We start from the raw sequence: 71,697 nt of genomic DNA on the forward strand, positions 1-71,697 counted from the left end.
ATTAGCACACTGTCCCATGCATTCGCTCGTATCACGCAGTTGCTTACTGGGATATCATGAACGAGCGCATCAAGGTATAGTATCTGCACCAGAACCACCAAAGGAAACCCAAAGTTCGGTTATTATGAGGAGTATTTCAGAAACTATAACTGCACAAAGAAGAAAAACACATGGAATTGCTCGTCTTCACTAACCATCAAGTGATACAAGCAGCAGCAGACGGTTTGCTTCTCCTGGTCCATGTTCCGGAAAGCTTCATTTATGTGTTCTACTACAAAGAGGCAGATGTTTGTGTTCTTGAGCATTTCATGATCTAGCACATGTCCGTAGCACTTTGGGCTCAGCCTCAGGGCCGTGGTTGGTGCTAGGAAAGTGCTGAATGCAACCGCAAGCCAGGCCATAAAGAATGTGTCATCCATTCTTCCCGCCATATCCTTAATCATCTTGCGCCATGTAGTGATCTAGGGATGAGAATATCCAGTTATGTTGAAAGCCTCTCTGAATCTCCTAGTTGCATCCTTGTCAACTACATATCTGACTTTTTGACCCTTGTTTGGGAGATCAAATACCCTGTGGACACTGTCAGCATCGACACGGATCCTTCCCTTGCCTGGGAACACCATTTCGGAGCTGTCTGGCTGGTAGGACTGCACCAGGAATTTAGTGAGGTCTGCTGGAAGTGTGTCTGATAAGTTCAAGAGGCCCCCAAACAACCTTGAAACTAGCTCAGACTTCTGCGGTGGGGATAGAGAGTTGTTGAACTTTGCAAACCGCCCTGGTCATGCCCTTATCCTGCCCGCTTGTGATGGTCGCTCCACATCTTGCCCTATAGCCACCTCAACTCCTTCACCGCTGGCCTGTTGATGAGAAAATAAAACATTAAGGAAACATTAAACACAAGACAAAAAACCGGACTGAAAAAAAAACTAGCAATCATCATTTGGATCAGTATTGCAAAAACTATATAAACATAAAATGGATCATGCCAACTAATATGATGTTTTTGTGCAACTATGAAAGCTCATGATGACAAGTGAAGACTACCAGTGTGCAACCTGCAAAAAAACTAAGAAAATGTACTAGACCTGACAACTACAAAAAGTTTTAGGGGATGTGCAACGATAAGAATGATATTGCAACATGATAACAACAACTAAAAAAAGGTTTGCAAGGAACTGTTCGATAGCTCATAAACACACAAAAAACAGACACATACCTTAGCATCTACTGCGGAAGATGCGGCAGCTCCTCCAGCAACTGCTGCCTTCACAAATGGTGACCAGTGATGTCAACTACAAGATGCCAACTAATGTCAACTACAAGATGCCAATTAATGCCAACTAATGTCAACTATATTTAGATCAACATGACCAATGATGTCAACTACAAGATGGTTATTGACCAACTACAACAAAAATAGTGGTGCCAATGGCTGCATATTTCATCAGCGTCTAAAAAGAGAGAAACACTTATATTCAAGAATTTACTTACCCTAGTAGATGACTCAGCTCCCCTTCCAACTGTTGCACGTCTAGTACGCTTTACAACCCGAAACTAAACAACATCCTAAGAAAATAAAAAACATGGACATGGGAAAAAACAAAAAATTATTATATGACCAAACAAAACCAAAATAAGGTGCTTGTGTCATCAGCATGCCACTTACTTCAACTTCCTCTCCCTGCTGAACACTACCCGCACGTCGTGGCTAGCGATTAGCAGGACGCTTCGAGTTCCGGCGAAGGGACTGGCTTCCAGAATGCTGATTAAGGAACCAAAAAAACATGAAAAAAGGACATTAGCATACATGGATAAGTTGAAACAACTCAAAAACACAAAAAAGTGAAAAAATACATCTTCTTCATTGCCATCCGCATCTCCTCCTATTATAACCATTTTTGCCCTGTGGGGGGAAATACAACAAAAGAAAACATAGTTAGAAAATGCACAAATAAACTAGAGAAATCATAAAAGGTTGCTTTGATCTGCAGACCTCTACACATAAGCAGGACACCTAGTGCAAAAAACTGTAAAAATATGTGGACAACCAACTACTACAATGATGCAGCCAACTGGGCAGTCAAACTTGTGCAACTGGACATCATATAAGCCAACTAAGTTTAACTATGGCAAGTAATAACTAGGCAGAAAATTGTTAACTAAAGGCAACCAGCTGAGTATGATAACTTGTGCAACTGGGACAAACAAAAAATGCATAGCCAAATATCCAGCAAAACAATTGGGTATACTATATTGAAAAATTGGCAAGCATTAGTACTAATTTGCAAAAATAAGGGTCCCTAGTTGCACACATCAGGGGGAAACACGTGAACAACCACATCCACATTAAGACTGGCACATTGGGTAGACTATATTGGAAAATTGGCAAGCATTTGCACAATCAAGGGCCCTAGTTGCACACAGCAGGGGGGAAACACACGAACGACCAGATCCAGCACAAAGGCTGGCAGAAAAATCAGTAGACTATATTGGAAAATTGGCAACCATTGGTACTATTTTGCACAAGTGATGGTCCCTATTTGCACACAGCAGGAGAAAAACACATGAACCACCACATCCACCACAAAGGCTGGCAAATTGGGTAGACTATATTGGAAAACTGGCAAGCATTGGTGCTAAATTGCACAAACAAGAGTCCCTAGTTGCACACAGCAGGGGGAAACAGCAAGCCAACTAAGCAGGGCAACTAGCGCAAGTGTATAACAGATGAACAGCCAACTAGTAAAAGTGATGCAGCCAACTAAGCAGGCAACTTGTGCAACTGAACACCATGTAGACAACCAACTAGTACAAGCAGTAAGCCAACTAACCAAGACAACTGGTGCAACTACAGAGCATATGGACAGCCAACTACTATATGGATGCAGGCAACTGGGAAGAATTTTGTGCAACTAACCAAAAATATCTACCTAAATCTCTGTACAACAACTTCAAATCAGCCAATGCATTACAAACAATACAACTTGGAGAAGGGCTAGGAATCATGAACAGGTCTCAAACCCCTGCCAATTGAACAGGAACTAATCAGCACTACCAATCGCCCTAAAATCACGCAACGGGCGCCGTGGACGTGCATCCCCTGCTACCTATCGACTACCCCGTGCCCTGGCCAACTACACCTTGGCCCTGGCCAGCCACCCCGTGCCCTAAACAACCCCACTAGACGCGTCCTTGTAGATCCCGACCACCGTTGGGTGCGTGCTACCCGAGAGGAGAGAGGAACTCAACATGACCAAATTTGAGCATAAGCGGGGGTAGTTCGCGCCGTTTGTCGGATCACGGGTTCCGGCAAAACCCTTAAGGTTCGAACACTGGGGTGTGCACGAAGGTTTCCTCCCTACCGATCCACATCCTAACTAGCTAAGATCTCAAGAACGGACTCGACGAACTCACAACACGAGGGACACAAGATTTATACTGGTTCGGGCCACCGTTGTGGTGTAATACCCTACTCTAGTGTGGTGGTGGTGGATTGCCTCTTGGGCTGATGATGAACAGTACAAGGGGAATAACAGCCTCCTGAGGGTGAGGTGTTCTTGTGCTTGGTGTGTGGCTAAGGATCAGGTGAGATGCCTCTGAACCCGTCCTCCCTACGGGGTGGCTAGTCCTATTTATATAGGCCCTGGTCCTCTCCCCAAATATTGAGCGGGAAGGGATCCAACAATGGCCAATTTGAAAGGGGACAGCTAGTACGGCTCATCCTGACAAAAGCGGTCTTCGCCTGCAAAAGGCTCTGGTGGTGACGCCGTCTTGGGCTCCATGGTGACCTCCGTCTTGCCGTCCTGCTGGTCTTGGTCTCGTTGCACCGATATGGAAACCTTTGCTTGATGCCTCGGTACTCCGCGCCTGCGCTTGCCCCCTTTGCACCAAAGAGGAAACAAGGACGCTGCTCGCGCTGGCGCCTGCCTGGTCTCGATCGTCATGGCTCACGTCACGGGAACCTCGCGAGGTTTGCCTTGCCTTGATCTCTCCGTTCCTCGCGAGCCTGCCTGGCGAGGCCGCTCCTGAGGGGGTCTTGTGTCGTCCGCCTCGCGAGGCTTGGCCCCTCGCGAGGGTTTTGAATGCCTTGTTGATGAAGATGGGCAGTATAGGCCTGCTCGTGCAGCCACGCCATGGGCCGCAGGCAGGCAAGTCTGGGGACCCCCGTTCCCAGAACGCCGACAGTAGCCCCCGGGCCCAAGGCGCGCTCGGGCTTGGCTTTGAGGCGAAGCTAAAGGTCGAGCGCGGAGCACCGCGGGCCCCAAAAGCCTGCGGCCTCGGTCGACGCATGGCGGTTGATTGGACGTGGGCGTCTCCGCCTCCCCACGCTGCCTTGGAGTCCGCCTGGCTATGCGGCCCCCGCTACCTACACAGTTATTCTTCCATCGCCCAGGCCTTGCTTCCCCAATCCCTCTGCTTCCTTGAGACTCTGCTCCTCCTCTCCAATCTGACCTGCACTCTGCCCGCTTCATCGCCATGGCGCCGAAACAAGCAGACAAGGGGAAGAAGCCTCTGTCTTTGCCAAGCGCGCCTCCAGCTGTCGAGCCTGCAGTCGGCCGATCCCTGGTGCTCAACGATGAGGCCATGGGCAAGGTGCGTCCCATGCTCACCACCAACTTCAACGAGTGGGGGAAGATGGTGTCTTGGCCTGCGTCTCGCGCTCGCATTGCCCGGGCAGCCACCGGGGTCCCAATCTTCATCGATGCCCTTTGGGCCGGCCTGATTCCCCCTGACGTTGGCTCTCCAGGACCCCTTCCGTCAGGGCCGCTGTGTCCCCCGAGAAGCAACCTCCGCCTTCCTCGACTCCCCCGCTGGCCTTGACCGTCTCGAGCCTGCATGTCGCGCCTGGAGCAGGGCCGGCCGGGGAGGTGCGCTCGCCTTCATGGCGCTTCGAATCTGCGGCCCCGCCGTCCTTCCTCCACGACCTGGCTTGGAGCTTGGCGGGCATGCCCCGGACCCCTCCTCTGGTCATGGACAGTAGCTGGTTGGCTTCGGTCTTCGGTTCCCCTTCAAGAGCGGGCCCCGACTGGCCGGGGCCCCTCATGAGGCCGGGCTGGCGCCTGGGGCGGCACCAGCCCCCAGCCCCCTGCTGAGAGGGGGCGCGCCACTTCACGCCCGGCCTGCAGCCCCCGAGGCGGAGGATGAGGCGGGCCGCGTGCTTGAGCTCGAGCGCGAGCGAAGCATCGTTCGCCATGAGCTCTTTCAGGAGGCGATGAGCGCGATGAGCCGACTTGGCGATGAACTTACGGACGTCGACGCATGCCTCAAGGCTGAGGGTCTTCGGCTGGTGGAGGAACGGCGTAAGCTGAAGGTGGCCATCAACCTTGGACGCTACCAGCGTGATCTTGATAACGCGAAGGCCGAGGCGTCCCTCAAGGTTTCCCGTGAAGCTTGCTCCCGAGCTCTGGAGGAGGCTCGCGAGGCTGACCGCCGTCGCAAGGCTGTGGAGAAGCGCGCGTGGGAGCTCCAGGCCTGGAGTGCGTCCCTAGAGCAGCAGGTGGAGGCGCGCAAAGCCGCCCTTGCGTCGCTGAGGGGGCGCCCACCGAGGAAGAAGAGATCCGGAGGCGCTGGCTCTGGAGGCCGTGGAGCATAGCCTCGAGCTTGAGCAGCTGGAGACGAGGGAGCGTCAAGTTGCCCAAGCGGAAGATGTCGTTGGCGCACGCGAGGCCAAGGCTCAGGAGGAGGTTGATCGCCGGGTGGCCGAGGCTCGCGCGGATCTTGAGGGTAGGTATGACTTGAGGTTGAAGCTTGCGGGGACGGAGGATGCGGGTAGGGCCGCCGCCCTCAGGCCCAAGCTGGCTGAAGTGGAGAGGCGCGAGGAGGCTACGGTAGCCGCCCTGGTCACAGCGCAGGCGGAATTGGCCTCCGCCCGTGCCGAGCTGCTCTCTCTTCAGAAGCGGGTTGTTGACGCTGAGTCCGTTGCGCGGCAGAGTCGGGAGGAAGTGCTTCAGCGGCGAACGCTGGCGCGTGAGCACGCCCCATCCTCCAGGACCTCAGGGTCAGGGCCAACGCAGCGTTGGGCCATGTCTGCGACGAGAATGCTCCGCACCCACACTCGAATGACTACGCCAGTCATCTGCGCTTCTTTGCTGACGTGGTGACGCGCCTGGAAGCTCGGTCCAATAGAGCTCGCCAGCTTGTGGAAGAGAGAAGCCGGGGCCTGCTCGGGCGCGCGTTCTCCCGCCACCTTCGGAACACCTTCCCCGACTTCGACTTCGACGCCGCAATTGCCCCCGTACCGCAGGCTATTCGTGGCGACCTGGCGCGGTGGGTGGAGGACAACATGGACGCGCTGGTCAGAGCCTTCGCTTCTGAAGACGATGTGGTGGTGGTCGCTGCAGACGAAGGTGACGTGGTTGACGATGGTGATGCCGGCGTTGGTGAAGGTGGAGGCGACGCCAACGACGGTGACAGCGACGCCAGCGGTGCGTCTGAAGATGACGTGGAGGACGCGGCGAGCGACATATCTGGCTGATCCCTTGTTCCTTTATTGTTTTACCCTGTATGCAAAAACTTGGGCGTGGCCCCTAAAGATTGTGAGAGCATTTTGAGAGGGGGAGCCCCTCATGTAAACAAATCGCAATTTTTACTCTTCTTTGCCAAGCCGAGTGTGCGCCTTCGTGGGTCCATGAGTTTGGCGGCAAGTTTTGTTGCTGCGGCTTACCTTAGCTGGGGCGGGCCCCGAATCGGATTGTAAGTTCGAGAGTTGCCGCGGAGCTCCTAAAGGGTCTACTGATCCGCCCGAGCGGGCCTCGCGAGGATCTAGCGCCAACCGGCGCGCGCGGTGCGTGTGCCGCGCCCAGCCCCGCTCGCGAGGGGCCCGCGAGGGGGAGGCAGCGAGCGCAAGCTTCAGAACAAGGCAAGAACCAGATGGCAAGAAATCGCTTGAATGAGAAAAGCCCCCCCCCCTCCCCCGCGCGCATCGATAAAAACTCAACTTCAACTTAAATCCAAATCCAGAAGGCAAAGGTTACAGAAAAGAGATCCAAAGCAAATGGCCGCGTCCGGTGCCTAGTCTAGTCTTCTGGTCTTCTCACCGGCGCGGAGCTAAGTGCTGCCACTAGGCATGGGAGGGAGCCCCCGAGGACCGAGGGCGGCTCTCTGGAGACTTCGGGGCGTGTACAGCCCCACTCATTATTACGTGAGAGTGTCACGGGCGGCGATCTTCACAGACATGGGCCTTCTTCACAGGTACCGGCCTTGCTTCATATCGCCAGGCGAGGGCCCCGCCTTGCGCCACCCTCGACCACCTTTGAGCCGACCGGCAACCAGGACGACACAAAGGGGGGAAAGGGGACGCCAGCGGCGCCCTCGGCGACCACGGGTCCTCTGTCGGGGGAAGGCTCGCCGGCGCCTCCCCGGCAGAGGGCCTACCTCCAGGTGACTCCTGGCTTCGCGCGACGTGGGGAGGGGCCTTGCTCCTGGCTCCCTCCATGCAGCCCCCAGCGCGTTTCCCCTGACGGAAGGGGGGCTGCTGCGCCGGGGTCGTCGGCCGATGTCGTGACTTGATTCACTTGCAACCCATGGTTAGCGTAAGCCTGCTCCTAAGAGATTAACGGTACCCTGTAGTTGTTGTTGCAGGCGCGGTCGTTGTGGTTCCCCGTCGGCTCCTGGAAGGCCTCAACTTCTGGCGCCTCTTCTTCCCAACCTTCTCCGAGGAACGAGCCAGGGTCGTCTTCCGGCACGTACTCTTGGTCCATCATGCGGGGCACGTAGGCTTCCGAGGCTGTTACCCCAAACACCTCGCCGTAGTGCCCCACACTCCACGTTGCCCGGCCCAGCGCGGCGTCCTGAGGATGAATAGTGCGACGTCTCATTGGGACCATGGGAGGCAACGTTCGTGCCCATGCTCATCGGAGGCGACGTGGGGGCAACGGGGCCCCCGGCGCCGCCGGTCGTCCCGGTGTTGATGAAGCCCCCAGGCACACCCGAGGGCGCGTGGTTGCGGCGAGGCCCACCATGAGATCCAGTAGCGGCTCGAGAAGGAAGCAGATAGCAGAAGGGCGGCGCTCCCGATGCCACCGCATCCAGCAGCTCAGCGACATGTTCCAGCAGTGCATCACGGCCGCTCTCCATCAGTCGGCACCGCAGCAACTCTCGCGCCACTGTGAGTGCTGCCCGCATGTTCGCCTGCTCCCGCCGGGTGTGTGGCGTCGTTGCTGCGGCGTGGCTTGCAGCCCTTGCAGCGGCTCGCACTTGTCGTGGAGTGAGGGTGGACGGCGCCTGGCCGCGCCCCGCGGGGTTGAGGTCTTCATGGGCAGGTGGCGCCGCCCGGGCGGGCCAGGCTGCCCAGCGGTCGGAGTCGGCCCTCGGGTCGCCGGACATCAAGACCGCGGAGCATCGGCGGGTCGATTGGCGGGGAAGAGGCTCCGGCGCACCCCTACCTGGCGCGCCAAATGTCGGATCGCGGGTTCCGGCAAAACCCTTAAGGTTCGAACACTGGGGTGCGCACGAAGGTTTCCTCCCTACCGATCCACGTCCTAACTAGCTAAGATCTCAAGAACGGACTCGACGAACTCACAACACGAGGGACACAAGATTTATACTGGTTCGGGCCACCGTTGTGGTGTAATACCCTACTCCAGTGTGGTGGTGGTGGATTGCCTCTTGGGCTGATGATGAACAGTACAAGGGGAAGAACAGCCTCCTGAGGGTGAGGTGTTCTTGTGCTCGGTGTGTGGCTAAGGATCAGGTGAGATGCCTCTGAACCCGTCCTCCCTACGGGGTGGCTAGTCTTATTTATATAGGCTCCGGTCCTCTCCCCAAATATCGAGCGGGAAGGAAGCCAACAACGGCCGATTTGAAAGGGGACAGCTAGTACGGCTCATCCTGACAAAAGCGGTCTTCGCCTGCAAAAGGCTCTGGTGGTGATGCCGTCTTGGGCTCCATGGTGACCTCCGTCTTGCCGTCCTGCTGGTCTTGGTCTCGTTGCACCGATATGGAAACCTTTGCTTGATGCCTCGGTACTCCGCGCCTGCGCTTGCCCCCTTTGCACCAAAGAGGAAACAAGGACGTTGCGCGCGCTGGCGCCCGCCTGGTCTCGATCGTCATGGCTCACGTCACGGGAACCTCGCGAGGTTTGCCTTGCCTTGATCTCTCCGCCCCTCGCGAGCCTGCCTGGCGAGGCCGCTCCTGAGGGGGTCTTGTGTCGTCCGCCTCGCGAGGGTTTTGAATGCCTTGTTGATGAAGATGGGCCGTACAGGCCTGCTCGCATAGCCACGCCGTGGGCCGCAGGAAGGCAAGTCTGGGGACCCCTGTTCCCAGAACGCCGACACCATTCCCGAACCCTAGGAAGCATTCCCCTCACATATCGGTGCATCCGCGCCCCGCGAGACAGAGAGAGGGAGGAGAATCATGGAGAAGTCGCGGGCGAGCATACCTCCGACGCCGAGGAGCAGCAGCGATTCTCCCGCGCGGAGAACCACCCGCAAGCCGCCGCCGACCTGAGCACTCCGCCGCGACTCCCCCGTATCGCGCCCGTTCAGTGGAGAGGCTGGTGAGGACGAAGACGAAGATGGAATGGGGAGAGAGCACCGCTGTGGGCGAGGGATTTCAGGCACAGATTTCGAAACCGCCGACCCCCACTCCTCCCTCCTCTACGGCTTACATGTGGGCCTCCCCACGTTCGGATATGGACAAACCGCCCCCAACCGCGGCGCGGGGCCAATCCAGACCGGGTGGCACCTGGCGCACCCGGGCGCGATCGTGCGGCCAGGAAGCGGCCGCCCGGTTCGGTTAGATAGTGCGCGTGCACTTTGGATTTAGGAAAAATATACTACCAGTTATTTTGCTAAGGGTCACTGTCTGCATGGATGTTCATTTTTTTTCCCTTGGACCTTCGCATGTGCTTTTTTTTTTTGCATGAACCTTCGCATGTGCATTGGCGGGTATCCCCTCTATACTTATCCGTATTTTTTTTATATTGGTCTTTGTATATACATTTCTTGAAGTTTTAGAGAGAATAGGGCTCGGACACAGCAAAAATATCCAGTGCATATGCACGGCAAAGATCCCGTATATTTTGCCTTGAGCCACCTACGGTGCATAACGATCTCCAAGAGGGGCATCCTTCCGTCTTATCGACGCCGACGTGTTCGCGGACGCTTTCCATGCCATCCCGACGCCTCCACTCCACCCACGGCCAGCCTGGTCGGCGGCGGCGCACGGCACGCGTCGCCGCGCGGTTTGCCCGCGCTCCCACCTTCACCCCCTCGTGAAGGTATCCGCGCCGGCTGGAATCCCCTCGCGCCAAGTAAAGCAAAGCAAGGCTCAGTGCGCAAGCGTCCCTCTCCCAGTCTCCCTCCCTCTCCATTATTCCTTCGCCCCGTCTATATAATCCTCCGCTCCTCGCCCTCCCGTACGCCGTCAAACACAGACGTCGAGGAAACAGCCGCACGCGCGCGCGCCAAAGCCGCGGGTTTCTGTAGAGTTCATGTGACGCGACGCGCGCGATCGAGCATGGCGAGCGGCGGCGCGGGGGGATACTACCACGGCGACCGGTACGGCTACGGCTACTCGTACCCGCGGCAGCAGGCCGCGCCGTCGGCGACGTCGTTCCACATGTGCCTGTTCCTGGCCACGGCGTGCCTCCTCGGCGGCGTGTCGCTCTACTCGCACTGCGAGTCCGCGGTGGAGAGCCTCGTCGACCAGCTCCGGGTCGCCGTCGTCCTGTCCCCGTTCGTCCTCCTCCTCGCGGCGCAGTACTGGTCCGCGACCGGGCGGCGCTGGCGGTCGTCGTCGTACTCGTCGTCGTCGCTGGACGCGGCCCCGGCGCCGGTGGTGTCGTGGGAGCAGCAGCCGCCCTGGTACGACCAGCGGCAGCGGGACGGCGGCGCGTCGTCGCCGTGGGGCGTGGCGCTGGCGCTGGCGCTCGTCCTGCTGCTCATCTCCTACCAGTCCTGCTTCCAGTACTGGTGGTCCCCCGTCGTCCGCCGCCGGCGCTGAGCTCCGTCGATCGGATCATTCGCGCGCAGCTAGAAGCCTAGAACTAGTATAGCATTTGGTCACGTACGGGCAATGCTAGCTCTCTTATATTTCTTCACAGAGGGAGTACTACTGTACTAGGCAAGAAAATTATCGGCAATTGGCAGAGCAGGATTTTGCTGTCTAAACCATCAGAGATGTCTTAGCCGTCAGAAAACTATCACTAGGGTATTTGGAGGATGTAAACTGCAATAAACTGTTGTGATATACTTATAAATAATAAAGAGCAGTATTCTTGCATTTGGCAGTTATCAAATTATTTCGGTCTTTTAGCTGACAAATTGCTCTCCAACCGAAGAAACACTACTCGTACTGTACTGTATCATTTGTGCATATTAATTTGGTTCTCTATGAGGCATCCCTCCTTCTCTGAACATACACTTAGTCTTTTAAAACCACGAATCTTTGCAAAGAATATAAGAACCAAACCGCTTAACCAAAGTACTACTACTTTCATCAGTACTTTTATATTAAACGACGAATCTTTGAATGCATTTTCTCTCCCGAAAAGGAACCAAAGTACAATATGTTACTAGCAAACACCGATCACGCCTAGCTTTAGTTTTGATTTTGCTGCCAGTTAACTAATCGAAATTGTGCCGCAAAGAAAAAAAAAAGTTAACTAATCGAAATTGACCAGTGAAGAACGTGGAAACGCTGCAAGAAAGAAAGAAAGAAAGAAAGAACGAACGAACGAAAGAGAAATGCAATACAGGTATCTTTCTTCTCTTTCGGCCGGTGATGGACGAGTAAAAGCACCTTTCTGCGCTACTAGATGACCGTGTGGGGGCGAGTACCTAAAACTAAAAGCAACCGACCCCAAGTATTCCAGATTCTTGTCACCCTCTGTATGTGACATTTCTTGGCTTCCCTTCCTAGCGAGTAGCGACCGGAATCTCACGGAGGAGTTCCTGTTGGCGTCGCACGGGCTCGATTTCTCGGAGTTTCTTTTTCTTTCAGTCGCACCTACAGATTTTTTATTAAATGTGCTCCAGATTTTTCTGCATTCCATTAGGCACAAAGCACAAACAAGGGACAAATGAGTCTGGTTACAGAAGCAGCAGCCAAGATCACAAAGATGATTATGAATCTAAAAGAAGCAAGACCTGATGACCAGACAATATTACAGGAACACCTGCATTTTCAGGCAGCCAACAGAACCTGGTATTCTTTCAAAATCCGAACCCCATCACAGCTACTATAAAACAAAGGTGCCATGTTTTGAGATCTCGATGCAAGGAGGAGACCTTACAAACAGAAACAACGCAAAGGTGCAGATAGAAGCAGAAGCATGTTCGGACTCATCAGAAGAAGAAATCTCAGTGCTGGAACTCATCAGAAGAGAAAATGACAGATACAGCTTCAAAATCTCCAAAGTGAAGGCTAAAGGAAAACCAACAATGATTGGTGTGTGTGCTATCCTTTCCTTTTGGCGATCATTCCTTTTAGGCTGTCATGGCTTTCAGCCTCCCCGGAGTAGTGAACTGATTTGGCAGCTCTCTGCACGCCTTCCTGAGAGATCCGGCGGCAGCCTATAACGATCAGCAACTCCAGCTTTTGTGCACGTGCCAAGGCAGCCATTCCATCATCTGTCACTCTCTTACATTTGCGGAGCGTGAGACTACTCAAGCAAGGAGCCTGTATAATGAAATTCATACCAGCATCAGTTATAGACCTGCAATCCACGAGCTCGAGCTTCTCCAGAAACTGTGAGGATGAGAGGCCCTTCATCCCCTCGTCATAAAAAATGCTGGCACCATTTAGAACAAGAGCACGAATCGGACATGATTGGATGAGCGTTATAATACCCTCTTGTGTGAAGCCTATTTCAGTAGGATAAATGGGATCGCAAAATGTGAAGGTGAGCTCAACAACCTGAAGCATAGGGCAGCTAAGAGCTAGAGCCTTAAGGCTAGCATCAGTCAATGGCGTCCTAAACTCACCATCTTCACATCGCAGAGGCATGAGACGAAGTGAGATGGTTTTAAGGTTGCTGCACCTCTGGAATAGTGCAATCATCTCATTCTCATTTAGACCAATAACATACTCCAGGTAAAGTTTCTCCAATGCTTTGCACTTCCCCAAGAGAAAACGAAGTCCAATTTCTGGCTCAGTTATTATATGAGCCAACCTAAGATCCTTCAGATTATCACAGCAGATGTCATAGCTATATGGGTAGCCAGACACGTAGGAGGGATCACGGGCCCCTGGCATCCAGTAATTTCCATTAATCTCGAACTCAAACTTTTGGAGATTCGACCATCCTCGACCAAACTTTAAGAGGTCATACTGGCTGATACCATCGCAATCCTTTACAACAAGTTCCCCCAGTGATCCATACCTCCTAAGGTACTCCAACCACTCCCTGCTGTCTACTGCTGTACAGTCAACAAGGTGGAGAACCGAAAGATACCTGCAACCAACCGCCACCCGAAAAATCCCAGTAGAAGTGACTGCTGGTGCATGGTTCAGCCTGAGGGACCTCAATTTTTTGCACTCAGCTAGATAACCTAGACCAGTGTCATCGATGTATGAGCAGAAGCTTAAAGCAAGATCAGACAGCAAGGAGCAGTGAGATGATAAAACAAGTAGGCCTTGGTTGTTCAACTGGTCCCCGTTACTGGACTTCGACCCAGAGTAATTGATCTCTACTTTTACCAAATTGGGGAACCGGGAAAACAGCGATACCAAGGCTTCTGTTCAAGGGTCGAGTCCACGGCCAACACGGATAGCATCCCTGTGCTCCGCCTCGACAGTGCAGAGCTGCTTCGACACGAGGGAAAGAGAATTAAGATCACTTGTCTTGGTAATCCTCTTGACGATCTCTCCAAGCAGTGGCTCTGGGAGACCCTCCATCGAGTATCTCAGCTGCACAACTTGGGCAGTCTCAAGACCCGGCTTGGTGCTGAAGTAAAGATTCTATTATCAGAATGGAACATAACAAGATAACCAATTAACAGCTGTAAGAACAAATGTAAAAGGAAACATCAGTGAAATATTAAACTTTTCTTATACCAGTTTGAAAGATTCATGTGCTCATCTTCACAATGAACAGTAACCAACTGACTGCAGGCTAATATTTATATCATGGAACAGAAAAATGTTACAAGGGAAAATTAACCAAACGACCTAATCATATGAAATTGCTGCTCGGTGGGGGTAGGGGGAGGGGATTTCCTATAATAAGTACACCAATTAAAACAACACAAGTCCACGAGATGATCGAACATCCACCTCCTGAATTTAACACGCATATCTGGAAGGACCTAACCAACTCCAGAACAGGTTTTACCAAAATAAATAAACCAGGCTATTTCCTCTAGAATCTCACCGATATTCCAGACCCAAACGCGGTGGGCTAACTGCATCAGCAGAGCAATGTTGCTCGAGAAGGGTAGGGAATGGATCCAGGCGCGTACCTCGGAGGAGCCGACGAACCAGGAAGTGGGGCGCCGGCCGGGAGGGAAGTGCTGGGCGGAAACGGCCGCGAGCAGGGGTTGGAATGGGTGGGGAGACCTCCGCGGCGAGGGGGTCGACAGCAAAACCCTCGCCTTCCTCGTGGCGTGGGTCGGTTTTGAGCGTCGGCCTCGCAGCACCAACAAAGGTGACTTGGGCTTGGCCCGACTTGATGATAGGACCTCGCAGCAGCAAGAATTACCATCCCTCAAAAAGAAAAAGAAAAACTCCCCAAAAAAGTCAAAAAGAAAAAAACAGCAAGAATTACCGACTACTCCCTCCGTCCTTTAAAGAGTGTACTTCCAACATTATTGAAAGGTCAAACTATCTCAAAGTTTGACCGAGTTTGTGCAAAAAGATATCAATGTTTATGAAACCAAACAAGTATATGATAAAAATATATTTTATCATGAATCTAATGCTACTAATTTAATGGTATAAATGTTGATGTATTATTATATAAATACGGTCAAACATAAAAAAGTTTGACTTTCCAACAAAGTTGAAAGTACACTCTTTAAAGGACGGAGGGAGTACGCAAGAGAACATCTCCACTTAAAAAAAGGCGGCTGCTACAAATAAGCCGACTAATTTTTACATAAATCGTCGGCTTGCTAGCCGTCGGATCCTATCAACGCGACATCGAATCGTCGTCCTCTCGTCGGATCTCTCCCTTTCATTCTCCTCTGACTGCATCGGCATAACAGCGCGCCCCTCGCTCCTTGACTCTCAGACGCCACGAAGCAACCATCGGGAAGCCGTCGCAGCGCTGCCGAGCACCGATGCGCGAGCTGCGTTCACCTCCGACCTCACTTTCATCGGCGGCGAGCTGCGTTGCAGTACCGGCGCCTCCGACCTCCCTTGCGTGCTCCATTGCAGCCAACCACACAACATCACCGCCGGCCTCTGCAGCATCCCCACCGTCACGCAGCATCGTCGCAGTGTCGCCGACTTGCAGCCTCAGGAGTGCTGCCTCGCAGGCTCGCCGCGTCGACGAGCTACATTGCGGCACCGGTGCCTCTTGTTGCGTGCGTCGGGAGTGCTGCATAGCAGCGCCGGGGGGGATGCAATGCAGCTGCGGCACGAGCGCGCGGTGCTCCAACGCAGCACCGGCGGTCCGTCACAGCTCCGGCCATGCTTAAATGCAGCCGCGACACCGGCACGCGGTGCTCCAACCCAGAGCCGGCGGCCCCGTTGAAGCTCCGGCCATGCTTCAACGCAGCTGCGCCATCGGCACGCGGTGCTCCAACCCAGCGCCGGCGGCCCCGTCGAAGCTCCGGCCATGCTTCAACGCAGCCGCGACACCGGCACGCGGTGCTCCAACCCAGCGCCGGCGGCCCCGTCGAAGCTCCGGCCATGCTTCAATGCAGCCGAGACACCGGCACGCGGTGCTCCAACCCAGCATCGGCGACCCCGTCGCATCTCAGCCATGCTTCAATGCGGCCGAGACACCGGTGCCGGTAGCACCAAACAAGCGGCTAATGAATAAATAGGCAGTTTTTCGATTAAATTAATCCATGAATGAATCATGAGCATGACATGGACAGCATTGGTAACACACTGATTACGATCTAACAGAGCATGTACTACACACATAGTAGAAACATCTACGCATATTGCTAGTACTGCTACAACAGAAAGAAACACGAGAGGGATAAACGATGTATACCCTCCAATCGGCCACGCGGCGGCGGTGGCGGTGGCAGCAGCCGCGGCATCCTCAGCGGCCTTCTTGTCGGCCTCGGCCTTCTCAGCGGCGGCACGGTCGGCATCGGTTGACATGGTGATGACGAAGGTGATGCGGACGTAGATGAACAGAAGCGAGCAGTCGCGTAGTCGCTACCCAAAAACCTAATCGCCCCTCTCCCGTACAGGATCCGGAGAGGCGGGGTTTCGGAGGCCTGCTCTCCCGTCAACCGTGTACGCGGTGAATGGGACGGAGTCGCCGGCGGCAGCAGCAGCAGAGGAACAACATGGGCGTGGAGGCGGAGATGGAGATGTGTTCTGTTTTCGCGGCGGCTTGGGTTGGCAGCGCCCCACATATATATGTGCGGCCACGCGTGGAGAGACGTGGGCTGAACCCACGTCCAAGTCGATAGCCCATGATCCAACGTCTCAGATCGTGGTCCTACCTGTCAAAGACTCTCCGTTCCTGACCGGCAAAAAGAAGCGCATAGGAGTGAGCTCGGCTCGGCTCAATCCCGCAACCCGCGGCGTGGCGAGCCGAGCGGAGGAGGAGGAGTGCGCGAGGGCTTCTTTTCTTCTCAAGCTCCAATAGCATGAGGGAAAGAATCCCTTATAAACCACTCCAACTCTCCTTCCACTTCCGGGGTGGGACTAAACTTCCCACCACCTTGTCATGCCACCTACATGGGCCCTTAGAGATTAAATCTGAAATTGTCATATGGGCTCTAGGCCCATCTCATATTTCAACAATCCCCCACCAGATCTCAGGGGCCCACTTGTCCTTTGTTCCAAACGCTGTTTTGATATACCAGCATCTCAGTGGAGACCGATTAGGGTTGAGCTCCACCTAGACCAAGTAGTTACACTCCTTCACAACTGAACAATGGACTATGCCTTGAATTGTCAGTTTGGCGTCAAGAAGTTTCACCACAAGTCTCACTGATACGAGGCTGCCGAAGGCCGACCCCTCGGGTGGAGCATATTAGTCACACTCCTGGCCTGTTCATGAGCTTGCTAGAGATCACCCCAATCTCATAGACTGTGACCAGCAGTCGGGCTCATATAGGTGTGTTCCTCCAAAGATCGCTCTGTAGGATAGCATCTTGCTTATACATATAAGCCTTGGAACACATTAAGACAGTAGTCATCCTTCCATACAGTTTCCGAGAGTATTGCATCTCCAACAGAGTGGGTTAGTAAAGTTACTCTCCTCAGTTCACCGCTGGCTTGTTTTCCCAGGTCCTACTTCATGGGATCTCCGATCACATAGGTTGGGTTACTACCATGGCAACTCATGTGGGTCTCATACCCATCTCCCTTGATGCGCTATCTATCACAACACGTGATAGCCCTTTAGTGAAGGGATCTGCCAGATTCTTAGCTGTTTGAATATAATCCAACGCTACCACTCCGGAGTTTCTCAATTTTCTGACAGCTTTCAATCTCATTCTTATGTGTTTGTTGGACTTCATGTTGTCCTTTGAACTCTTCACTTTGACAATAATTGTTTGATTGTCGCACTTCATAAGGATGGCCGGAACCGGCTTCTCAACCACTGGCAAGTCCATCAACAGATCTCGAAGCCATTCTGCTTCGCCACCCGATGTGTCTAATGCTGTTAATTCTGCTTCCATTGTCGATCTTGTTAAGATTGTTTGCTTGCAAGACTTCCAGGAAACAACACCACCTCCAAGAGTAAACATATACCCAGTTGTGGCCTTCATCTCATCAGCATCAGAGATCCAATTCGCATCACTATACCCTTCAAGTACCGACGGGTATCCGGTATAGTGAAGTCCATAGTTCATAGTACCTTTCAGATAGCGCATAACTCTCTCAAGAGCACGCCAGGAAACAAATCGGCTCAGTTTGCTAATAGCAAATGCGATGTCAGGCCTCGTTGTGCTCGCTAGATACTGGAGTGAACCAACAATCTGAGAGTATCTCAATTGATCTATAGCTGTGCCTTTAGACTTTCGAATCAGCACACTAGAATCATATGGTGTTTGAGATGGTTTGCAGTCCGAATATCCAAAGCGACTCAACACCTTCTCGACATAATGGGATTGTTGGGGAACGTAGCAGAAATTCAAATTTTTCCTACGTGTCACCAAGATCAATCTAGGAGATGCTAGCAACGAGAAGGGAGGAGTGCATCTACATACCCTTGTAGATCGCGAGCGGAAGCGTTCAAGAGAACGGGGTTGATGGAGTCGTACTCGTCGTGATCCAAATCACCGATGATCCTAGCGTCGAACGGACGGCACCTCCGCGTTCAACACACGTACGGAGCGGGGACGTCTCCTCCTTCTTGATCCAGCAAGGGGGGAGGAGAAGTTGATGGAGATCTAACAGCACGACGACGTGGTGGTGGAAGTAGCGGGATCCCGGCAGGGCTTCGCCAAGCGCAAGCGGGGAGGAAGAGGTGTCACGGGAGGGAGGGAGGCGCCAGGGCTTGGGGTGCTGCTCCCATGCGCCTCCCCACTATATATAGGGGTGGAGGGGGCTGGTTTCTTGCCCTCCAAGTCCATTGGGGCGTTGGCAAAGGTGGGGGAAAGAAATCCCATCATTTCCCTTCCCCACCGATTGTTATCTCCCTTTTTTAGGGATCTTGATCTTATCCCTTCGGGATATGATCTTATTCCTTCTAAGGTGGGACCTTGGTGCGCCTTGACCAGGGGTGTGGGGCCTTGCCCCCACTACCCACGTTCATGTGGGTCCCCCCATGCAGGTGGGCCCCACTTCGGAACCTTCTAGAACCTTCCCGGTACAATACCGAAAAATCCCGAACATTTTCCGGTGGCCAAAATAGGACTTCCCATATATAAATCTTTACCTCCGGACCATTCCGGAACTCCTCGTGACGTCCGGGATCTCATCCGGGACTCCGAACAACTTTCGGTTAACCGCATACTAATATCTCTACAACTCTAGCGTCACCGAACCTTAAGTGTGTAGACCCTACGGGTTCGGGAGACATGCAGACATGACCGAGACGACTCTCCGGTCAATAACCAACAGCGGGATCTGGATACCCATGTTGGCTCCCACATGTTCCACGATGATCTCATCGGATGAACCACGATGTCGAGGATTCAATCAATCCCGTATACAATTCCCTTTGTCAATCGGTACGTTACTTGCCCGAGATTCGATCGTCGGTATCCCAATACCTTGTTCAATCTCGTTACCGGCAAGTCACTTTACTCGTACCGTAACGCATGATCCCGTGGCTAACTCCTTAGTCACATTGAGCTCATTATGATGATGCATTACCGAGTGGGCCCAGAGATACCTCTCCGTCATACGGAGTGACAAATCCCAGTCTCGATTCGTGCCAACCCAACAGACACTTTCGGAGATACCTGTAGTGCACCTTTATAGCCACCCAGTTACGTTGTGACGTTTGGTACACCCAAAGCATTCCTACGGTATCCGGGAGTTGCACAATCTCATGGTCTAAGGAAATGATACTTGACATTAGAAAAGCTCTAGCAAACGAACTACACGATCTTGTGCTATGCTTAGGATTGGGTCTTGTCCATCACATCATTCTCCTAATGATGTGATCCCGTTATCAATGACATCCAATGTCCATGGTCAGGAAACCATAACCATCTATTGATCAACGAGCTAGTCAACTAGAGGCTTACTAGGGACATGTTGTGGTCTATGTATTCACACATGTATTACGGTTTCCAGTTAATACAATTATAGCATGAACAACAGACAATTATCATGAACAAGGAAATACAATAATAACCATTTTATTATTGCCTCTAGGGCATATTTCCAACAGTCTCCCACTTGCACTAGAGTCAATAATCTAGTTCACATCACCATGTGATTAACACTCAAAGTTCACATCGCCATGTGACTAATACCCAAGAGTTTACTAGAGTCAATAATCTAGTTCACATCACCATGTGATTAACACTCAATGAGTTCTAGGGTTTGATCATGTTATGCTTACGAGAGAGGTTTTAGTCAACGGGTCTGCAACATTCAGATCCGTGTGTGCTTTACAAATCTCTATGTCATCTTGTAGATGCAGCTACCACGCGCTACTTGGAGCTATTCCAAATAACTGCTCTACTATACGAATCCGGTTCACTACTCAGAGTCATCCGGATTAGTGTCAAAGTTTGCATCGACGTAACCCTTTACGACGAACCCCCTTTCCACCTCCATAATCGAGAAAATTCCTTAGTCCACTAGATACTAAGGATAAGTTCGACCGCTGTCATGTGATCCCTTCCTGGATCACTATTGTACCCCTTGACTAACTCATGGCAAGGCACACTTCAGGTGCGGTACACAGCATAGCATATTGTAGAGCCTACGTCTAAAGCATAGGGGACGACCTTCGTCCTTTCTCTTTCTTCTGCCGTGGTCAGGTCTTGAGTCTTACTCAATACTCACACCTTGTAACACAGCCAAGAACTCCTTCTTTGCTGATCTATTTTGAACTCCTTCAAAATCTTGTCACGGTATGTATTCATTTGAAAGTACTATTAAGCGTTTTTGATCTATCCTTATAGATCTTGATGCTCAATGTTCAAGTAGCTTAATCCAGGTTTTCCATTAAAAACACTTTTCAAATAACCCTGGATGCTTTCCAGAAATTCTACATCATTTCTGATCAACAATATGTTAACAACATATACTCATCAAAAATTCTATAGTGCTCCCACTCACTTCTTTGGAAATACAAGTTTCTCATGAACTTTGTATAAACCCAAAATCTTTGATCATCTCATCAAAGCGTTCATTCCAACTCCGAGATGCTTACTCCAATCCTTAGAAGGATTGCTGGAGCTTTGCATACTTGTTAGCATCTTTCAGGATTGACAAAACCTTCTGGTTGTATCACATACAACCTTTCCTCAAGAAAATCGTCGAGGAAACAATGTTTTGACATCCTATCTGCAAGATTTCATAAATAATGCAGTAACTGCTAATATAATTCTAACAGACTCTTAGCATCGCTACGAGTGAGAAAGTCTCATCGCAGTCAACTCCTTGAACTTGCCGGAAAACATCTTAACGACAAGTCGAGCTTTCTTAATGGTGACACTTACCATCATTGTCTGTCTTCCCTTTAAAATCCATCTGTACCCAACAGCCTTACGACCATCAAGTAGTTCTTTCAAAGTCTATACTTTGTTTTCATACATGGATCCTCTCGGATTTTATGGCCTCGAGCCATTCGTCGGAATCCGGGCCCACCATCGCTTCTCCATAGCTCGTAGGTTCATTGTTGTCTAGCAACATGACTTCCAAGACAGGATTACGTACCACTCTGAAGTAGTACGCATCCTTGTCGTCCTATGAGGTTTGGTAGTGACTTGATCTGAAGTTTCATGATCACTATCATAAGCTTCCACTTCAATTGGTGTAGGTGCCACAGGAACAACTTCCTGTGCCCTGCTACACATTAGTTGAAGTGACGGTTCAATGACCTCATCAAGTCTCCACCATCCTCCCACTCAATTCTTTCGAGAGAAACTTTTCCTCGAGAAAGGACCCGTTTCTAGAAACAATCACTTTTGCTTCCAGATCTGAAATAGGAGGTATACCCAACTGTTTTGGGTATTCTATGAAGATGCATTTATCCGCTTTGGGTTCGAGCTTATCAGCCTGAAACTTTTTCACATAAGCGTCGCAGCCCCAAACTTTTAAGAAACGACAGCTTAGGTTTCTCTAAACCATAGTTCATACGGTGTCGTCTCAACGGAATTGCGTGGTGCCCTATTTAAAGTGAATGCGGTTGTCTCTAATGCCTAACCCATAAACGATAGTTGTAATTCGATAAGAGACATCATGGTATGCACCATATCCAATAGGGTGCAGTTATGATGTTCGGACACACCATCACAATATGGTGTTCCAGGCGGTATTAGTCGTGAAACAATTTCCACAATTTCTTAATTGTGTGCCAAACTCGTAACTCAGATATTCATCTCTATGATCATATCACAGACATTTTATCCTCTTGTCACGACGATCTTCAACTTCACTCTGAAATTACTTGAACCTTTCAATAATTCAGACTTGTGTTTCATCAAGTAAATATTCTCAGCATCTACTCAAATCATCTGTGAAGTAAGAACATAACGATATCCACTGCGTGCCTCAGCACTCATTGGACTGCACACATCAAATGTATTACTTCCAACAAGTTGCTCTCTTGTTCCATCTTACTGAAAACGAGGCCTTTCAGTCATCTTGCCCATGTGGTATGATTTGCATGTCTCAAGTGATTCAAAATCAAGTGAGTCCAAATGATCCATCTGTATGGACTTTCTTCATGCATATATACTAATAGACATGGTTCGCATGTCTCAATCTTTTCAAAAACGAGTGAGTCCAAAGATCCATCAACATGGAGCTTCTTCATGCGTTTTATACCAATATGACTCAAGTGGCAGTGCCACAAGTATGTGGTACTATCATTACTATCTTATATCTTTTGGCATGAACATGTGTATCACTACGATCGAGATTCAATAAACCATTCATTTTAGGTGCAAGACCATTGAAGGTATTATTCAAATAGACAGAGTAACCATTATTCTCCTTTAATGAATAACCGTATTGCGATAAACATAATCCAATCATGTCTATGCTCAACGCAAACACCAAATAATAATTATTCAGGTTTAACCCCAATCTCGATGGTAGAGGGAGCATGCGATGCTTGATCACATCAACCTTGGAAACACTTCCAACACATATCGTCATCTCACCTTTAGCTAGTCTCCGTTTATTCCGCAGCTTTTATTTCGAGTTACTAACACTTAGCAACCGAACCGGTATCTAATACCCTGGTGCTACTAGGAGTACTAGTAAAGTACACATTAATATAATGTATATCCAATATACTTCTGTCGACCTTGCCAGCCTTCTCATCTACGAAGTATCTAGGGTAGTTCTGCTTCAGTGACCGTTCCCCTCATTTCAGAAGCACTTAGTCTCGGGTTTGGGTTCAACCTTGGGTTTCTTCACTAGAGCAGCAACTGATTTGCCGTTTCATGAAGTATCCCTTCTTGCCCTTGCCCTTCTAGAAACTAGTGGTTTTACTAACCATCAACAATTGATGCTCCTTCTTGATTTCTACTTTCGCGGTGTCAAACATCGCGAGTTGCTCAAGGATCATCATGTCTATCCCTGATATGTTATAGTTCATCACGAAGCTCTAATAGCTTGGTGGCAGTGACTATGGAGAACCATCACTATCTCATCTGGAAGATTAACTCCCACTCGATTCAAGTGATTGTAGTACTCAGACAATCTGAGCACATGCTCAACGATTGAGCTTTTCTCCCTTAGTTTGCAGGCTTAAGAAACTTGTCAGAGGTCTCATACCTCTTGACGTGGGCATTAGTCTGAAATCCCAATTTCAGTCTTTGGAACATCTCATATGTTCTGCGACGTTTCAAAACCGTCTTTGGTGCCACAATTTTAAACCGTTAGCATCACACACTGAACTATCACGTAGTCATCAAAACGTGTATGTCAGATGTTTCGTAACATCTACAGACGACGCTCGAGGTTCAGCACACCGAGCGGTGCATTAAGGACATAAGCCTTCTGTGCAGCAATGAGGACAATCCTCAGTTTACGGACCCAGTCCGCATAATTGCTACTATCAACTTTCAACTAAATTTTCTCTAGGAACATATCTTAGTAGAACTAAAGCGTAAGCTACGACATTATTTGCAAAGACCTTTTGACTATGTTCATGATAATTAAGTTCATCTGATTATTTAATGAACTCCCACTTAGATAGACATCCCTCTAGTCATCTAAGTGATACATGATCCGAATCGACTAGGCCGTGTCCGATCATCACGTGAGACGGACTAGTCATCATCGGTGAACATCTCCATGTTGATCGTATCTACTATACGACTCATGTTCGACCTTTCGGTCTCTTGTGTTCCGAGGCCATGTCTGTACATGCTAGGCTCGTCAAGTCAACCTAAGTGTTTTGCTTGTGTTCCGAGGCCATGTCTGTACATGCTAGGCTCGTCAACACCCGTTGTATGCGAACGTTAGAATCTATCACACCCGATCATCACGTGGTGCTTCGAAACAACGAACCTTCGCAACGGTGCACAGTTAGGGGGAACACATCTCTTGAAATTTTAGTGAGGGATCATCTTATTTATGCTACCGTCGTTCTAAGCAAATAAGATGTAAACATGACAAACATCACATGCAAATCATAAAGTGACATGATATGGCCAATATCATCTTGCGCCTTTTGATCTCCATCTTCGAGGCGCGGCATGATCACCTTCGTCACCGGCATGACACCATGATCTCCATCATCATGATCTCCATCATCGTGTCTTCATGAAGTTGTCTCGCCAACTATTACTTCTACTACTATGGCTAACGGTTAGCAATAAAGTAAAGTAATTACATGGCGTTTTTCATTGACACGCAGGTCATACAATAAATTAAGACAACTCCTATGGCTCCTGCCGGTTGTCATACTCATCGACATGCAAGTCGTGATTCCTATTACAAGAACATGATCAATCTCATACATCACATATATCATTCATCACATCCTTTTGGCCATATCACATCACATAGCATACCCTGCAAAAACAAGTTAGACGTCCTCTAATTGTTGTTGCATGTTTTACGTGGCTGCTATGGGTTTCTAGCAAGAACGTTTCTTACCTACGCAAAAGCCACAACGGTGATATGCCAATTGCTATTTACCCTTCATAAGGACCCTTTTCATCGAATCCGATCCGACTAAAGTGGGAGAGACAGACACCCGCTAGCCACCTTATGCATCAAGTGCATGTCAGTCGGTGGAACCTGTCTCACGTAAGAGTACGTGTAAGGTCGGTCCGGGCCGCTTCATCCCACAATGCCGCCGAATCAAGATAAGACTAGTAACGGCAAGCAAATTGAACAAATCATCGCCCACAACTATTTTGTGTTCTACTCGTGCATAGAATCTACGCATAAACCTGGCTCATGATGCCACTGTTGGGGAACGTAGCAGAAATTCAAAATTTTCCTACGTGTCACCAAGATCAATCTAGGAGATGCTAGCAACGAGAGGGGAGGAGTGCATCTACATACCCTTGTAGATCGCGAGCGGAAGCGTTCAAGAGAACGGGGTTGATGGAGTCGTACTCGTCGTGATCCAAATCACTGATGATCCTAGCGCCGAACGGACGGCACCTCCGCGTTCAACACACGTACGGAGCGGGGACGTCTCCTCCTTCTTGATCCAGCAAGGGGGAGGAGAAGTTGATGGAGATCCAGCAGCACGACGGCGTGGTGGTGGAAGTAGCGGGATCCCGGCAGGGCTTCGCCAAGCGCAAGCGGGGAGGAAGAGGTGTCACGGGAGGGAGGGAGGCGCCAGGGCTTGGGGTGCTGCTCCCATGCGCCTCCCCACTATATATAGGGGTGGAGGGGGCTGGTTTCTTGCCCTCCAAGTCCATTGGGGCGTTGGCAAAGGTGGGGGAAAGAAATCCCATCATTTCCCTTCCCCACCGATTGTTATCCCCCTTTTTTAGGGATCTTGATCTTATCCCTTCGGGATATGATCTTATTCCTTCTAAGGTGGGATCTTGGTGCGCCTTGACCAGGGGTGTGGGGCCTTGCCCCCACTACCCACGTTCATGTGGGTCCCCCCATGCAGGTGGGCCCCACTTCGGAACCTTCTAGAACCTTCCCGGTACAATACCGAAAAATCCCGAACATTTTCCGGTGGCCAAAATAGGACTTCCCATATATAAATCTTTACCTCCGGACCATTCCGGAACTCCTCGTGACGTCCGGGATCTCATCCGGGACTCCGAACAACTTTCGGTTAACCGCATACTAATATCTCTACAACTCTAGCGTCACCGAACCTTAAGTGTGTAGACCCTACGGGTTCGGGAGACATGCAGACATGACCGAGACGACTCTCCGGTCAATAACCAACAGCGGGATCTGGATACCCATGTTGGCTCCCACATGTTCCACGATGATCTCATCGGATGAACCACGATGTCGAGGATTCAATCAATCCCGTATACAATTCCCTTTGTCAATCGGTACGTTACTTGCCCGAGATTCGATCGTCGGTATCCCAATACCTTGTTCAATCTCGTTACCGGCAAGTCACTTTACTCGTACCGTAACGCATGATCCCGTGGCTAACTCCTTAGTCACATTGAGCTCATTATGATGATGCATTACCGAGTGGGCCCAGAGATACCTCTCCGTCATACGGAGTGACAAATCCCAGTCTCGATTCGTGCCAACCCAACAGACACTTTCGGAGATACCTGTAGTGCACCTTTATAGCCACCCAGTTACGTTGTGACGTTTGGTACACCCAAAGCATTCCTACGGTATCCGGGAGTTGCACAATCTCATGGTCTAAGGAAATGATACTTGACATTAGAAAAGCTCTAGCAAACGAACTACACGATCTTGTGCTATGCTTAGGATTGGGTCTTGTCCATCACATCATTCTCCTAATGATGTGATCCCGTTATCAATGACATCCAATGTCCATGGTCAGGAAACCATAACCATCTATTGATCAACGAGCTAGTCAACTAGAGGCTTACTAGGGACATGTTGTGGTCTATGTATTCACACATGTATTACGGTTTCCAGTTAATACAATTATAGCATGAACAACAGACAATTATCATGAACAAGGAAATACAATAATAACCATTTTATTATTGCCTCTAGGGCATATTTCCAACAGGGATTGCAGAAGTGTATCCCCACCCTCGTCATCTCTCAATAGCTTGATGTTCAAGATAACATCAGCCACTCCAAGGTCCTTCATCTCAAAGTTCTGAGATAGGAAAGTCTTAACCTCCTTGATCAACTTGAGATTAGTCCCAAATATCAGTATGTCATCAACATACAAACACAGTATAACTCCTTCGCCCCCACCATAGCGATAGTATACACATTTGTCGGCCTCGTTAACAACAAAGCCAACAGATGTCAACGTTTCATTAAACTTGTCATGCCATTGCTTAGGCGCTTGTCTCGGGCCGTACAAAGATTTCACCAACTTACACACCTTTCCTTCCTGACCATCTATCACAAAGCCATCGGGCTGTTGCATATAGATTTCCTCCTTTAGCTCTCCGTTCAGGAAAGCCGTCTTAACATCCATGTGATGAATGAGAAGACCATGTGAGGCCGCCAACGAGAGTAATACTCGAATGGTGGTCAGTCTGGCCACAGGTGAATAAATGTCGAAGAAATCTTCTTCTTCTTTCTAGGCGTAGCCCTTGGCCACAAGCCTAGCCTTGTACTTTTCTATCGTACCATCGGGCCTAAGCTTCTTCTTGAACACCCACTTGCATCCCAATGGTTTGCAACCATAAGGACGTTCAGTAAGCTCCCAAGTCCCGTTAGCCATGATGGAATCCATCTCGCTACGGACCGCATCCTTCCAGTAGTCAGCTTCTGGAGATGCATACGCTTCTGAAATAGAAGTGGGATTATCCTCCACGAGGTATATGAAGAAATAATCACCAAAGGTCTTTACAGTCCTTTGTCTCTTGCCCCTACCAAGGGTTTCCTCATTATCCTCCTCAGGATTTTCATCATGTGTTTGTTTATAATATTCCATCGGAATGGCAGGTTCAGGAGTCTCCTCAGATTCCTGTCTAGAAGTGATTTGTACATCTCTCATGGGGAAAATGTCCTCAAAGAATGTAGCATCCTTAGACTCCATAATTGTACCGACCTTCATGTCATGTACCTCAGATTTCACTACTAGAAATCCAACACTATTCATAGCGTAGCCCAAATTAACACAGTCCACGGTCTTTGGTCCAAGCTTACGCTTTTTGGGGATCGACACATTAACTTTCGCCAAGCAGCCCCAAGTACGTAAGTACGAGAGTGTTGTCCTTCTCTTGGTCCACTTCTCATAAGGAGTGATCTCGTTATCCTTTGTCGGAACTTTATTCAGGACATGACATGATGTCATTATAGCCTCCCCCCACCACGCCTTGGATAAATCTGATGTATCTAACATGGCGTTAACCAAATCAGTTAGAGTACGGTTTTTTCCGCTCGGCAACCCCGTTTGACTGGGTGAGTAGGGAGGCGTCCTCTCGTGAATAATGCCGTGTTTCGCACAAAAGGCATCAAACTCTTTCGAGAAGTACTCTCCACCACGATCTGACCGGACTCGTTTAATTTTATTTTCAAGTTGATTCTCAACTTCTGCCTTATAGATTTTGAAGTAGTGTAGAGCCTCATCTTTAGTATTTAACAGATACACATAGCAATATCTAGTGAAATCATCTATCAAAGTCATGAAATATTTCTTTCCACCTTTAGTCAACACACCATTCATCTCACAAAGATCAGAATGTATGAGTTCCAGTGGCGCCAAGTGTCTCTCCTCTGTTGCCTTGTGAGGCTTGCGAGGTTGCTTAGATTGCACACACGAATGGCACTTAGAACCTTTGGCTAAAGTGAAACTCGGGATTAAATTCGATTTTGCTAGCCGCGTCATAACGCCGAAACTAATGTGACAAAGACGTGAATGCCAGACTTCAGATTCATTAACACTCAAATGAATATTGTTCACGACTTTATTACATAGATCTGCAAGAGAAAGGCGGAACATGCCTCCGCATTCATAACCCTTTCCAACAAATAGTCCATATTTCGTAACAACTAATTTATTAGACTCGAATACCAACTTAAACCCTTCTCTACATAGAAGGGAGCCACTAACGAGGTTCTTCTTGATGGCGGGGACATGCTGCACGTTCTTCAGCTGCACGATCCTTCCCGAAGTAAACTTCAAATCGACCGTGCCAACACCAAGAACAGAAGCACTCGCGCCATTCCCCATCAGTACGGACCCGTGACCTGTGGCCTGGTAAGAAGAAAACAATGAAATGTCAGCACACACATGAACACCTGCACCTGTGTCGACCCACCAATCGGTGGAAGGCCAAACTAAAAATACAGCAAATAAATTACCGTACCCAGATGCACCACTCTCATTGTTGCTCACAATCATATTGACAGACTTGGAGTCCTACCCTGGCTTCTTGTACTTGTTTGGGCACTTGTTGGCCCAATGTTCAACCGAACCACAAGTAAAGCAGCCCTCATCCTTCTTGTTCTTCTTGAAGGTCTTCTTACCCTTCTTCTTAAAGTCGGCACTCCGTTGGACACCGTTCTTTCCCTTGGGCTTGTGGGAATTGGAGTTCTTTTGATGCACCATATTGGCCACAGAAGTTCCTTCGACCCCTTTTCCGTGCGAGTCCTTTGCCCTTGAATTCTGCTCAACACTCAGATGGCCAATGACATCCTCCACAGAGAATTCACACCTCTGATGTTTCAGAGTGGTGGCAAAGTTCCTCCAGGAATTGGGGAGCTTGGCGATCATGCAGCCCGCGACAAACTTGCCCGGTAACTCGCACTTAAGAAGCTCAAGCTCCTTAACAATGCATATTATCTCATGAGCCTGCTCCAACACAGGACGGTTTTCAACCATCTTGTAATCGTGGAACTGCTCTATAATATACATCTCGCTCCCTGCATCGGCCGCCCCGAACTTAGATTCGAGCGCCTCCCACAAGTCTTTGGCAGACCGCACATGCAAATATGCGTCAACCAGCTTATCTCCAATCACACTCAGAACTGCCCCGAGGAACACGACAGTGGCCTCCTTGAACGCCTTCTCCTGTTCAGGAGCGATCGTTCCTGTGAGAGTCACACCGGCGACCCAGAACACGTTCATGGCCGTGAGCCATAAGGTGGTTTTAGTCTGCCAACACTTAAAGTACGTCCCCGTAAATGGGGACGGTTTCAGTGCAGCAGCAAAACCAGAATTTGAAAAACTCCTACACAGATTAGGTTTTTGGATTGATGAATAAATAGGCAGCTGGTGGAGGAGGAGGAGTGCGCGAGGGCTTCTTTTCTTCTCAAGCTCCAATAGCATGAGGGAGAGAATCCCTTATAAACCACTCCAACTCTCCTTCCATTTCCGGGGTGGGACTAAACTTCCCACCACCTTGTCATGCCACCTACTGGACCCTTAGAAATTAAATCTGAAATTGCCATATGGGCTCTAGGCCCATCTCATATTTCAACAGCGGCCGCCCTCCCGCCTGCGTCGCAGCAGTGCATCGAGCGTCGCCACCGAGGGGTTGCAGTGCAGCACTATGGCGGTTATGTGCGGGGCTTCATCCGCCTTCGATTGTAGTGGCGATGCAGCTGGTGGCGCACGCTGTCGCTCCGCAGCAGCGTCACGGAGGTGGCGGCGTTGCCATGGGAAATCCTCTCTCGCGCAGGAACGAACAGAGGTGGAAGGAGACGCACGTGAATAGATAAGGTCGCTGGAAGGGGAAAGCAGTGGATGGCCCCAGGGGCACGTGTCGAGCGCACAACGCGGTTTACGCTCGTGATAAATCAGTCGGTTGATTTTAATATTTTTCCTTAAAATATTTGATGCCAGACAAACAGCGCTTTAGGTTCGATTTTGCTGCCAGTTAACTAATCGAAATTGACCTCACAAAAAAAAACTAATCGAAATTGGCTAGTGAAGAACGTGGAAAAGCTGTAGGAGAGAAAGAAAGAAAGAAATCTCGCACCGCTCAAAAAAAAATCTCGCAAAAAAAAGTGAAATGCAGTACATGACAGGGTGGGAATCGCATTCCCGACTTTTCCCACCCTGTCCTGTACTTTACTCGTCAGCACTGGCCGAGACATCTCTGACATGAACGCAACCAACCAAGAAGGGTTCCATGTCAACTCAAGCTTAAGCTTCTGGCCTGGGTGAAGCAGTGTTTAGTTTTCAGTTCACTCTTAGAAACTCGGTAGAAGCTTTTACGAGTTGCAACCATAAGCAGAAGACGGAGTGGAAGAAGTGGTACAGAGCTGCGAGTCTCTGTATGCTGCAACTCACTGCCCTCCAAGTCCAAGAAGCAGCATCAGCAGACAGGGTGAACCCTGGATTCAACCAACCAACTGCAGTCAGTCCTTGCTCTCCGGGGGGAAGTCCCATCCAGCCCTTGTCTGCAACCGTTTTGGTAGTGCAGATTCAGACAGTTAGCTTTACACATTATTCAGGTTGTGCAGCGATGGATGGAACTCTGAGATCTGAAAGTAGTTGCCTCGGCCGGGGTCTTGTGCGGGCTGCAGTATCACAGACCTCGGGCTCGGGGTGTTGCCTCGGGGATTCAGGTAGTTGCTCTCAGCCAGACCGGTTGACAAGAGTCTCAGCGCAGCAGCACATGGGCGGACGTGCGAGAGCAGAGAGGCCGCCGTACGTCCCCGACCCAGACGCCGCCGTATGCCCCACGGAGCACTGCGCGCGCGCGCGCTGCGCTTGTCGCGGCAGCAGCATTGGGGCTACTTGGTAAGGTCGACAGTCGCTCGTTGAGCTCTCCGCACACCTTTGACCTTGATTTTCCTGGCGTCGAATCGGATGATCGGACCGGAACGTCGGGCGTGGGCAAGGCCTTCTTCCTCCTCTTGGGCTCACCAAACCTTAAACCGGGATCTTCAGCTTGCTTTCAAGTGCTTCGCCATCCTCCTCGACAGCGCCTCAGGTGAGGTTCCGACTTGGTTAAGAAAATACTACTCCCAACCATTGTTTTTTCTTTTCCCTTAACTTGCTCAACAGCTTAAAGTGATCACAACACCTTGTCAGTGCCATCTGAACCTGTGAGAGCCCAGAAGCAGATGCAACATATAGCCGCAGATGTCCTTCAGGTTCAAGAGCAAATCTATCGGATTCAGGAAAAAGAACATGAACAAAAGCTGGCACCAGGGATCAGGCTGATACATTAACCACCACCTATATAAACCTTCATTGAACACTAGTTTCCACAACACTACCTTTTTACATGCACGGCACAGGAGCTCCTAGCTAGAATATGCTCTCTCTTTTCTTTCCCTTTCTTTTTTGATTGGCATAATTACTCTTCCGGCAGAGAGAGAATAACAAGATACTGGCTCTATGACATTAAAGTGAGGTGACTCAACGCTCTTGCGGCGACCGCTACCAACACACAGCCAACAAAATACAGCCAATACGAGTGCCCCGACCGGCGACCCAGAACCTGTGCCTGCTTCTCCCCGCGAGTCTCTACAGAGTCATCCGAGTCGGGTCCTACTTGCTGCCATTCATCAGATTCATCCTCCGAGTCGGATGACCCTTGCTGCCATTCATCCGATTCGTCCCCCGAGTCTGATCCCCATTGCTGCCATTCGTCAGATTCATCCTCTGTATGGCCTGGCTTCTCCAAGTGTTCACATACTAGTGTTTTTTCTTTTTCTTCCAGGCAAACATCTACAAGCGCCTTTTGTATGCTCCTGGGCATACGGTTTAGTGGTACAAATTCCAAGATGCTGAAAAGATGGAAAAAGTGCGAAAAAGAAAAAGGTCAGTACATGGTTCTTCTGATTTTGAAGTAGACGGATTTATTTATTTATTTTCTGTTTCGAGTGCTAGTACCTGTCTAGAGCTCCAAGGGCAACCCTGATTTGACGCTTCATGGCTTCAGTTGTTGATGGATCACTCAGAGGTGACTCCTTCAGTAGTTTATAGAAATCGTCCAAAGCTCTAGGGAAGCAAGAGGCGTTAAATAGTCCCACAAACAAAGTGCAGTTCATAAAGTTTCCTCGTATATATACACACATACATACATACCGTAAGCAGGAATCTACAGCCATGGAAGCACCTTCTCCTTCACCATTATAGGAAGCATAGTTTACCACCTGGACCAAGTTTTTTTAAAGGATTTAGGTAACTACACAGTTCATAATCTGGAATACAAATACACTAGCGACGGCTGTGTCATAGTTTCAAGAGACTTCGAAAAAGAATTTGAAGCTCTGGAAGAAAATATGTGTGCACAGTTTGAACTCAGAACATGAAAACCTGGACTAATTAAGCCTGCAAGTCACCAAAACAGAACTTACTGCCTTAATATCGAAACACAGAGCTGATGCTGGACACCAGTAAGGTAGTGATTTGCAGCATGCATCACAAGCTGACCCCTGAGAATCCAACCATTCATCTGCAAAGGACCAAACACCAAATACATGTGAATATTCTGGTCATCACAGTCAATTCACAATATACGCAGAAGCAAACAATTGTTCTGTAACAATTTAGCAGATATGCTTGCTTAACAAAATTCCAACAATAGTATTATTGACTTGAACAAGAATTTACAGTAATGCTGCAGATTAAACTGAGAAGACATTTGCAGAGGTAGTAAGGAGATTAATTCGGAATCAAAACTCTAAGCATGAACATCTGCACCTGAAGATGTGGTATATTACAACCAAATCAATCCCATAAAAAAGTAGTATTTCAAGGAGTGGACTTATCAATTACCAAGTTCCCTGAACCAGCGTTGAGTCAACAGCACTTGCAGAGCACACTGTGAAGCACTCATCCTGGCAATAAGCAGCCAACAGCAGCAGCAGAAATCAACACGATGTCATGCAAATGAAAATTCAAATACAGGTAAAAATAGCAATGCATGAGTTACCTCTTAAAGTATTTGTCCACTGGGTTGCCCATCTCAGGCCCTGCAATTTATTCGACAAAGGAAGAGTTATATACAAAAGATGGGGAAAGAGATGATACAACTTCTCAAGGGGGCATTTTTTTATGAGAGGGGGGAATCTCAAAGTGCTTGTTCTCTGGATATTTTTTACATAATATGCCGTGGTAGGCACGAGATAGCATATCATTTAAAATAAATGGTACAAAAAAAACAGTGCATAACATAGATAACGAAGTAAATACGGAACATAAACGCAGATCAACATGAACAAGAAATGCGACTTGCCTCTTATCCTGTGCTCGGCTTGAATTTCCTCTTCTTCCAAGATTCCTCCATCACATCCAACGAGTGGTTCTTCAGACTTGTTTCCTAATTGGAAAAAAAAAACTGACAGTGACAGTCTGCCAACGAATGCAACTGGGAGAAAAATGCAAACTAAAATGTGTTCTCCCCGTTTGATTAGAGAAACGGAACAAGTTGGCACATCACGGCTTCGAACCCCATAAGCATGACACTAATTATTGAAGTCATGTACCAATCATTCCACAGAAATCATGAGGACAGTCTCTGCCATGAATCAAAACTCTAAGCATGCATATCTGCACCTGAAGATGTGGTATATTACAACCAAATCAATCCCATAAAGAACTAGTATTTCGAGGAGTGGATTTATCAAATTAATCATTCCACAGAAATCATGAGTCATCTTGACTCTATGCCAAACAGACAGTCTCTACCATGAATGGTTATATTCCAGCTTGTTTCCTAATAATTGCCAAAAAAGAACCAAACTGACAGTCTCTGAAATATGCAATTCAGAGTAAAATGCAAATTCTCCCTGGTTGATTTGAGGAACAGAACGAGTTGGCTCATCACCACCTCACATCGCATAAGCACCATGCCAATAAAAGAAGTAATGTACCAATCATCTCACAAAGATCCTGAGTCATCTTGACTCTCTGCATTGACAGTATCAGCAGCTGTTTCACCTTGCATACTGGTAACTAACCACAACATGAAACATTAACTCATGAAGGTTACTGAACTGGCTGTTGATTTTCAAGTTTGATGAACAGCTAAATTGTAATGAACACAAACAGTCTAATGCCAATAATGTCAAAACTAAAACATAGTTGTCCTAAGTAAAGACTTAACCAACCAAGAGTTCAAAAGATATAATGGTAAGCAAATCACATGACATGAGGTATGAGGAGAAAGAAGGCAGAATAATCAGACCTTGGGTCATGTTGTTGAGGTAACTGGGGAAGGCACATGGGGAGAACATTGTACTGGGGCAGTACCGTCCGGTCGAAACCGGGGCTAGTCCCTCCACAACCGCACTTTTCATGTCAACGGCGATGACCCAGGCCTTGTCATGTTCCCCACCCACCTTGGCCATGATGTGAAGAAGATCATCGTTGCGCACGCTCAGGGTGGGTAGTAAGAAAACCAGTTTCTTCAGCTCTAGCTTATGGGTCTCATGGTTCCACAGCTCAGGCAACAGAGCAGAATATCTTGGATCAACCGAGATGTTAGCGACATCAACTCTGGTGTGCTTACGCCAACTTCCCCAACAGATGTTTCTGATCCATGTGGTGGCTCTCCGGCCTTTACCCTTTATCATGCAGTCAGGTTCATCGAAGCCTATCTCGACGAATTTGATCAGACCGTCATAGCAGGCGACATCGTGGAAGCATTGCGCCGAGTGACGAGTGAGACGGTAGTAGGGTGTGATGCAAACCCCTGGCGCCGGGAAGGGGATGTATTTTACGACAGGACACTCGTCGAACAGGTCGCAGAGGGGAGTAATGCCGCGTGAGATATCAACCCAGCCCAGCGCGCTTGCTCCGACCGCGATCTGCTTGGAGGTCGCATAGGGACGCAACAATGCGGCGTGGCCTCCTTCTTGCTCCAGGAACATGTCTCTGACGAGAAGACGTAGGCATCGAACTGCCACTGCCAGGCGTCACCTCGGGCAGTCCAATTGCGATCGAGGAAGGCGACGGCGTAGCGCTCGCCGCCGCGCGGCAAGAGGCCAAGCTGGTGGGATTTGACGGCCTCGACGCCGGGGGGCTCCGGGAGGAGTTGCAGTGAGGGCGCCCCCGCGGCGCCGCGGGCCGTGTAGACGAAGTGATGGGTGGAGATCCGCCTCTCGCTGGGGAAGCTGAATCTGACGCGGAAGAGGACGAAGGCGGCCTCGGCGCAGACGACCTGGGGCTCGCCGGAGAAGTCGTCCTCTTGGAGGCCGGGGCAGTGGACGGAGAAGTAGGAGACGCCCGGCGGGTCGACGAGCCAGAAGGACACCTCGACGGCTCGGCCCTCGGCCGTGTGGCCCTCGGCGGTGGTCGCGTTCCGGAACGCCCAGATGCGCGCCGTCTTGCGGAGTAGGACCCAGTCGGGATAGGCGGAGGAGCGTGGGGAGGCGGCGGCGCCGCCGGCGATGTATGGCCCGGTCAGGGAGGAGGGGTTGAAGGAAGCGGTGGTGATCCACGCCATGGATCTCTCTAGTGGTCGAGGGCGGCGCGGCGAGCTAGGGCACGGCCGCGGGGAATTGGATTGCCTTTCTCTCTCTCTCTTTTCTACTCCCTCCGTTGTATAGTTTTTGGTACGGAAATTAAAGAACACATGTGGAAAGAAAATTTCACAAATTTTGAAAGAGATTGCACCTGACTAATTGACATGAGAAAATAGAGGAGCTTGCCCTATATAAGGAAATGTAATCAAATCCCTTAAAAAATATCCAAACGAGTGGTGCAACGCAATAAACCTTATATTTCGCATTTTTTTCTCAAAAATCTATACACCTTATACCAAGGAACAGAGGGAGTACTATAAGCTCAGTGTGGTAAATGCTTTTCTTTACAATTTTAGGCAGCAAAATATGCATCTCCGTTCACTGTTACAAAGTACTCTCTGATTCGGATGTATATAGACGAATTTTAGTGTCTTCACCTACTCCGGTATGTATGTACTAGTAGTTCATATTAAAATATCTAAATATTTGTGAGGGGAGGGAGCAAAAGTTTAGATACTCCTTTGATTCACAAGTATAAGATTTTCTAACTTTTTTTCTGAATATACGTTTTGGTGTGCTCGTTCACTCATTCAGTCTATACGGTGCATATTGAAATATTTTATTTGTTATTATGGCTGTTTTGAAACAAAGACACTTAGAACTAGTTAATGGCTGACCCCCCCCCCCCCTCTTCTTCGGTGCCAATAAAATCGCCCATCTGCCATCCATCAACCCTCTTTCCAGACCCCGCCATCCCCTCCTTCTTTAGTATTAATAAAATCGCCCATCTGCCACACACCAACCCTCTTTCTAGACCCCGCCATCCCCTCCTTCTTCGGTACCAATAAAATCGCCCATTTGCCACCCATCAACCCTCTTTCCAGACCCCGCCATCCCCTCCTTCTTTGGTATTAATAAAATCGCCATCTGCCACACACCAACCCTCTTTCCAGACCCCGTCATCCCCTCCTTCTTCGGTACCAATAAAATCGCCCATTTGCCACCCATCAACCCTTTTTCCAGACCCCGCCAGACGACATGGTACTTTTCGGACTCCGCCGAACGACATGGTAGCTGTCGGTCCAAGCTCTTCACCCCATCTCCACTTCGCCTCGCTTAGCATTAGATACATTCATTTGAATGACAAGTAATTTATGACAGATGGAGTAGCAAGCAGGGTGTACATCGACCAGAATACTCTGAGGTTTTATAACTCAATCTCAATACCTCGGATGTAAATGGCATGATAAACGGCGCCACAAGGCCCGTTTGGTTGCTCTATAGTTCATTTTTTTCAGGAAAAGAAACTTGTTTAACTGTTAGGCCAATAAGTGGGCTTAAATGGGTTTAAACACGCGCCATTTACATACTTATCAATACCTCAACTCGATTTTACAGCCTCCAGCAACAAAACATGAGTCAAGTCCATCTTATGATACAATAAGCAACGGTGTAGGCAAAAATGGCAATCAAGTAAAACAACTGATACTTCATTCACCTACTAGGTACAACCAGGATTGAGATCTGGGGTTCTAATTGGAGTTAACTCAGAAGAGCACAACCTGCCACCAGTTTCTTCATGCACGCAAGCAGCAAGAAGGTATAGCAAGTAGCAACAACATATGTAGTACTACAATTAGGTGTCTACTAGGTAGCAGCAACCAGCACCTTCACATGATCATGTTCATACATTAACCACGGCCGAAACCATAACTCAACATTCCATATACAATAAGCTTATGCTCCTACAGACATTCCATATCAGTAAGATACCGGCTCCGTTACATAATGGCGGGAAGATGACATAACCACGACCATCGATATCAGCAAGCAGAGAGGCAACAACCAGACACCCAGGACCACCGCCTTTCCCCTTCGAGAATTACTGGGCTTGAATTTCCCTTGCTCCCACTTGCCAGGTGTATCCTTTGCATCGACCACAGCTCGTTGTTCATGGCTAGCTTTCCCCCATCCCCTGCGACATTGATACCTCTCCTGATGAATGGGCTTGAATCTCACTTGCAGCCACCCATGGGCTGTATTCTTTGTCTCGATTGGCTTCTCACAAGTTTCAAATGTTGCCTTTGATCTTTTTTGGCCGCTGGCATCTCCAAGCAACCTTTCTTTTTGTATCAGTGTTGATGGCACAATTTGCATGACGCTGAAACAATTGAACCAAGTATAAAATTAAGATCAGTAAAGGGCTCCTTTCAATAATAAAGAAGAGAGGTGACTTATTTTCTTGTACTTGTCCAAAGCTTGAATGACATCGCTGATTTTGCTACGCATGGCTTCAACAGATGCTGATGGATCACTCGGTGATCCGTGTAGAGCCAAATCAAAATCTTCCAAAGCTCTAGTAAACAGCAAACATTATGATCAGATATAAAGGTAAGTTTATTTCACAAACAAATGCCTGGTTTCCTCATCTATATACCTTAGGCAAAAATCCACAGCCTTTGATGCAGCTTCATCTTGACCATTATAGGAAGCATATTTTACCATCTGCATCATGATTTTCTTAGGATTCAGTCACATTGAGAATTCATAATATAAATATAAATAATTGCCCAAGAATGCTGAGAGTTCATAATTTGAAATCAAGCAATTGTTTTATAAACACGCTAGCACATCTGCCTACATAAAGAAAACTAGAAACTTGACCACAAAGGGTTAGCAAAGAGATAAGGATACACTCGTAACATGAAGCCCTGGACTATATCTGTGGGATACAATAACAGAACTTACTGGTCTGATACTGGAACGCAGAGATGATACTGGAGAAAACTGAAGTAATAATCTGCATGCGTAGTAAGTTGACCTCTCAATTTCCAAGCATTGATCTGCAATTGACCATACAGATGTGAATGTCCTGGTCATGACAGCCAATTTGCAAGAACATATATCTCCGGAGCTAATAATGCTATCACACGGGCAGCACTTGCTCAAGATTTTCACCAACTTACAGAACATCCAAATGAAGAGTGAAATCATATAAAATTTACAAGCATATTATAATTGAAATGGGCAAGCATTTAGAGTAATGCGGCAGATTAAATTCAGCAGATATTCAGAAATTAATTGTAGATCAACGGTCCAGACATGCACTTGGTGAATGTTGGCTGCACATCTAGTATACCCAAGACAAATAAAGAGCGTATATCAAGAAGTCAGACTTATTAGTTACCAAGTTCTCGAAGCCAGTCTAGAGTCCACAGCACTTGCACCACACACTGCTTCGCACTCCACCTGGCAACAGGCATCCTACAGAAGCAGCAGCATAAATTAAAAAGACATCATGCAAAAAAAAACACTGGAACAAGTAAAATTAGCAAAGTTTGAACTACCGCTTAGAGCACTTGTCCGCTGGATTATCCATGTCTGCCCCTGCAAAAGTTTGGACAAAGGAACAGTTAGGTACAAAAGACAGCAAAAGAAATACATATAACTTATCAATTGAGCAATTTTATTGCCTCCTTAGCAGATCATGGATCAATTTTTTGGTGGATACATCGTTGGATTGCTCTCATTTCTTCTAACGAATTATATCAGTGTGCCATAAACAGCACGCATAGCAAGGCCATCCTGCAGTGGTAATATGGTGTCTGAGGATGCGCGCAGGTTGGTCCACCACACATGGTCAAAACAACCAGCAACATGAGATGAAAAGACACGCCCTAGCAGATTGCTGTTATTAGTGGGTTTTCAAGATAATTTGGTTATTTAATGCTGCATAAGCCACTTGAGGTTGTCCATATCCGTTGATACTTTAATTTGGTTCATGGAACAGATTTGAATTATAGCATCAACAAATCGTTGTTTTTTCTGTTTGGTTGGAGGAACAGATGAGTCAGTTCATCATGCACAGCCTCAGTTATCATAAGCGCTATGTGCTGACTAAAGTTAACTAGGTATGGGATCATCCCACGAAAAACAAAAAAAATGGCCTCATGATACACCTCGACTATCTTTGACAATATCAGCAGCTATTTCATTTTGCATACTTGCATCTGACCACGATATGAAACTTGAGCACATTTTTTAAAGTACGGGCTGCAGCTTCATGCATGCTTCTAACACATCAAAATGTATGAATCAAAACATGGGAAAACATAGTTAGATTTTAAGATTAATGAAGAGCAGCTAAAGTTAATGACCACGAACAGTCCAATGTCCATAGCATCAATACTGAAACATTGTCCTAAGCACATATAACCAGCAGACAAGAAAGAATTCAAAAGATAAGACTGCTAGTTAAATCACGTGGGGGATAAAGATGGAAGAATCACCTGGGGTCATGTTGAGGTACTTGGGGAGGTCGCATGGACAGAACATTGCAATGTGGTAGTGGTCCTGTCCAAGAGTAATCGGGGCCATTGCTTCCACAGCTGCACATTCCATGTCAACTGCGATGGCCCAGGCAGTCTCGTCTTCAGCATTCACCTTGGCCATCATGTAAAAAAGATTGTCATCACGGGTGCTCAGCACTGGGGCATAGAAAATCAGTTTCTGCAAGTCCAGTTTTTGGGTCTCGTCACTCCGCAGTTGAGGCAATAAAACAGAATAACTTTGGTCCACTGAGATTTTAGCAACATCAACTGTGGAGCAGAGCTCCCACTTGTTCCAAGAGATCTTCCTGTTCCACACATTGGCTCTCCAACCTTTACGGTTGGTCCTGACAAGAGGGTCGTCAAATTCTATCTCGATGAATTTGAGGAGATCATCACAGCAGGCCACGTTGCAGTAATACTCCGAGGCACGGTAAGGAAGACCATCCTTGTCGAGAAAGTTAACCCTTGATTCGGGCAATGGGATGAATTCGATGACAGGATCCCCGTCAAACAGGTTCCCAAGGAGGAGGACACCACGCAGGAGATCAACCCAGCCCAGTGAGCCTGCAACGGCGATATGCCTGTAGTACAAGCTATGGTGACAACACATGAGCTTGTCAGACTCGGATAAGTGCTGCAACGACAACCTGTGGCTGCTCCACTCCTGCGTTTCAGACGAATAGACGTGCGCATCAAACCGCCAATCGTCGTCCTGGGAGATCCACTGGCGGTCGAGGTAGGCCACGGCGAAGTGCTCGCCGTCGCCGCGGGGCAAGAGGCCGAACCGCCGTCTTCTGGGGACTGGAGGGTCCGGGAGCAGTTGCAGTGACTGCTCCCCTGCGGGGGCGGCTTTGTAGACGAAGTGGTGGGTGGAGCCCCTGATTGTGAGGCTGAAGAGGACGAAGGCGGCCCCGGCGCAGACGAGGGAGGGCGGCGCGTAGTCGTCGAAGGCGGAGGCGTGGAGGCCGGGGCAGTTGAAGGAGAAGTAGGAGGCGCCGGGCGGGTCGACGAGCCAGAAGGAGACCTCCACGGATTGGCCCTCGCTGGTCTCGCACTCGGCGGTGGTCTCGTTCCGGCGCTCCGAGAGACGCGGCTCCTCGCAGAGCAGGGCCCAGTCGGGGAACCGGGAGGTGGATCCGGCGGCGTTTGAGCCCATCAGGGCGGAGGGGTGGAAGGAGAAATCGGAGGGCGCCATGGATCTGGATACTGAGGTCGGACGAAACAGGCTAGGGCAACCAACAAAATTTGGGGAACCAGATCAGATTGCCTGTTGAACACGGGATTGGTCAAGTCGACTGGGGAAAGGTGGGTGGTGGTGGTGGTGGTGGTACGGAGGCGGGTCGGCGGGAGACGCAGGCGTGAATCGCCGGCACCGGCGCCGTCGATGCGGGGAACGAGCGAGCTTGGGGATTTTTTCTTTTCTTTGATTTGATTTGATTTGATTTGGTTGGAGATCGAGGACGGGGAGGGGAACCCTCACTTTTCATTTAGCAGCCCTCCACTATCAGACCCGCCAAAACTTGTGAAACTTGTGAAAATTTATGCTAAACCAGACAATATTTGTTATGTTTTGATTGATATATACTCCCTCCGTTCAGAATTACTTGTCGTATAAATGAATAAAAATTGATGTATCTAAAACTAAAATACATTTAGATACATCCATTTCTTCGAAGTATTTCCGGACGGAGGGAGTATTATCTACAATCAAAAGGGACGAAATTTGACAAAGTTTCTTCCAACATCGAAATTAAAATTAAAAAGCTACACGAGCAACCGGATGTTGACCTCATAGGCACGGTCTCCGCAGACGCCGGTATTCAAGCCGTCGTACTCGTCGTCCTTCTAGCGGCGAAAGGACCGCCAGACGTCGCGACAGCCATGATTGATCGCGGTGTAGTTGCTCGGTGGCCTCCGCCTTGCGTCGACGGTCGGACAAAGAGCTTGCGCCGCCCACTGTTGTGAGCGATCGCTCGGAGTCGGCCAACCCTACTATGAGGAGCTGGTCACTGATCCGGTGGCGGACAGAGGTCTCTATGCTGGTCTTGGACCGCCCAACGCCCAAGGCCTCCACGAGGTTAGGGTCCGCGAGGACCAGATCACATGAACAATGTCTGGCGCGCCGCTCCCTATGTGAGCTCCTTGTATGCTCTTATGTCACATTGAAACCGTGGAATTGTTGTCATAGCACTCACATGGACCGCCACATGAAGCTCTCGCTTGCTCAGCTCGGTTCTCTGCCCCCCCCCCCACCTCTCAACCGGTTCGATGCACTGCTAGCTCAACAAAAAAAGGGTGTCGTAATTTTTAAGAGGTTCATTAAATCAAAAGTATATCATGTATTTTAAAATATCTTGGATATAAAAATGTTGAGAATTAAAAATAAAAATTATAAATATGTTTGTGAATTTAGAAGATATTCATGGATTTCAAACAATGTTCAATATTTTGAAAGTTTCACAAATTTACAAATCATGAATTCTAAAAAAGTGTTCAAAGTCGTTTAAAATGTTCATGAATTAATAAACATTCATGAATTAGCATGTGAACAAAATGAAACATAAAGAGAGAGGAAAAACAAACAGTAAAGAAAAAAGCAGGAAAAAAACAGAAACTATGAAAACTGATAAAAACATAGAAATAAACTAGGCAATGCCTTCTCAAACCAAGAAAATCGACTGGCCCATGACACACATTCTTACAGGTGGGGCCATAGCACTCCCATAGCCCCTGATGCCCAGGAAGCTCCAAATAGGGAGCTCAGCATCTTAATAGATTAATTAAGCTTTTTTTCTAGTATGGGGGCATTGTGATCGGCTGTTTTGTTTTTGTTTTATCTAGGCTGGCTTGGTTTTTAATTGTGTTCAGATGATGTTTTTTATTCCGTTCGTATATTGTGTTGGGCTACTGTTGGAGATGATATTTGTTCTGAGAGAATAGTGAAGTTGTTAGGTGTATGGGTGTGGAGTCCTTAAACGTTTTAGCTTCAATGTCCCGGTGTCAACCGGCGGTGATTGTGTGAGCCCCTTGAAAGTTCTTATTCCACGTTAAAACTGTAGAATTGTTATTATAACATTCACATCAGCCTGCACATGAAGCTTTCGCTTGTTCAGCTTTGCTCCCTGCCCGCTCGCACGCTGCACCGCTAGCTTAGGAGAAAAACGGGTATCATGTTTTCTTAAGAAGTTCATTAAATCAAAAGTACTTCATGTATTTTTTAAAATTCTGGATCAAAAATGTTGTAAATTTTAAAAATAAATTCTAACATGAATTTAAAATATATTTGTAGATTTCAAACAATGCATGTGAACTAGAAAACTGTTCACGGGTTTAAAAATGTTCAGTAAGGAGCTTAGTATCTTAACAGATTCCTTTAGATCTAAGTTCCTAAATTCAATAATAAGAGAGACCCGGTGTTTATCTGTCAACAATTGGTAAATAAACTCCATCACATCATAAATATAGTACTCTGAGATCATAAAATTATTTTTATTAATAAAATTTACATATGTTGGTCTTGCTTTTTTGAACTAAACCATCATGTCATGACCCAAATCAAAACGGGGTCCTGTTGACCGGGAGGGGTGTGGCGTACTGCAAAACGGAGAAAACGGACTTGTGTTGGAGCGCTACGGTCGAAACGGGGGTCCTGTTCATTAGGAGGAGTGTGGCGTACCGCAAAACGGGAGTCCACGGGATACTGTTCATCTCCACCGTCGACTGCCTCCACGGGCTACTATTCATCCACCGTCGACCTCCTCCGGCCTCCACCTGCGACTGTTCATCCACGGGCTCCTGTTCATCCAGCCTCCACCGCTCCTCCACCGGCTACTGTTCAACCAGCCCTCTCCACGGGGTCCTGTTCAACCACCCCTCCACGGGCTACTGTTCATCCAGCCCTCGACCAGCTACTGTTCAACCAGCCCTCCACGGGCTCGTCCTGTTCATCCAGCCCTCCACGGGGTCCTGTTCATCCACCACCGGCTCGATCGATTGGGGTCCTGTTCATCCAGTGGCAACGGCCTCTACTACCACGGGGTCCTATTCATCCAACCCCCATCGGGAACTGTTCATCCAAACCCCCCAACAACGCTCACTGTTCATCCAGAGGCAACATCGATCGGCTTCAGTTAGCAGCAGTAGCGAAGGAATCACTCGGGTTTAGTTAACAGCAAGGGTTCGATCGATCTCTCGGGTTCAGTAACGCGTAGCCTGCAGTGCAATCGCTCGGGTTCAGTTAGAGCCCAACGCCTCGCTCGGGTTCAGTTAGAGCCCAACGTCTCGCACACATGCACGTACGTATGAGAGAAACGCGCATCGCTCGGCCCCCGACCACCCACCGTAACCGGGAACTCCCTGATATTTTTCACGCCCTCACTTATACCACGGTTTTTTCCGTCATGGACGGCCCAAAGAATGTCATGCAGCTGCGTCTCCGGCCAGCCCAGGACGAAAAGCCCATTTTCTGTCATGATTTTTTGTCACAGAAGTAGGAGCCCACCACATCTATGGTGATACCGGGTTTTGTCACAATTATCGTCATAGAAGTGTCATAAGTATGACAGAAAAAAAAATCGTTCGGCCCAAAATGTCACGGATGTGTCTTTTTTCTGTAGTGAAACCAAAGATTCGAAGAAGAAATACGAGGCTATAAATAATCATGCATATAAGAGATCAAAGAAGACTCAAATAATATTAATGGATATAGATCCGATCAGCTCAAAGTTCATCGGATCCCAGCAAACACACCGCACAAAGAGTTATATCAAATAGATCTCCAAGAGACCATTATATTGAGAATCAAAAGAGAGAGAGAGAGGAAGCCATCTAGCTACTGCCTACGGACCCGTAGGTCTATGGTGAACTACTCACGCATCATCAGAGAGGCACCAATGAGGATGAGTAACCCCTCCGTGAAGGTGTTAGATTGGATCTCGTGGTTCTGGAACTTGCGGCGCCTGGAATTGTGTTTCGTCGACTCCCCTAGGGTTTCTGGAATATTTGGGAATTTATAGGGCGAAGAGACGATGCAGGGGGGCTATGTGGGGCCCTGGTAGGTTGTGCTCCCCACGGGCCTCCCCTCTGGTACTTCTTTGGCCCACTGGGTGTCTTCTGGTCTAGAAAAAATCTTCAAAAAGTTTTGCTGCGTTTGGACTCCGTTTGGTACTGATATTCTGCAAAGTTAAAACAAGCAAAAAAACAGCAACTGGCACTAGGCACTATATCAATAGGTTAGTCCCAAAAATGCTATAAAATGATTGTTAAACATCCAAGAGTGATAATATAACAGCATGGAACAATAAAATTTATAGATACGTTGGTGACATATCAGTGCACGGCAAGGGCGCGGCGAGGGCGCGACGACGGATGCACTCGGGCGAGCTCAAACTGAAGCGAGGGAGGCGCGAGGGGGAGGACCGCGGCTAGGGTTAGAGAGGGGAACGAGGGTGTGTGGCAGTCACCTTATCCATCCCACAGTGCTGAAGTGGCGAGGGAGAACAGACGGTTTGGCCATGGCGGTCGGCCCCTTCCGTGTCGCTGGCGGAAGGTAGGGGAAAGGCCAGCCACGTTGGGCCGGGCCAGCCTGTAGCAACCAGGCCGAAGTGCACAGTAGGCTGTTGCACTTCTTTATTTCTTTTCCTTTTTTTGTTTCCCTTCGGTTTTCTTTTTATTTTGGTTACCAAATAATTTTTGTTAACTATGAAACTTTGCACAAAAATCAAGTATATTATTATTAGGTGGCACAAAAAGTTTGGGGACAAACGGAATTCATTTAATTTATGTTTGCAATTTAAAAGGGCTGAAAAAGTGCTGTTGTTCCTCGATTTGATTTTCTAGGGGCAAAATGGGAAGTCAAATGAGGTTGGTTTTGTTGGAAATATGCCCTAGAGGCAATAATAAATTGGTTATTATTATATTTCCTTGTTCATGATAATCGTTTATTATCCATGCTAAAATTGTATTGGTAGGAAACTCAGATACATGTGTGGATACATAGACAACACCATGTCCCTAGTAAGCCTCTAGTTGACTAGCTCGTTGATCAATAGATGGTTACGGTTTCCTGACCATGGACATTGGATGTCGTTGATAACGGGATCACATCATTAGGAGAATGATGTGATGGACAAGACCCAATCCTAAGCATAGCACAAAAGATCGTGTAGTTCGTTTGCTAAAGCTTTTCCAATGTCAAGTATCATTTCCTTAGACCATGAGATCGTGCAACTCCCGGATACCGTAGGAGTGCTTTGGGTGTACCAAACGTCACAACGTAACTGGGTGACTATAAAGGTGCACTACGGGTATCTCCGAAAGTGTCTGTTGGGTTGGCACGGATCGAGACTGGGATTTGTCACTCCGTATGACGGAGAAGTATCTCTGGGCCCACTCGGTAATGCATCATCATAATGAGCTCAATGTGACTAAGGAGTTGGCCACAGGATCATGCATTACGGTACGAGTAAAGTGACTTGCCGGTAACGAGATTGAACAAGGTATTGGGATACCGACGATCGAATCTCGGGCAAGTAACGTACCGATTGACAAAGGGAATTGTATACGGGATTGATTGAATCCTCGACATCGTGGTTCATCCGATGAGATCATCGTGGAACATGTGGGAGCCAACATGGGTATCCAGATCCCGTTGTTGGTTATTGACCGGAGAGGCGTCTCGGTCATGTGTGCATGTCTCCCGAACCCGTAGGGTCTACACACTTAAGGTTCGGTGACGCTAGGGTTGTAGAGATATTAGTATGCGGAAACCCGAAAGTTGTTCGGAGTGCCGGATGAGATCCCGGATGTCACGAGGAGTTCCGGAATGGTCCGGAGGTGAAGAATTATATATAGGAAGTCAAGTTTCGGCCACCGGGAAAGTTTCGGGGGTCACCGGTATTGTACCGGGACCACCGGAAGGGTCCCGAGGGTCCACCAGGTGGGGCCACCTATCCCGGAGGGCCCCATGGGCTGAAGTGGGAAGGGAACCAGCCCCTAGTGGGCTGGGGCGCCCCCATGGGCCCCCCCTGCGCCTAGGGTTGGAAACCCTAGGGGTGGGGGGCGCCCCACGTGACTTGGGGGGCAAGTTTCCCCCTGGCCGCCGCCCCCCCTTGTAGATGGGATCCAGGGCCGGCGCCCCCCCAGGGGGCCTATATATAGTGGGGGGGAGGGCAGCAGCAAGACAGCCCCTGGCGCCTCCCTCTCCCCCTGCAACACCTCTCCCTCTCGCAGAAGCTTGGCGAAGCCCTGCCGAGATCCCCGCTACTTCCACCACCACGCCGTCGTGCTGCTGGATCTCCATCAACCTCTCCTTCCCCCTTGCTGGATCAAGAAGGAGGAGACGTCGCTACTCCGTACGTGTGTTGAACGCGGAGGTGCCGTCCGTTTGGCACTCGGTCATTGGTGATTTGGATCACGGCGAGTACGACTCCATCAACCCCGTTCATTGAAACGCTTCCGCTCATGATCCACAAGGGTATGTAGATGCACTCCTTTCCCCTCGTTGCTAGTATACTCCATAGATGGATCTTGGTGATGCGTAGGAAATTTTAAAATTCTTCTACGATCCCCAACAGGTTTCTACATGATAAATACTTAGGGATTATTTGCCAAATTATGAACTATTCTGTTTGCATTTTTGAAATTGTAAATATTTGACTTGCAAATTTAATTTTGAAATTGAATTGGTTTTCAATCAAGGTGCAATTTAGTTTAGTAAGAAGGGTGACTTGGCATCAGTAGTGTGGAGTTACTTTAGCATGATTCTCGGGGGGTTACAACGCGCACCTGTTCATCTCAAATATTCTGATGCATCTGTAGAAAATTCATGACTTTGATCTACATCTTGATCCGGGATGTGGACTTGTTCTCCGGGTTTCTCGAAATCATGGGTTTGGGCTGCCCCTTCATGCTCATTCGCTCCATCCACTCGCTCTAGTTGGGTTGTGCACGAGTGAGGATAAAGTGTGCAGAAAAAACAGGTGCTGGTCTGTGAAGAAAGTCTAGATCCCGCCCAGACGTAGCGGCCGGTGGATTTGGCTGAGGCCTTACATCGGCAACAACAAAAACTGCAACCGTCGACGGCGGTGCCATGACTGACCACCGCCCACCCGGGAAAAAGCAGCGACCAGCAACGGCGAAAGCTTCGACCAGTGACCGAAAAAACTACAACATGCACGGAAGGAAGTTTGCGACCGGCGCCCCCGAAAGTTGCGACTCTGTGAGGAGAACTGCGACCGACGACGAAAAATGTTACGATGGTCTGAGCGGCAACCACAACAAAGGTGCGGCACACTCGGTGATGGGCGTTGTGGGGCGACCCAGGCGTAGTGTGCCGTGAGCGCACCGGCGTGTGGCACGACCGCACGAATACGGCGTGCTGCAATGCCGCGAGAGCCCACGACAGAGCTGAGGGCGGTGGCGACCTCCGCTTCATCACGGGGAAACAGGTGGAGGTTGACCTTTTCTATTGTTTATTTATTATACTTATTTATTTTGCAACTGAACGACTATTGACAAGATGGCTGACGCGTCACGCGACTCGGACGGTGACCAGAAAGGCGATCGGAGAGGCGACGAGGGGGAGATCGATCTCCCGGAGAAGGTCGACGCCAACGCGCTCGATCGCAACGGCGATCCCCCGGCGGATGGAGATCGAGACGATGAGAGCTGGCCGGTCATGTACATCCCAAATCTTCTATAGGCAGGGATCCTATGCTACCGGAGGGGAATTCTCCTCATCCAAGGTACGATTTGGAGAATCCTGTTGATTGATGAGGAGGGAAGGATTGTTGACAGTCGAGGGTTGCGAGATCGGGAGGAAATTTCATCGAGCTCGATAATTTGGATGCCGTGCCACGTGGCCCGGGTTGGAGACGCGGCGGGGTTGGAAATTGGGGGCGGCGGGGGGAATTCCGAGGGAGGTGACCGCCATGAATGCGAGGGGGAGGTGGGAAATAAATCCCCCACCCTCGGAGGCGAGTCGACACAACCTACGCCAAAAATCCCCAACCACCCCGACCCATCGCATCCACATCCAGAGCGCGGGCGCGCGACTCCGGCGACCATGGCCTATTGGAGGATGAAGATGGAGCGTGCTATGGTGGAGCTCGCGAGCGGAGACAAGGTGAAGCTGGAGAAGGCGAGGGAGGTTGTATCCTGGTTCTCAACCAGGAAGGAGATGCGACGCGCGGCGAAGCGCGTCTTCAGAAACCTGACGGTGGAGGAAGACGAGCGGCTCACTCCGAATGGGATGACCACCCCATCTGGTGCGCCGATGAGCTCGCTGGCCGCTCTGGTATGGGCCATGGAGGAGAGAGAAGGTGGCGACCTGGCGCAGAGACAGAAGTGGTGGGCGTTCCGCCCGCGACGCCGCTTCCCCACCGGCCCGGAGGAGTTCGTGGTGGGGGCGGTGATGGCCATCCCCACTCCGGGGACTCGTTGGGTGCCCATTCAGATCAACGACAGCGAGTCAGGTTCGGAGGAGGATCAGATGGATCTGGGAGCTAGCTCGAGTCAGGTGGTGGAGAAGCGAGGAGGAGAGAAGAAGATAAAGGAGAAGAACTACACCCCGCGCTTCCTCCGCAGGTCGCCGCGTCTTCAGGAGGCGGCCAGGTTCGCGGCGGAGGACTAGGCTTCTCCCCCACTGGCAACCACTTCTGGCTGCTGGCTGGGGAGGATTCTGGGAGGAGGACGGCGCCTCATCAGATCCGAGAGGTAAGATTACCATTCCCCAAAAATACTTGCTGAATACATGCCAAAGCGAAATGACTATTTGTCATAGTAAAGGCAGCAAGAAAATATGAAAAAGAAAAAAGTGAAAATAGATGATATGGACAATGTAGATGATCATAATCAGAACAAAAAAAGTTCTAATGAGGTTGGGGAAAAGGTGGTTGCAGAGAATATTAAAATCAATAGAGATATTATAGATGGTGCTTTGGTTATGGAAAAATGAGGAAGAAAAGTGATATACCAAATTTTTGGTTAGAGATAGGTTTAGACACTGATATCCTGGTTATTCCTAATTGTGAGATCAATACTTCCATTGGCAGTAGAATCACAAAAAACAACCAATGAGAAGGATTATTACTGATGATAATTTGGAGAATTGGGCCTTGGATCTGAGCCCAACTAGAGGACAGCCAGGCCCAAGGAAAGGGGAAACGGAGAGTGAGAATAAGCTTTCTGGTTCTTTCTCCTATCTTAACTCCGACCTATATATAAAAGGCAGAAAGGGGGAGGAACCAGGATTAGGGTTTACCAGTGCGCCGCAGGGAGAAGAAGAAGATATGGATCGATTTGGAGGAAGATTTGGTGGAAGAGGGGTCGTTTCAATAGAGGAGAGAGAGATGGGTGGCAGCACAAAAGAAAAGAGGAAGGGGAGAATTACCACAGAAACCAGATGCCATGGGAGGAGAGGAGAGATTTTGCTAGAGGGAGAGAGAACTGGAGATCTCAGGAGCGACAGGAGACAAGACAGGATTTGATCGCCAGAGGAGAAGCTGAAGATGGAGAGGTTGCAAATAACAAGAACAAAGGAAAAGAAGAAGATACTGGTGCTATTCAGGGAGAGCCTGCTGGATCTCAAGGAAAAGGAGGACAAGATCTGCTGCAACAGCAACAGGTACTGCTCAACACTCTATTAGCGCAAATCTCACAAGGCAATCTTCTTCCTGGCAATGAGGCAAATCCCAGACCTGGGCTTAGCACTGGACAGACTCTGCGGGGTGTTGATTCCAGAGTTAGTGAAGAGAACAAGGTGAATTCAGAACTCAGGACCCTGGGAAAGCAAGGAAGAGAAACATTGATGATAAATAGTGGAGGGGACCCCAAGGACTGAGAGGATCTGGTCCTATTGACAGAGATCAGTATAACAACAAAAATTCATAGGATGGGGGAGGCTAGGAACTAGTGGAGTGAACAGGACACTATGTAATACATGCAAAGACTCGAATCACTTGACAAAAGATTGCCCTCTTGGACACTGTGTGATTTGTGGAAAAAAGAACCATGTCACCGATGATTGCAACTGGCTGAAACAGATTAAGCCAGTCCCTAAGTTTGTGGCGTATGTGTTGGGGAAACGTAGTAATTTCAAAAAAAATCCTACGCACACACAGGATCATGGTGATGCATAGCAACAAGAGGGGAGAGTGTGTCCACGTACCCTCGTAGACCGAAAGCGGAAGCGTTAGAACAACGCGGTTGATGTAGTCGTACGTCTTCACGATCTGACCGATCCAAGTACCGAACGTACGGCACCTCCGAGTTCAGCATACGTTCAGCTCGATGACGTCCCACGAACTCTGATCCGGCAGAGCTTCGAGGGAGAGTTCTGTCAGCACGACGGCATGGTGACGGTGTTGATGATGCTACCGACGCAGGGCTTCGCCTAAGCACCGCTACGATATGACCGAGGTGGATTATGGTGGAGGGGGCACCGCACACGACTGGGAGAGATCAATGATCAACTTGTGTGTCTAGAGGTGCCTCCCTGCCCCCGTATATAAAGGAGCAAGGGGGGAGGCCGGCCGGCCCCTGTAGGCGCGCCAGGAGGAGGAGTCCTCCTCCTAGTAGGAGTAGGACTCCCCTCTTTCCTACTCCTACTAGGAGGGGGAAAGGAAGGGGGGAGGGAGAAGGAAAGGGGTGCGCCACCCCCCCTCTCCTAGTCCAATTTGCACCAGAGGGGGAGGGGCGCGTGGCCTGCCCTAGGCCAGCCCTCTCTCTCTCCACTAAGGCCCATAAGGCCCACTATTTCTCCCGGGGGGTTCCGGTAACCCTCCGGCACTCCGGTTTTCTCCGAAACCACCCGGAACACTTCCCGTGTCCAAATATAGTCCAATATATCGATCTTTACGTCTCAACCATTTCGAGACTCCTCATCATGTCCGTGATCATATCAGGGACTCCGAACTACCTTCGGCACATCAAAACACAAAAACTCCTAATACCGATCGTCACCGAACTTTAAGCGTGCAGACCCTACGGGTTTGAGAACTATGTAGACATGACCGAGACACGTCTCCGGTCAATAACCAATAGCGGAACCTGGATGCTCATATTGGCTCCTACATATTCTACGAAGATCTTTATCGGTCAAACCGCATAACAAATACGTTGTTCCCTTTGTCATCGGTATGTTACTTGCCCGAGATTCGATCGTCAGTATCTCAATACCTAGTTCAATCTCGTTACCGGCAAGTCTCTTTACTCGTTCCGTAATGCATCATCCCGCAACTAACTCATTAGTCACATTGCTTGCAAGCCTTATAGTGATGTGCATTACCGAGAGGGCCCAGAGATACCTCTCCGACAATCGGAGTGACAAATCCTAATATCGATCTATGCCAACTCAACAAACACCATTGGAGACACCTGTAGAGCATCTTTATAATCACCCAGTTATGTTGTGACGTTTGATAGCACACAAAGTGTTCCTCCGATATTCGGGAGTTGCATAATCTCATAGTCATAGGAACATGTATAAGTCATGAAGAAAGCAATAGCAACATACTAAAACGATCAAGTGCTAAGCTAACGGAATGGGTCAAGTCAATCACATCATTCTCTAATGATGTGATCCCGTTAATCAAATGACAACTCATTTCTATGGCTAGGAAACTTAACCATCTTTGATTCAACGAGCTAGTCAAGTAGAGGCATACTAGTGACACTCTGTTTTGTCTATGTATTCACACATGTACTAAGTTTCCGGGTAATACAATTCTAGCATGAATAATAAACATTTATCATGAAATAAGGAAATAAATAATAACTTTATTATTGCCTCTAGGGCATATTTCCTTCAGTCTCCCACTTGCACTAGAGTCAATAATCTAGTTCACATCGTCATGTGATTTAACACCAATAGTTCACATCACCATGTGATTAACACCCATAGTTCACTTCGTCATGTGACCAACACCCAAAGGGTTTACTAGAGTCAACAATCTAGTTCACATCGCTATGTGATTAACACCCAAAGAGTACTAAGGTGTGATCATGTTTTGCTTGTGAGAGAAGTTTAGTCAACGGGTCTGCCACATTCAGAGCCGTATGTATTTTGCAAATATTCTATGTCTACAATACTCTGCACGGAGCTACTCTAGCTAATTGCTCCCTGATACGTATCCAACGTATCTATAATTTTTGATTGTTCCATGCTATATTATATTCTGTTTTGGATGTTTATTGGGCTTTATTATACACTTTTATATTATTTTTGGGACTAACCTATTAACCGGAGGCCCAGCCCAAATTGCTGTTTTTTTGCCCGTTTCAGTGTTTCGCAGAAAAAGAATATCAAACGGAGTCCAAACGGAATGAAACCTTCGGGAACGTGATTTTCGGAACAAACGTGATCCAGAGGACTTGGAGTCTACGTAAAGCAATCAAAGAGGAAGGCACGAGGTAGGGGGGCGCGCCTACCCCCCCCGGCGCGCCCTCCACCCTCGTGGGGCCCACATTGCTCCATCGATGTACTTCTTCCTCCTATATATACCCACGTACCCGGAAAACATCAGAAGAGGAGCCGAAACCCTATTTCCACCGCCGCAACCTTCTGTACCCGTGAGATCCCATCTTGGGGCCTTTTCCGGCGCTCCGCCGGAGGGGGCATTGATCACGGAGGGCTTCTACATCAACACCATAGCCTCTCCGATGATGTGTGAGTAGTTTACTTCAGACCTTCGGGTCCATAGTTATTTGCTAGATGGCTTCTTGTCTCTCTTTGGATCTCAATACAAAGTTCTCCTTGTTTCTCTTGGAGATCTATTCGATGTAATGTTCTTTTGTTGGGGAACGCAGCAGAAATTCAAAATTTTCTACGCATCACCAAGATCAATCTATGGAGTTTACTAGCAACGAAGGGAAGGGGAGTGCATCTACATACCCTTGTAGATCGCGATGCGGAAGCGTTGCAAGAACGCGGATGAGGGAGTCGTACTCGTAGCGATTCAGATCGCGGTTGATTCCGATCTAAGCACCGAAAGTACGGTGCCTCCGCGTTCAACACACGTGCAGCCCGGTGACGTCTCCCACGCCTTGATCCAGCAAGGAGAGAGGGAGAGGTTGGGGAAGACTCCATCCAGCAGCAGCACGACGGCGTGGTGGTGATGGAGGAGCGTGGCAATCCCGCAGGGCTTCGCCAAGCACCGCGGGAGAGGAGGAGGAGGGAGAGGGGTAGGGCAGCACCAAAAGGAGACTTTCTCGTGTGTGTATGGCAGCCCAAACCTCAAGTATATATAGGGGGGAAGGGGGCTGCGCCCCCCTTAGGGTTTCCACCCCCAAGAGGAGGCGGCCAGCCCTAGATCCCATCAAGGGGGGCGGCCAAGGGGAGGAGAGGGGGAGGCGCCCCACTAGATGGGCCCTAAGGCCCATCTGGACCTAGGGTTTGCCCCCTCCCACTCTCCCATGCGCCTTGGGCCTTGGTGGGGGGGCGCACCAGCCCACCTGGGGCTGGTCCCCTCCCACACTTGGCCCACGCAGCCTTCTGGGGCTGGTGGCCCCACTTGGTGGACCCCCGGGACCCTCCCGGTGGTCCCGGTACATTACCGATTTCACCCGAAACTTTTCCGGTGACCAAAACAGGACTTCCCATATATAAATCTTTACCTCCGGACCATTCCGGAACTCCTCGTGACGTCCGGGATCTCATCCGGGACTCCGAACAACATTCGGTAACCACGTACATGCTTTCCCTATAACCCTAGCGTCATCGAACCTTAAGCGTGTAGACCCTACGGGTTCGGGAACCATGCAGACATGACCGAGACGTTCTCCGGTCAATAACCAACAGCGGGATCTGGATACCCATGTTGGCTCCCACATGTTCCACGATGATCTCATCGGATGAACCACGATGTCGGGGATTCAATCAATCCCGTATTCAATTCCCTTTGTCTATCGGTATGTTACTTGCCCGAGATTCGATCGTCGGTATCCCTATACCTTGTTCAATCTCGTTACCGGCAAGTCTCTTTACTCGTTCCGTAACTCACATCATCCCGTGATCAACTCCTTGGTCACATTGTGCACATAATGATGATGTCCTACCGAGTGGGCCCAGAGATACCTCTCCGTTTACACGGAGTGACAAATCCCAGTCTCGATTCGTGCCAACCCAACAGACACTTTCGGAGATACCCGTAGTGCACCTTTATAGCCACCCAGTTACGTTGTGACGTTTGGCACACCCAAAGCATTCCTACGGTATCCGGGAGTTGCACAATCTCATGGTCTAAGGAAGTGATACTTGACATTAGAAAAGCTCTGAGCAAACGAACTACACGATCTTGTGCTAGGCTTAGGATTGGGTCTTGTCCATCACATCATTCTCCTAATGATGTGATCCCGTTATCAACGACATCCAATGTCCATGGTCAGGAAACCGTAACCATCTATTGATCAACGAGCTAGTCTCCTAGAGGCTTACTAGGGACATGGTGTTGTCTATGTATCCACACATGTATCTGAGTTTCCTATCAATACAATTCTAGCATGGATAATAAACGATTATCATGAACAAGGAAATATAATAATAACCTATTTATTATTGCCTCTAGGGCATATTTCCAACAGTCTCCCACTTGCACTAGAGTCAATAATCTAGTTCACATCACCATGTGATTAACACTGACAGGTCACATCACCATGTGACCAACACCCAAGAGTTTACTAGAGTCAACAATCTAGTTCACATCTCTATGTGATTAACACTCAATGAGTTCTGGTTTGATCATGTTATGCTTGTGAGAGAGGTTATTAGTCAACGGGTCTGAACCTTTCAGATCCGTGTGTGCTTTACGAATATCTATGTCATCTTGTGGATGCTACCACGCGCTATTTGGAGCCATTTCAAATAATTGCTCTACTATACGAATCCGGTTTACTACTCAGAGTCATCCGGATTAGTGTCAAAGTTCGCATCGACGTAACCCTTTACGACGAACTCCTTTTCACCTCCATAATCGAGAAAATTCCTTAGTCCACTAGGTACTAAGGATAAGTTCGACCGCTGTCATGTGATCCATTCCCGGATCACTATTGTACCCCTTGACCAACTCATGGCAAGGCACACTTCATGTGCGGTACACAGCATAGCATACTGTAGAGCCTACGTCTAAAGCATAGGGGACGACCTTCGTCCTTTCTCTCTCTTCTGCTGTGGTCAGGTCTTGAGTCTTACTCAATACTCACACCTTGTAACACAGCCAAGAACTCCTTCTTTGCTGATCTATTTTGAACTCTTTCAAAATCATGTCAAGGTGTGCGTTCTTTGAAAGTATCATCAGGCGTCTTGATCTATCTCTATAGATCTTGATGCCCAATGTGTAAGCAGCTTTATCCAGGTCTTCCTTTGAAAAACTCCTTTCAAACAACCCTTTATGCTTTCCAGAAATTTTACATCATTTCGGATCAACAATATGTCATTCACATATACTTATCAGAAATGTTGTAGCGCTCCCACTCACTTTATTGTAAATACAAGTTTCTAACAAACTTTGTATAAACCCAAAAACTTTGATCACTCCATCAAAGCGTATATTCTGACTCCGAGATGCTTGCTCTAATCCATGGAAGGATCGCTGGAGCTAGCATACATTTTAGCATCCTTAGGATCGACAAAACCTTTCTGATTGTATCACATACAACCTTTCCTTACGAAAACTGGTAAGGAAACTTGTTTTGACATCCATCTGCTAGATTTCACAAATGCAGCTAATGCTAACATGATTCCGACGGACCTAAGCATCGCTACGGATGAGAAAAACTCATCGTAGTCAACTCCTTGAACTTGTGAAAATACTCTTTGCCACAAGTCGAGCTTCATAGACGGTAACATTACCGTCCACGTCCGTCTTCTTCTCAAAGATCCATTTATCTCGGATTTCATGGTTTCTAACCATTTGTCGGAATATGGGCCCACCATCGCTTCTCCATAGCTCGTAGGTTCAGTATTGTCCAACAACATGATATCTCAGACAGGATCACGTACCACTCTGAAGTAGCACGCATCCTCGTCGTCCTACGAGGTTTGGTAGTGACTTGATCCGAAGTTTCATGATCACTATCATAAGCTTCCACTTCAATTGGTGTAGGTGCCACAGGAACAACTTCCTGTGCCCTGCTACACACTAGTTGAAGTGACGGTTCAATAACCTTATCAAGTCTCCACCATCCTCCCACTCAATTCTTTCGAGAGAAACTTTTCCTCGAGAAAGGACTGTTTCTAGAAGCAATTACTTTTGCTTCCAGATCTGAAATAGGAGGTATACCCAACTGTTTTGGGTATTCTATGAAGATGCATTTATCCGCTTTGGGTTCGAGCTTATCAGCCTGAAACTTTTTCACATAAGCATCGCAGCCCCAAACTTTTAAGAAACGACAACTTAGGTTTCTCTAAACGGTGTCGTCTCAACGGAATTGCGTGGTGCCCCTTTTAAAGTGAATGCGGTTGTCTCTAATGCCTAACCCATAAACGATAGTGGTAATTTGATAAGAAACATCATGGTATGCACCATATCCAATAGGGTGCAGTTATGATGTTCGGACACACCATCACACTATGGTGTTCCAGGCGGTATTAATTGTGAAACACTTTCCACAATGTCTTAATTGTGTGCCAAACTCGTAACTCAGATACTCATCTCTATGATCATATCACAGACATTTTATCCTCTTGTCACGACGATCTTCAACTTCACTCTGAAATTACTTGAACCTTTCAATAATTCAGACTTGTGTTTCATCAAGTAAATATTCTCAGCATCTACTCAAATCATCTGTGAAGTAAGAACATAACGATATCCACTGCATGCCTCAGCACTCATTGGACTGCATACATCAAAATGTATTACTTCCAATAAGTTGCTCTCTTGTTCCATCTTACTGAAAACGAGGACTTTCAGTCATCTTGCCCATGTGGTATGATTTGCATGTCTCAAGTGATTCAAAATCAAGTGAGTCCAAACGATCCATCTGCATGGAGTTTCTTCATGCATATATACCAATAGACATGGTTCGCATGTCTCAATCTTTTCAAAAACGAGTGAGTCCAAAGATCCATCCACATGGAGCTTCCTCATGCGTTCTATACCAATATGACTCAAGTGGCAGTGCCACAAGTATGTGGTACTATCATTACTATCTTATATCTTTTTGGCATGAACATGTGTATCACTACGATCGAGATTCATTTTAGGTGCAAGACCATTGAAGGTATTATTCAAATAAACAGAGTAACCATTATTCTCCTTAAATGAATAACCGTATTGCGATAAACATAATCCAATCATGCTCAACGCAAACACCAAATCTCGATAGTAGAGGGAGCATGCGATGCTTGATCACATCAACCTTGGAAACACTTCCAACACATATCGTCATCTCACCTTTAGCTAGTCTCCGTTTATTCCGCAGCTTTTATTTCGAGTTACTAACACTTAGCAACCGAACCGGTATCTAATACCCTGGTGCTGCTAGGAGTACTAGTAAAGTACACATTCATATGACGTATATCCAATATACTTCTGTCGACCTTGCCTGCCTTCTCATCTACCAAGTATCTAGGGTAGTACTGCTTCAGTGACCGTTCCTCTTATTACAGAAGCACTTAGTCTCGGGTTTGGGTTCAACCTTGGGATTCTTCACTAGAGCAGCAAACGACTTGCTGTTTCATGAAGTATCCCTTTTGCCCTTGCCCTTCTTAAACTAGTGGTTCTACTAACCATCAACAATTGATGCTCCTTCTTGATTTCTACTCTCGCGGTGTCAAACATCGCGAATAGCTCAAGGATCATCATAACTATCCTTGATATGTTATAGTTCATCACGAAGCTCTACTAGCTTGGTGGCAGTGACTATGGAGAACTATCACTATCTCATCTGGGAGATTAACTCCCACTCGATTCAAGCGATTGTGGCACTCAGACAATCTGAGCACACGCTCAACGATTGAGCTTTTCTCCCTTAGTTTGCAGGCTTAAGAAACTTGTCAGAGGTCTCATACCTCTTGACGTGGGCACTAGTCTGAAATCCCAATTTCAGTCTTCGGAACATCTCATATGTTCTGCGACGTTTCAAAAACGTCTTTGGTGCCACAATTCTAAACCGTTAGCATTACGCACTGAACTATCACGTAGTTATCAAAACGTGTATGTCAGATGTTCCGCAACATCTACAGACGACGCTGAGGTTCAGCACACCGAGCGGTGCATTAAGGACATAAGCCTTCTGTGCAGCAATGAGGACAATCCTCAGTTTACGGACCCAGTCCGCATAATTGCTACTACCAACTTTCAACTAAATTTTCTCTAGGAACATATCTTAAACCAGTAGAACTTAAAGCGCAAGCTATGACATAATTTGCAAATACCTTTTGACTATGTTCATGATAATGAAGTTCATCTGATTATGAACTCCCACTCAGATAGACATCCCTCTAGTCATCTAAGTGAAACATGATCCGAGTTCAACTAGGCCGTGTCCGATCATCACGTGAGACGGACTAGTCAAGATCGGTGAACATCTCCATGTTGATCGTATCTTCTATACGACTCATGCTCGACCTTTCGGTCCTCCGTGTTCCGAGGCCATGTCTGTACATGCTAGGCTCGTCAAGTCAACCTAAGTGTATTGCGTGTGTGCCGAGGCCATGTCTGTACATGCTAGGCTCGTCAACACCCGTTGTATTCGAACGTAAGAATCTATCACACCCGATCATCACGTGGTGCTTCGAAACGACGAACCTTCGCAACGGTGCACAGTTAGGGTGAACACTTTCTTGAAATTATTATAAGGGATCATCCTACTTGCTACCGTCGTTCTAAGCAAATAAGATGCAAAAACATGATAAACATCACATGCAATCAAATAGTGACATGATATGGCCAATATCATTATGCTCCTTTGATCTCCATCTTCGGGGCACCATGATCATCTTTGTCACCGGCATGACACCATGATCTCCATCATCATGATCTCCATCATTGTGTCTTCTTGAAGTTGTCACGCCAATGGTTACTTCTACTTCTATGGCTAACGCGCTTAGCAATAAAGTAAAGTAACTTACATGGCGTTATTCAATGACACGCAGGTCATACAAAATAATAAAGACAACTCCTATGGCTCCTGCCGGTTGTCATTCTCATCGACATGCAAGTCGTGATTCTTATTACAAGAATATGATCAATCTCATACATCACATATATCATTCATCACATCTTCTGGCCATATCACATCACAAGGCACATGCTGCAAAAACAAGTTAGACGTCCTCTAATTGTTGTTGCAAGTTTTTACGTGGTTTGTAGGTTTCTAGCAAGAACGTTTCTTACCTACGTATGACCACAACGTGATTTGCCAATTTCCATTTACCCTTCATAAGGACCCTTTTCATCGAATCCGTTCCGACTAAAGTGGGAGAGACAGACACCCGCTAGCCACCTTATGCAACTAGTGCATGTCAGTCGGTGGAACCTGTCTCACGTAAGCGTACGTGTAAGGTCGGTCCGGGCCGCTTCATCCCACAATGCCGCCGAAACAAGATAAGACTAGTAGCGGCAAGAAGAATTGACAACATCGACGCCCACAACTACTTTGTGTTCTACTCGTGCATAGAAACTACGCATAGACCTAGCTCATGATGCCACTGTTGGGGAACGTAGCAGAAATTCAAAATTTTCTACGCATCACCAAGATCAATCTATGGAGTAATCTAGCAACGAGGGGAAGGGGAGTGAATCTACATACCCTTGTAGATCGCGATGCGGAAGCGTTGCAAGAACGCGGATGAGGGAGTCGTACTCGTAGCGATTCAGATCGCGGTTGATTCCGATCTAAGCACCGAAAGTACGGTGCCTCCGCGTTCAACACACGTGCAGCCCGGTGACGTCTCCCACGCCTTGATCCAGCAAGGAGAGAGGGAGAGGTTGGGGAAGACTCCATCCAGCAGCAGCACGACGGCGTGGTGGTGATGGAGGAGCGTGGCAATCCCGCAGGGCTTCGCCAAGCACCGCGGGAGAGGAGGAGGAGGGAGAGGGGTAGGGCAGCACCAAAAGGAGACTTTCTCGTGTGTGTATGGCAGCCCAAACCTCAAGTATATATAGGGGGGAAGGGGGCTGCGCCCCCCTTAGGGTTTCCACCCCCAAGAGGAGGCGGCCAGCCCTAGATCCCATCAAGGGGGGCGGCCAAGGGGAGGAGAGGGGGAGGCGCCCCACTAGATGGGCCCTAAGGCCCATCTGGACCTAGGGTTTGCCCCCTCCCACTCTCCCATGCGCCTTGGGCCTTGGTGGGGGGGCGCACCAGCCCACCTGGGGCTGGTCCCCTCCCACACTTGGCCCACGCAGCCTTCTGGGGCTGGTGGCCCCACTTGGTGGACCCCCGGGACCCTCCCGGTGGTCCCGGTACATTACCGATTTCACCCGAAACTTTTCCGGTGACCAAAACAGGACTTCCCATATATAAATCTTTACCTCCGGACCATTCCGGAACTCCTCGTGACGTCCGGGATCTCATCCGGGACTCCGAACAACATTCGGTAACCACGTACATGCTTTCCCTATAACCCTAGCGTCATCGAACCTTAAGCGTGTAGACCCTACGGGTTCGGGAACCATGCAGACATGACCGAGACGTTCTCCGGTCAATAACCAACAGCGGGATCTGGATACCCATGTTGGCTCCCACATGTTCCACGATGATCTCATCGGATGAACCACGATGTCGGGGATTCAATCAATCCCGTATTCAATTCCCTTTGTCTATCGGTATGTTACTTGCCCGAGATTCGATCGTCGGTATCCCTATACCTTGTTCAATCTCGTTACCGGCAAGTCTCTTTACTCGTTCCGTAACTCACATCATCCCGTGATCAACTCCTTGGTCACATTGTGCACATAATGATGATGTCCTACCGAGTGGGCCCAGAGATACCTCTCCGTTTACACGGAGTGACAAATCCCAGTCTCGATTCGTGCCAACCCAACAGACACTTTCGGAGATACCCGTAGTGCACCTTTATAGCCACCCAGTTACGTTGTGACGTTTGGCACACCCAAAGCATTCCTACGGTATCCGGGAGTTGCACAATCTCATGGTCTAAGGAAGTGATACTTGACATTAGAAAAGCTCTGAGCAAACGAACTACACGATCTTGTGCTAGGCTTAGGATTGGGTCTTGTCCATCACATCATTCTCCTAATGATGTGATCCCGTTATCAACGACATCCAATGTCCATGGTCAGGAAACCGTAACCATCTATTGATCAACGAGCTAGTCTCCTAGAGGCTTACTAGGGACATGGTGTTGTCTATGTATCCACACATGTATCTGAGTTTCCTATCAATACAATTCTAGCATGGATAATAAACGATTATCATGAACAAGGAAATATAATAATAACCTATTTATTATTGCCTCTAGGGCATATTTCCAACATCTTTTGCGGTGTGTTTGTCGAGATCCGATGAATTGTGGGTTTATGAGCAAGATTATCTATGAACAATATTTGAATCTCCTCTGAATTCTTTTATGTATGATTGGTTATCTTTGCAAGTCTCTTCGAATTATCAGTTTGGTTTGGCCTACTAGATTGATCTGTCTTGCAATGGGAGAAGTGCTTAGCTTTGGGTTCAATCTTGCGGTGTCCTTTCCCAGTGACAGTAGGGGTAGCAAGGCACGTGTTGTATTGTTGCCATCGAGGATAAAAAGATGGGGTTTATATCATATTGCTTGAGTTTATCCCTCTACATCATGTCATCTTACTTAAAGCGTTACTCTGTTCTTATGAACTTAATACTCTAGATGCAGGCAGGAGTCAGTCGATGTGTGGAGTAATAGTAGTAGATGCAGGCAGGAGTCAGTCTACTTATCACGGACGTGATGCCTATATACATGAACATACCTAGATATTCTCATAACTATGCTCAATTCTATCAATTGCTCGACAGTAATTTGTTTACCCATCGCAATACTTATGCTATCTTGAGAGAAGCCACTAGTGAAACCTATGGCCCCCGGGTCTATTTTCCATCATATTAATCTTCCAACACTTTGCTATTTCTATTTCCGTTTATTTTACTTTGCATCTTTATCATAAAAATACCAAAAATATTATCCTATCATCTCTATCAGATCTCACTCTCGTAAGTGACCGTGAAGGGATTGACAACCCCTTTATTGCGTTGGTTGTGAGGTTCTTGTTTATTTGTGTAGGTGCGTGGGACTCGCGCGTGGTCTCCTACTGGATTGATACCTTGGTTCTCAAAACTGAGGGAAATACTTACGCTACTTTGCTGCATCACCCTTTCCTCTTCAAGGGAAAACCAACGCAGTGCTCAAGAGGTAGGAAGAAGGATTTCTTGCACCGTTGCCGGGGAGTCTACGCACAAGTCAAGACATACCAAGTACCCATCACAAACTCATCTCCCTCGCATTACATTATTTGCCATTTGCCTCTCGTTTTCCTCTCCCCCACTTCACCCTTGCCGTTTTATTCGCCCTCTCTTTTCCGTTCGCCTCTTTTTCGCTTGTGTCGTCATTATGGCTAGTCCTTTATCTACTCCTTTGTCCCCCGAGTTTGAAGTTCTTCACTTCAAACAAAGGCAAGGAGAAAACTTAAGAGATGCTTGGTTCAGAATGATGGAATCTTATCGTAATTGTACTCTAGAGGTGAACTTTAGAATTTTGCTTCGCAATTTTTATGTTGGGCTGAATATGTCTCATAGACAACTCTTGGATTGCGTTGCCAAAGGCAATTTTATTGAAATTGATCCCAGTATTGCTCATGAAATTATAGAAGGTATAGTGGGAACATTACCTCAACAAAAGGGGCCTCATCATACCCAGGAAGAAACACAAGTTTTTGAGAAAATTTGCGAAGTAACGAAAATATTACAAAAATCTCTTGAACCTCTTAAGAGTGTTAGCGGGAATCTCCACCACATGAATATGTTGATTACCCTTTGCAATAAGCGGTTGGATTCTTTAGATCTAAAAATTTCCGAATATGAAGGGAAACGTAAGGAACCTCCCGGATTCGAGCATAATTCCGCTAAAAAATTGAAAATCCAAGATGATAATACTTAGATCTATCCTTGCTTTTATGCCTAGCTAGGGGCGTTAAACGATAGCGCTTGTTGGGAGGCAACCCAATTTTATTTTAGTTTTTTGCTTTTTGCTTCTGTTTAGGAATAAATAATTTGTCTAGCCTCTGGTTAGATTCATTTTTGTGTTTTAATTAGTGTTTGTGCCAAGTAAAACCGTTAGGATAACCTACGGTGATAGTTATTTGATCCTACTGCAGAAAACAGAAACTTTGCGTGCATGAGATTAGTTTTCATAAATCTCAGGAACGAGCTTTTCAGTTGATTCTTTTTGCAGTAGATCAATAAACAAATTATCTAAAACTTCCTAATTTGGTGGAATTTTTTGCGTTCCAGAAGTTTGCGTTAGTTACAGATTACTACAAACTGTTCTGTTTTTGACAGATTCTGTTTTTCGTGTGTTGTTTGCTTATTTTGATGAATCTATGGCTAGTAAAATAGTTTATAAACCATAGGGAAGTTGGAATACAGTAAGTTTAACACCAATATAAATAAAGAATGAGTTCATTACAGTACCTTGAAGTGGTGTTTTGTTTCGCTAACGGAGCTCACGAGATTTTCTGTTGAGTTTTGTGTTGTGAAGTTTTCAAGTTTTGGGTAAAAGATTTGATGGATTATGGAACAAGGAGTGGCAATAGCCTAAGCTTGGGGATGCCCATGGCACCCCAAGATAATATAAGGACACCAAAAAGGCAAAGCTTGGGGATGCCCCGGAAGGCATCCCCTCTTTCGTCTTCGTCCATCGGTAACTTTACTTGGAGCTATATTTTTATTCACCACATGATATGTGTTTTGCTTGGAGCGTCTTGTATGATTTGAGTCTCTGTTTTTTAGTTTACCACAATCATCCTTGCTGTACACACCTTTTGAGAGAGACACACATGATTCGGAATTTATTAGAATACTCTATGTGCTTCACTTATATCTTTTGAGCTATATAGTTTTTGCTCTAGTGCTTCACTTATATCATTTAGAGCACGGTGGTGGATTTGTTTTATAGAAACTATTGTTCTCTCATGCTTCACTTATATTATTTTTAGAGTCCTACAAAACAGCATGGTAATTTGCTTTAATCATGAAATTAATTCTAATATGCAAGGTGTTCAACTGTAGTAAAAAATTCTCTTAGGAGTGCGTTGAATACTAAGAAAAGTTTGATGCTTGATGATTGTTTTGAGATATGGAGGTAGTAATATTAAAGTTGTGCTAGTTGAGTAGTTGTGAAACTGAGAAATACTTGTGTTGAAGTTTGCAATCCCGTAGCATGCACGTATGGTAAACGTTATGTAACAAATTTGAAACATGAGATGTTCTTTGAGTGTCATCCCTTGTGTGGAGGTCGGGGGCGCGCGATGGTTAACTCCTACCAACCTCCCCCCTAGGAGCATGCGTGTAGTGCTTGGTTTTGATGACTTGTAGATTTTTGCAATAAGTATGTGATTTCTTTATGACTAATGTTGAGTCCATGGATTATACGCACTCTCACCCTTCCATCATTGCTAGCCTCTTCGGTACCGTGCATTGCCTTTTCTCACATTGAGAGTTAGCGCAAACTTCGCCGGTGCATCCAAACCCCGTGATACGATACGCTTTATCACACATAAACCTCCTTATACCTTCCTCAAAACAGCCACCATACCTACCTATTATGGCATTTCCATAGCCATTCCGAGATATATTGCCATGCAACTTTCCACCGTTCCGTTCATCATGACACGTTTCATCATTGTCATATTGCCTTGCATGATCATGTAGTTGACATCGTATTTGTGGCAAAGCCACCATGCATATTATTTCATACATGTCACTCTTGAATCATTGCCCATTCCGGTACACCGCCGGAGGCATGCATATAGAGTCATACTTTGTTCTAGTATCGAGTTGTAATCATTGAGTTCTAAATTAATAGAAGTGTGATGATCATCATTCATAGAGCATTGTCCCAAAAAAAAGGAAGGCAAAAAAAAGAGGCCCTAAAAAAAGGGGACAATGCTACTATCCTTTTTTCATACTTGTGCTTCAAAGTAGCACCATGTTCTTCATGATAGAGAGTCTCTTGTTTTGTCACTTTCATATACTAGTGGGAATTTTTCGTTATAGAACTTGGCTTGTAAATTCCTACAATGGGCTTCCTCAAATGCCCTAGGTCTTCATGAGCAAGCAAGTTGGATGCACACCCACCTAGTTGCATTTTGTTGAGCTTTCATACATTTATAGCTCTAGTGCATACGTTGCATGGCAATCCCTACTCCTCACATTGATATATATTAATGGGCATCTCCATAGCCCATTGATACGCCTAGTTGATGTGAGACTATCTTCTCCTTTTTGTCTTCTCCACATAACCCCCATCATTATTCTATTCCACCCATAGTGCTATGTTCATGGCTCACGCTCATGTATTGCGTGAAAGTTGAAAGAGTTTGAAAATTCTAATGTATGAAACAGTTGCTTGGCTGAAACTGGGGTTGTGCATGATTTGAGTATTTTGTGTGACGAAGATGGAGCATAACCAAACTATATGATTTTGTAGGGATGAACTTTCTTTGGCCATGTTATTTTGAGAAGACATAATTACTTAGTTAGTATGCTTGAAGTATTATTACTTTTATGTCAATATTAAACCATTATCTTGAATCTTTCGGATCTGAATATTCATACCACAATTAAGAGGGTTACATAAAAAGCCATACCAAGTAGCATTCCACATCAAAAATTCTGTTTTTATCATTTACCTACTCGAGGACGAGCACGAATTAAGCTTGGGGATGCTTGACGTCTCCAACGTATCTATAATTTTTTATTGTTCCATGCTATATTATATTCTATTTTGGATGTTTATTGGGCTTTATTATACACTTTTATATTATTTTTGGGACTAGCCTATTAACCGGAGGCCCACCCCAAATTGTTGTTTTTTTGCGCGTTTCAGTGTTTCGCAGAAAAAGAATATCAAACGGAGTCCAAACGGAATGAAACCTCCGGGAACGTGATTTTTGGAACAAACGTGATCCAGAGGACTTGGAGTCTACGTAAAGCAATCAACGAGGAAGGCACGAGGTAGGGGGGCGCGCCTACCCCCCTAGGCGCGCCCTCCACCCTTGTGGGGCCCACATTGCTCCACCGACGTACTTCTTCCTCCTATATATACCCACGTACCTGGAAAACATCAGAAGAGGAGCCGAAACCCTATTTCCACCGCCGCAACCTTCTGTACCCGTGAGATCCCATCTTGGGGCCTTTTCCGGCGCTCCGCTGGAGGGGGCATTGACCATGGAGGGCTTCTACATCAACACCATAGCCTCTCCGATGATGTGTGAGTAGTTTACTTCAGACCTTCGGGTCCATAGTTATTATCTAGATGGCTTCTTCTCTCTCTTTGGATCTCAATACAAAGTTCTCCTTGTTTCTCTTGGAGATCTATTCGATGTAATATTCTTTTGCGGTGTGTTTGTCGAGATCCGATGAATTGTGGGTTTATGATCAAGATTATCTATGAACAATATTTGAATCTCCTTTGAATTCTTTTATGTATGATTGGTTATCTTTGCAAGTCTCTTCGAATTATCAGTTTGGTTTGGCCTACTAGATTGATCTTTCTTGCAATGGGAGAAGTGCTTAGCTTTGGGTTCAATCTTGCGGTGTCCTTTCCCAGTGACAGTAGGGGCAGCAAGGCACGTATTGTATTGTTGCCATCGAGGATAAAAAGATGGGGTTTATATCATATTGCTTGAGTTTATCCCTCTACATCATGTCATCTTACTTAAAGCGTTACTCTATTCTTATGAACTTAATACTCTAGATGCAGGCAGGAGTCGGTCGATGTGTGGAGTAATAGTAGTAGATGCAGGCAGGAGTCGGTCTACTTATCACGGACGTGATGCCTATATACATGAACATACCTAGATATTCTCATAACTATGCTCAATTCTATCAATTGCACGATAGTAATTTGTTTACCCATCACAATACTTATGCTATCTTGAGAGAAGCCACCAGTGAAACCTATAGCCCCCGGGTCTATTTTCCATCATATTAATCTTCCAACACTTTGCTATTTCTATTTCCGTTTATTTTACTTTGCATCTTTATCATAAAAATACCAAAAATATTATCCTATCATCTCTATCAGATCTCACTCTCGTAAGTGACCGTGAAGGGATTGACAAGCCCTTTATCGCGTTGGTTGGGAGGTTCTTGTTTGTTTGTGTAGGTGCGGTGGACTCGCGCGTGGTCTCCTACTGGATTGATACCTTGGTTCTCAAAACTAAGGGAAATACTTACGCTACTTTGCTGCATCACCCTTTCCTCTTCAAGGAAAAGCCAACGCAGTGCTCAAGAGGTAGCACTCCCACTTTCAATATGTATCCAAATTGAGACTTAGAGTCATCCGGATTGGTGTAAAAACTTGCATCGACGTAACTCTTTACGACGAACTCTTTATCACCTCCATAACCGAGAAATATTTCCTTAGTCCTCTAAGGATAATTTTGACCGTTGTCCAGTGATCTACTCCTAGATCAAAATTGTACTCCCTTGCCAAACTCAGGTCTGGGTATACAATAGGTCTGGTACACAGCATGGCATACTTTATAGAACCTATGGCTGAGGCATAGGGAATGACTTTCATTCTCTCTCTATATTCTGCCGTGGTCGGGCTTTGAGTCTTACTCAACTTCACATCTTGCACACAGGCAAGAACTCCTTATTTGACTGTTCCATTTTGAACTACTTCAAAATCTTGTCAAGGTATGTACTCATTGAGAAAACTTATCAAGCGTCTTGATCTATCTCTATAGATCTTGATGCTCAATGTGTAAGCAGCTTCACCGAGGTCTTTCGTTAAAAAACTCCTTTCAAACACTCCTTTATGCTTTCCAGAAAATTCTACATCATTTCCGATCAACCATATGTCATTCACATATACTTATCAGAAAGGCTGTAGTGCTCCCACTCACTTTCTTGTAAATACAGTCTTCACCGCAAGTCTGTATAAAACTATATGCTTTGATAAACTTATCAAAGCGTATATTCCAACTCCGAGATGCTTGCACCAGTCCATAGATGGATCGCTGGAGCTTGCATATTTTGTTAACACCTTTAGGATTGACAAAACCTTCTGGTTGCATCATATACAACTCTTCTTTAATAAATCCATTAAGGAATGCAGTTTTGTTTATCCATTTGCCAGATTTCATAAAATGCGGCAATTGCTAACATGATTCCGACAGACTTAAGCATCGCTACGAGTGAGAAAATCTCATCATAGTCAACACCTTGAACTTGTCAAACACCTTTTTCGACAAGTCTAGCTTTGTAGATGGTAACACTACTATCAGCGTCCGTCTTCCTCTTGAAGATCCATTTATTTTCTATTGCTTGCCAATCATCGGGCAATTCAACCAAAGTCCATACTTTGTTCTCATACATGGATCCCATCTCAGATTTCATGGTCTTTAAACCATTTTGCGGAATCTGGGCTCATCATCGCTTCCTCATAGTTCGTAGGTTCGTCATGGTCAAGTAACATGACCTCCAGAACAGGATTACCGTACCACTCTGGTGCGGACCGTACTCTGGTTGACCTACGAGGTTCGGTAGTAACTTGATCTGAAGTTTCATGATCATCATCATTAACTTCCTCACTAATTCGTGTAGACATCACTGGAACTGATTTCAGTGATGAGCTACTTTCCAATTCAAGAGAAGGTACAATTACCTTATCAAGTTCTACTTTCCTCCCACTCACTTCTTTCGAGAGAAACTCCTTCTCTAGAAAGGATCCATTCCTAGCAACGAATATCTTGCCTTCGGATCTGTGATAGAAGGTGTACCCAACAGTTTCTTTTTGGGTATCCTATGAAGATTTACTTCTCCAATTTGGGTTTGAGCTTATCATGTTGAAAGTTTTCACATAAGCATCGCAACTCCAAACTTTTAAGAAACGACAGCTTAGGTTTATCGGTAAACCATAGTTCGTACGGTGTCGTCTCAACGGATTTAGATGGTGCCCTATTTAACGTGAATGCAGCTGTCTCTAATGCATAATCCCAAAATGATAGTGGTAAATCGGTAAGAGACATCATAGATCGCACCATATCTAATAAAGTACAGTTATGACGTTCGAACACACCATTACACTGTGGTGTTCCAGGTGGCGTGAGTAGTGAAACTATTTCACATTGTTCTAACTAAAGGCCAAACTCGTAACTCAAATATTTTACCTCTGCGATCATATCATAGAAACTTTTATTTTCTTGTTACGATGATTCTCTACTTCACTCTGAAATTCTTTGAACCTTTTCAAATGTTTCAGACTTATGTTTCATCAAGTAGATATACCCATATCTGCTCAAATCATCTGTGAAGGTCAGAAAATAACGATACTTGCCACGAGCCTCAACACTCATCGGACCGCATACATCAGTATGTATTATTTCCAATAAGTCAGTTGCTCGCACCATTGTTTCGGAGAACGGAGTCTTAGTCATCTTGCCCATGAGGCATGGTTCGCAAGCATCAAGTGATTCATAATCAAGTGATTCCAAAAGTCCATCAGCATAGAGTTTCTTCATGCGCTTTATACCAATAAGACCTAAACGGCAGTGCCACATATAAGTTGCACTATCATTATTAACTTTGCATATTTTGGCTTCAATATGTGTATCACTACGATCGAGATTCAATAAACCATTTATATTGAGTGTATGACCATAGAAGGTTTTATTCATGTAAATAGAACAACAATTATTCTTTGACTTAAATGAATAACTGTATTGCAATAAACATGATCCAATCATATTCATGCTCAATGCAAACACCAAATAACATTTATTTTAGGTTCAACACTAATCCCGAAGGTAAAGGGAGTGTGCGATGGTGATCTTATCAACCTTGGAATCACTTCCAACACACATCATCACCTCGCCCTTAACTAGTCTATGTTTATTTTGCAACTCCTGTTTCGAGTTACTACTCTTAGCAACTGAACTAGTATCAAATACTGAGGGGTTGCTATAAACACTAGTAAAGTACACATCAATAACATGTATATCAAATATACCTTTTG

At 47.5% G+C, this 71,697-nt stretch overlaps 4 protein-coding genes across 5 annotated transcripts; 1 reads left to right on the forward strand and 3 right to left on the reverse strand.

Annotated features, from left to right (window-relative positions):
• Positions 1–10,148: 10,148 nt before the first annotated feature.
• Positions 10,149–11,223, forward strand: LOC123141855 (uncharacterized). Its single transcript, XM_044560921.1, has one exon. It carries the CDS (start codon positions 10,459–10,461, stop codon positions 10,942–10,944), a length of 486 nt encoding a protein of 161 aa, XP_044416856.1. The 5' UTR covers positions 10,149–10,458; the 3' UTR covers positions 10,945–11,223.
• A 772-nt stretch (positions 11,224–11,995) lies between these two features.
• Positions 11,996–14,542, reverse strand: LOC123141856 (F-box/LRR-repeat protein 14-like). Its single transcript, XM_044560922.1, has 2 exons — positions 14,403–14,542; positions 11,996–13,888 (listed from the first exon to the last, which is right to left on the reverse strand). Exon 2 carries the CDS (start codon positions 13,195–13,197, stop codon positions 12,400–12,402), a length of 798 nt encoding a protein of 265 aa, XP_044416857.1. The 5' UTR covers positions 13,198–13,888; positions 14,403–14,542; the 3' UTR covers positions 11,996–12,399.
• A 17,391-nt stretch (positions 14,543–31,933) lies between these two features.
• Positions 31,934–35,616, reverse strand: LOC123145620 (uncharacterized). 2 transcript variants are annotated; one of them, XM_044565084.1, is made up of 8 exons: positions 34,914–35,616; positions 33,963–34,046; positions 33,660–33,699; positions 33,503–33,564; positions 33,082–33,179; positions 32,810–32,877; positions 32,615–32,722; positions 31,934–32,508 (listed from the first exon to the last, which is right to left on the reverse strand). In XM_044565084.1, the coding sequence occupies exons 1-8, from the start codon at positions 35,596–35,598 to the stop codon at positions 32,115–32,117; spliced, it is 1,539 nt and encodes a 512-aa protein (XP_044421019.1). In that variant the 5' UTR covers positions 35,599–35,616; the 3' UTR covers positions 31,934–32,114. The 2 variants fall into 2 exon arrangements, with proteins under 2 accessions (XP_044421019.1, XP_044421018.1); XM_044565083.1 differs by having other exon boundaries at positions 32,615–32,877.
• Positions 35,617–37,772: 2,156 nt separating this feature from the next.
• LOC123145621 (uncharacterized) lies at positions 37,773–41,989 on the reverse strand. Its single transcript, XM_044565086.1, has 7 exons — positions 40,482–41,989; positions 39,540–39,579; positions 39,380–39,456; positions 38,941–39,035; positions 38,630–38,697; positions 38,441–38,548; positions 37,773–38,353 (listed from the first exon to the last, which is right to left on the reverse strand). Exons 1-7 carry the CDS (start codon positions 41,716–41,718, stop codon positions 37,954–37,956), a joined length of 2,025 nt encoding a protein of 674 aa, XP_044421021.1. The 5' UTR covers positions 41,719–41,989; the 3' UTR covers positions 37,773–37,953.
• Positions 41,990–71,697: the final 29,708 nt, after the last annotated feature.

Source organism: Triticum aestivum, chromosome 6D, assembly GCF_018294505.1.
Source record: "Triticum aestivum cultivar Chinese Spring chromosome 6D, IWGSC CS RefSeq v2.1, whole genome shotgun sequence".
NCBI classification, from domain to species: domain Eukaryota; kingdom Viridiplantae; phylum Streptophyta; class Magnoliopsida; order Poales; family Poaceae; genus Triticum; species Triticum aestivum.

What these genes read in the sequence shown, in the direction of transcription:
- LOC123141856 (XM_044560922.1), bottom strand. Translation starts at nt 13,197, where the DNA reads ATGCCAGGGGCCCGTGATCCCTCCTACGTGTCTGGCTACCCATATAGC.
- LOC123145620 (XM_044565083.1), bottom strand. Translation starts at nt 35,598, where the DNA reads ATGTTCCTGGAGCAAGAAGGAGGCCACGCCGCATTGTTGCGTCCCTAT. An exon ending in ACGCTGGTTCAGGGAACTTG is followed by an intron (nt 33,180 to 33,502) that starts GTAATTGATAAG and finishes GGTCCTTTGCAG; the next exon opens with ATGAATGGTTGGATTCTCAG. An exon ending in TGTGTTTCGATATTAAGGCA is followed by an intron (nt 32,878 to 33,081) that starts GTAAGTTCTGTT and finishes AACTTGGTCCAG; the next exon opens with GTGGTAAACTATGCTTCCTA.
- LOC123145621 (XM_044565086.1), bottom strand. Translation starts at nt 41,718, where the DNA reads ATGGCGCCCTCCGATTTCTCCTTCCACCCCTCCGCCCTGATGGGCTCA. An exon ending in AGACTGGCTTCGAGAACTTG is followed by an intron (nt 39,036 to 39,379) that starts GTAACTAATAAG and finishes GGTCAATTGCAG; the next exon opens with ATCAATGCTTGGAAATTGAG. An exon ending in GCTGTGGATTTTTGCCTAAG is followed by an intron (nt 38,549 to 38,629) that starts GTATATAGATGA and finishes GCTGTTTACTAG; the next exon opens with AGCTTTGGAAGATTTTGATT.
- LOC123141855 (XM_044560921.1), top strand. Translation starts at nt 10,459, where the DNA reads ATGGCGAGCGGCGGCGCGGGGGGATACTACCACGGCGACCGGTACGGC.